General features: G+C 36.6%; 2 protein-coding genes across 2 annotated transcripts; both read right to left on the bottom strand.

Annotated features, from left to right (window-relative positions):
- Nucleotides 1-3,020: 3,020 nt before the first annotated feature.
- LOC128994386 (40S ribosomal protein SA) lies at nucleotides 3,021-14,129 on the bottom strand. The gene is made up of 7 exons (XM_054418924.1): nucleotides 14,044-14,129; nucleotides 11,581-11,741; nucleotides 8,677-8,882; nucleotides 7,934-8,092; nucleotides 6,672-6,800; nucleotides 3,612-3,824; nucleotides 3,021-3,145 (listed from the first exon to the last, which is right to left on the bottom strand). Exons 2-7 carry the CDS (start codon nucleotides 11,711-11,713, stop codon nucleotides 3,065-3,067), a joined length of 921 nt encoding a protein of 306 aa, XP_054274899.1. The 5' UTR covers nucleotides 11,714-11,741; nucleotides 14,044-14,129; the 3' UTR covers nucleotides 3,021-3,064.
- Nucleotides 14,130-17,800: 3,671 nt separating this feature from the next.
- On the bottom strand, nucleotides 17,801-52,074 carry LOC128994169 (importin-4-like). Its single transcript, XM_054418527.1, has 20 exons — nucleotides 51,903-52,074; nucleotides 50,272-50,444; nucleotides 49,121-49,295; nucleotides 48,425-48,610; nucleotides 47,048-47,305; nucleotides 45,553-45,735; nucleotides 44,127-44,348; nucleotides 43,355-43,607; nucleotides 42,120-42,236; nucleotides 28,234-28,469; nucleotides 27,657-27,783; nucleotides 27,030-27,108; nucleotides 26,489-26,640; nucleotides 25,528-25,655; nucleotides 25,179-25,244; nucleotides 22,446-22,613; nucleotides 21,623-21,831; nucleotides 20,884-21,016; nucleotides 18,702-18,876; nucleotides 17,801-18,057 (listed from the first exon to the last, which is right to left on the bottom strand). Exons 1-20 carry the CDS (start codon nucleotides 51,954-51,956, stop codon nucleotides 17,930-17,932), a joined length of 3,222 nt encoding a protein of 1,073 aa, XP_054274502.1. The 5' UTR covers nucleotides 51,957-52,074; the 3' UTR covers nucleotides 17,801-17,929.
- Nucleotides 52,075-52,331: the final 257 nt, after the last annotated feature.

Here is a 52,331-nt window from a genome sequence, read left to right as displayed (position 1 = left end):
TAATTTAAGGCTAAATACCAGAGCAGTTTTGTAAAAGATATAAATAATAGACCATTAAAAATAGTAGTTTAAATATTTTTGTAGAATAGATTAACATCTCCTTCAAAAGGTTAAATAAATCAAAAGTTAGTGGTTATATTAGTTGCTGTTAAAATTTAATTTTTCATTACAGTATGTTATAGTTTCCATATACTTCATTATAAGAACATTAAGTTTAGTTCAAAAATTAGTCTCTCGACAAAATTAAGTAACTATTCATACATTTTCAGCATCTTAAATGTTTTAATAAACTAATTAATACTCAAGTATACAGTACTAGAGAGAACATCGACTGTAGACTCATAACCAATTTTGACTCTAGATTAATTTATTTTTCTTTTTATTAATAAGAATATTTTGTCTAGGATATAATATAGAATATTAAGTTAATTTATTAACACCAAGAAATGTTTGGGTTTCTCCTATCAATGCAAGTTTTTATTTTTTAAGTTGAGATGAAATAAAACGGACTATAAAATGGTGGAAACTAACTTGTTGATGTATTTGCGTTTAAAACGTAGAGAATGGCCTAAGCTGTAAGTTAAAGTATTTCACAGAGTATTTTATTTGTGCACAGCACATAGTGTTTCAATATGTTCGTCCAGTTCTAGTTTGTTTATAGTATTACAATATTTTATGTACCATAGTATGTTTATATGTTTTTCAATAAAATGTTTTAATGTAATGGTTATTTAATTGTGTTACCTACCAAGCATTGTTAATAGTATATTTCGTACCCAGGGCCAAAAATGAGGTCTTTCTGGCTTGAGATAGTTTTTAGCGACTTAAGTCTCGAACTTAAAACGATCGAGAGCTGCAAAACCATTTCGGTCCGTGGTACAAACGCTATTTTTCTCCACACTAGACCCTATACCTATACCACTATTCACCACAATAATAATGCACACTAACTGTCAACACAACTACCTACAACTTTAAGGCTATGTGAAGAAATTATTGGAGGAATCAGCAAAAATAATAAATAGTTGCTAGGCAGCGGTGACAATAAAACAAGTCTATTGCAATGCTATGGATAAGGATTGTGTATTTAATATGCAATATGTTTTAAAAAAATAAGCAAACAGCTGATTTTTGGCCCTAAATCAGGCTGGCCATGGCAGCCTGGCATGGACAGCAATACGTAGCTTTCGGCCTTCAGTAAACGATTGTAAAACAGCTAAAAACATCGTAGTGTGGTGAAAAACATTTTAGTTGCCATATGCCAATATATATATACAGGGCTATTCAAAAATATGGACCCAGTATCGGGACTTTGTATAGCGGCAAAATGATCAGTTTTCTTTGCCACTGTGTCTAGCGAGTGAGTGGTGGAGGGTGTTGGAAATTGGGGTGTTCCAAAGCCTACGTGTGGACATTTTTGGTAGCCACGGAGCTGGGGACGGGCTGAGCTCTGTGCGTTTGTAGCGTGTTTTTTTAAAGTGGTAGTTCTGTAGACGTTTCGATGTGGGTCAAAGAAGAAAAGTCCCAACTCAAAACACCATTTCGCTGTGGATAGGTAACTTTAGAGCTACAAGTTCAGCATTGAAACTAAAATCAACAAAGGTCAGCCCAGACGCCAGAGAATGTATATCTCTAGCCCTGAGAGAATGTCAAGAGAGTGAGGACTGTGTGGCGTGGTTGAAAATGCGCTTCGTTGCTCATAATGAAAATTTTGCCACCTTAAAGCAAATCAATCACTTGTTCTAAAAACGAGTTATGCTTTGTCCGGGCTGACCTTGCACGGCCTGTTGATTTTTGTTACAATGCTGAATTATTAGCTCTTAAGTTACCCACCCACAGCAAAATTGTGTATTGAGTTCAGACTTTTCCTCTTGGACCCGCATTAAAACATCCATGAAACTGCCGTTGAACAGCTACACAGGAATCGCAACTTTTAAAACCCACTTCCACCACAATAGCACGGTGCTCAGCCGTCCACAGCTCCATGGTTAATAAAAATGTCCACACGTAGGCTTTGGAATGCCTCTATTCCCGACACCCTCTACCACTCACACGCTCGACAGGGCGGCAAAGAATCTAAGTGAACACTCTGAAAATGACGTCATCTACTCAAATATGTTTGCAGGTAATTAAGAAATTGATGTATTGGGTAAAAAAGTAATATAAGAAAAAAAATAATTCTTTGGGAAGCCAATTTTTAGACTTGGAACCTCTTATATGCATCGTCACACTTAATTTACTTTGAGAACTTAAGCTGGGATTTCCTAGGCGCGGTAGCGGAGCGCGGACTCCGCTCGTTTTCCTAGAAACAGAGCGGAACGCCATGTTAATCCCATTTCCACTCTCCACCCTCCTTTTCCACGTCTAGGAAAACCCGGCTTTACTTTGATCAAATACTTAGACCAAGATTACCAGCCACCCTGTATAGTCAATGATGCCCATTGCTTCCTCCTTCCTGTTTTAAAAATTTTGCCTCAATGGGCTGGTTGATTTGAATGGGTTTAGTATTCGTGCACTATCTTCATAAATAATATTTCCGTTTGAAAAAAGTAACATGTTCCATTATAGTTAAATCAATTATGTTTTATCTTGATTTATCTCCAAAGGGTAGCAGCACTTTTGAGTTTTTCAGCAACCAATTTGCTATAATTTTTAAACAAAAATGTTTAATCAGATAAAATAGTATAACCACAAGCACCACTATTTTTGCTGTCTATGAATTAGTCCTTAAAAATGGAAAAATCTTTTGTCTTTACCATTTTTTTCCCTTACGATTTTCTGGTTGAAAGTTGTTGTGTCTGTTTCTGTCAGTGTTCCTGGACTGAAAACTCTCACACCCCTCAGGTAAGCTGGCTGAACTCCACATACCTTTTTTTAATATGAAAACTTGTATAATTCTTTCCCTCTTAAGTGCTACCATTATATTATTACAAAATCAGTTTCCTGCCAAGGAAAAAACATGTTACCACTTGATTTTTTTTGGGACGAAGAAAACCAAGGTAAAATATAAATATGCAATGTAAAAATTTTCACTTTTTATTCAAAGAGAGTTGTAACCAACATTTTATGCCCAGCTGGTAGTGTTGGTGGAAGATCCCCACTCGTTTGCAGTTCCAGTGGCAGCCCAGTCCCCAGTGTCGACAGCCTGAAACGGATTTACAGATGTCTTAGTATTAATTTAGCAAGAGACAAGATTTAAAAGCTGGACAAAATACTTTAAACTGAAAAAGATAAAAGCACAAATGAAATAATGTTTACTGATCAAATTCATGGTTGGCATGTATTGTGCAGAATGGGGAGCTAGTGATGACAAGGTAATGCCAAAGTGGCTTTCCTGAAATTAAGGATGGTGTGAAGAGACAATAAACATGACCATGTCATTAAGCACACAGTATAAGGCCTTGTTCCACCAGCACTTTGCAGTGCTTCAATAAGAGTCAATGCCTATGTTTCAGCTGATTATTGTATGTTGTTTGACTCTACTTGCCCTAATTTTAAACTGCCCATATTATTTTTACACTCCACTTTACACTCATGGTAGTTATATAAAATCAAGGAAAAAAGAAGAAAGATCTTGAACAAGGGTTGAATTGAACAGATTAGTTCATTACCGGTGCTGCGGTCCAGTCCTCGGTGGCAGCAGTAAAGGCTGCTGGTGCAGCTGCTGCAGGAGCCGCGTCGTCAGCCCAGTTGCCGTGTGACACGGGCGCTGCGGGTACCTCAGCAGTCTCAGTCCAGGTCTCGGTGGGACTCACATAGTCAGCCTCCGCCTTCACAGCAGGCACAGGGGCAACCTCCTTGGTCGCCTGCTCCTCCTTCTCAGCCTGTAACAAAAACTCCACTGTCAGGGTGGCCGAGTGGTTGTAGTGCTGACGTTTCTGAAGATCACTGGGCTTTAAGGCCGGTACACACTAGGACACCCGGTCGCATATCAACCGGCAATCTGGTTGACTAGCGACTAAGTTGATGATTGAATGTTTTATTGCTGGGGGGTACAGACTAGGATACCTAGCACTTTCAACCAAGCTGGAAATCAATCAAAATTTGGTGGGGATAGACAATGTGTTTTGTTCTGGTTCGCGCTTAAGCCTATCTAAGTGAGTATCTAAGTGACAACACCATGCCCCCCGACGAAGAAGAAATTGCTGCCAAAGTTTTGATTATACAGGGTGTATACTATTTTATTAAAGTGAAATTCCAGGTTTTTTCCTGGTTTTTCAAAGTTTTTCCAGGTACCCGCGTATTTGTTTGGTTCCACTTAAACTATAATCAATTTAAGACTTGCAGCTTAAGTATACAATATAAACTTACATCAAATTTGTTTCAAAGTCTAGTGGGCTAGTAGTGTTGAAAAAGTAATAATTTTCATTATCATCATTACTTAAGTCCACGGAAACATCGTCTCTCTCGATAGCAGCAAAATCATGAATATTATCTTCATTTTTTATGAACACATTATCAACGGCGGCAAAATCCTGAATATTTCCTGCGGTCGTGTGGTCGCTTCCCACGGTGACGAAAACCTCATCACAGTCTTAAGTTATCATTAAAAAATACTGGACATCTCCCGCGGTATGTATACATTATCGCTGTCTCTCGCGATCACGGAAACGTAATCATCGTCATCCACGATCGCGGCAAAATCACGAAAATCTTCAGCGGCCGTGTGGACATCATCACGACTCCCTCGGTCACGTAACCGCGATCACGGCAAAATAACAAAAATGTTCCGAGACCGTGTAGACACCATCATTGATTCCCGCGGTCACAGGAACGTCATCGTTGTCGTGCGCGATCTCAGCAAAATCATGAATATTTCCCGTGGCAGTGTAAACATCATTGTCGTCGCCCGCGGTCAAGGAAACGTCATCGTCGTCGTCCGCGATCTCGGCAAAATCATGAATATTTCCCGCGGCAGTGTATACATCATCGTTGATCCCGCGGTCACATAAACGTCATCGTCGTCTCCGGCGGTCACGGAAACGTCATCGTCTTCGTCCACGATCTCGGCAAAATAATGAATATTTCCCGTGGCAGTGTAAACAATATCGTCGTCACCCGCGGTCACGGAAACGTCATCGTCGTCTCCCGCGGTCACAGAAACGTCATCGTCCACGATCTCGGCAAAATAATGAATATTTCCCGTGGCAGTGTAAACAATATCGGCGTCACCCGCAGTCAAGGAAACGTCATCGTCGTCGGCCGCAATCACGGCAAAATCATGAGCATATCTCGCGGCCGTATAGAAATCATCATCGTCGTCTTTCGGGGTCATGGCAAATCAGGAAAATCTTCCGCGGCCGTGTAGACATCATCATTGCCTTTCGGAGATATGGAAACGTCATCGCCGTCGTCCACGATCTCGGCAAAATTATAAACATCTGTAGACATAATCATCGTCGTCGCCCGCGGTCAAGGAAACGTCATCGTCGTCGTCCGTGATCTCGGCAAAATCATGAATATTTCTTGCGGCAGTGTATACATCATCGTTGATCCCGCGGTCACGTAAACGTCATCGTCGTCTCCCGCGGTAACGTAAACGTCATCGTCGTCTCCCGCGGTCATGGAAACGTCATCGTTGTCGTCCGCAATTGCGGCAGATCATGAACATTTCCCGCGGACGTGTTGATGTCATTGTCTATCCTGCGATCACTGAAACGTCATCGTCGTCTCCCGCGGTCACAAAAACGTCATCGTCGTCGCCCGCAATCGCGGCAAGACGCATTTTACGACTACAATCTTCTACCGGGGCTAAAATAAAAATCCCGGAATCGGTCCAAAAATCCCGGCTTTTTCCCGGTCCCTTCATATTTAAGGTTATTTCCCAGTTCTCCCGGTTGGTATACACCCTGTTATATTTAAAATTATGGGAAGTAGGGAAGAAGAAAGAAATTGTTTAGAAGATTTTGGGTTAAAGGGTGGCTTTAACGTAGAAATAGTTACAGCCACATTGGCACTCCTACGAGCTTTGCGACTTGAAAATCCTCAGGATTATAAGAACTATTTACATATGTCAGATGACAGTTTCCGTCATACTAAGCAACCAGTGACGCCCGTGACACCTCACATAGAAAAAAAGGACGGCAGATTGAGATTTTAACATAGTTTTGTTTCGTAAGTTCATTTTTCGTTGTATTGCGCATGCCCAAGCTGTTTTTAGATGATCAACTTAGTCGCTCAACCGTACACACTCTAGTTTTTTTGAGAAATCCGATTGCCCGGCGATAAAATGGTTGATCGGAAACCCCCAGGTTTTCGAGACATGTCCGAAAACCAAAATGTTGCCTGGCAACCTACAAATCGTCGTCAATCAAATTGACAGACCCATACACACACGGTGATATTTGTGCAATTTGGTCGCTCGTCAACCAGGTCGCCGGTTGATAAGCGACCGGGTGTCCTAGTGAGTACCGGCCTTAACAAACAAAAGGTCAATTCCAATGATAACAAGACCAAGATTAAAATGTTTCTTGACACAAAAATGTAAAAAGTACCAATGGCATAAATAAACAAAAGAGTGTGTGTTACATGAACTGATGAACACATTTGCCAATGTTATATTGTACACAATATGAAATGTTATGTTGTACTATTGGGTAGGCTCTAATACACCTTTAAAATAACAATAAGCTTAAGATAAATGTCTGGCTTATCAAGATTGATAAACATACCTCTTCAGGGTCTCTGTAGAAGAAGAGGTCGACAACGACGTTCCACTTCTTGTCCCTGGGCTCAGAGCCACGGAAGTGTAGGACTTCTCTGGCCAGCAACCACCACATGAGACCGATGGAGTGGGGAGACTGGAATACATCAAACACTTACATCAACATAGAATTTTGTTTAGCAGGTGTTTTTACAGTCAAGCAAAAATAGGAACTGTGATCAGGCACTAGATAATAGGTCAATTTAACCAAAACTAAATTCTAAAAAACTTATTGCCTACATGTACATAAAAAAGCCTTCAAAGAACTTATAGGCCTAAGATGATTTTTTTAAATAACTAGCTGACCCGGCAAACTTCGTATCGCCTAAGTTATAGGTTTCCCCTAAGACAGACCGATGGAAAGAAAGTACCGTTACGTTTAATTTTCAAGATGATCTCGTTCGCATCGCTCAATCACGTCCTGGTTGAAGTTCGTTCGTTACGCTCACTCACCTTTGGGTTGGAGCTCGTTCGCTGCGCTCACTTGCCTTCAGGTCAGCTGCATCTAGCAATGATACTCATTCGCTACGCTCACTCGCCTCCAGGTTGAAGTTCGTTCGCTACGCTCACTCACCTTTTGGTTGCAAATTAGCTGTTGTCATAAATGTAAAAGAAATAATAGTGCTGCACCCTGTTGGTAATCCTTGTAACTTTAATGCTTTTGAACATCATAGAACAGAACCAACTTGTTTAATTGAAACAGCTGTTAAGATTCATTAATTCCATTTCTCATAAGGTTAACATGGGAAACTCCAGAGCCACTGGGGCAGAGCCCTTTTAAGAATTTCGAAACGGGAAATAGTTAACGTCCGATTCGCATACCTACAGAATTTACACACCAAATTTCATAACGATCGGTGAAGTCGTTCCGGAGGAGTTTGCAGACAAACACTGTGACACGAGAATTTTATATATTAGATAAAAGTTAAAATTACAAAAATAAATAAACAACTACAATAAATTAATCAAAACTAGCAAACATGTAGTTATTCAGATCTAACTGTAGGTGGTTACATTGATTAAAATTTCACTGGCTTGTGATTATGGCGGGATCAGGATCATGTCATGTGATAGGGATTTTCTTTACAAAGCAATGAAACACTGTGAATAAAAACTTCTGGTGTTTTTTTTTTTTTTTATATATCTTCCAGTCCTGTGTTCAAAGACTTTTACCCGGTTACCAAAATTTCAGTACAATTCCCATTTTCTCCAGTCGAATATACACCATACCTTGTTGCTGCAGGGAATGGCAATGTCAACAAATCTGAGAGGAGAGTCGGTGTTGCAGAACGCAATGACAGGAATGTTGACGTATGAGGCCTCAGTGATGGGCTGGTGGTCAGTGGCAGGATCGGTCACCACTAGCAGACGAGGCTCTCTGAATGCTGCCTAAAACACACCACGCACTTCCACAATCATTTACACCCAGTATAAATTGTATTCAAACAAAGCATTACCAGATTAGAGATTAATCCACCAAAAAGTAGATTCCTACTATGGCACAGCCCTAGGTAATATTAAGCAGAGTATGGAGAAATACCCGCCTTAAGTTCACTGGGGGGGGACTAGGTGGTGGCTTATTAGGTTACAGCGTAGTTGTCTTTTGTGGCTTGGTTCAATTTTGTAGGCCTAAAATTATTGTATGATTTGTGAACCCAAGTAATTCAAAAATATACTTAGCATTGTTAGAATTTATTTTACACAAATGTCATTAAAATTAGACATTTTGCCCAAGTTTTTTTTAACATAGTCTGCTAAACAGTTTTTTAATCAGTGTTTTTGGCTATAGAAAACACACTTAGTCCTCCAAAAGTGACAGAGCATTTGCTTACACTTATTTAAATCCCATATATTTTTCTCACAATGTATAATCCCATAACAAGTCACATAGCCCTCCATTGGTTAGGACAAAAATAAAAAACACCCTAATTAACATTGTAAACGTTTTATCCACATCCTTACTACAGACCTACCTGGATCTGGTTAGTGAAGGCTCCAGGAGTAAAGCGGCCAGCGATGGGAGTGGCTCCAGTGTAAGAGGCAAACTTGAGCACGGCACGTTGGCCCATGGGCTTAGAAGAGATGACAAACACTTCACTTGGATGTTCGATGGCAACAATGGCTCGTGCAGCCAGAAGAAGCTTCTCCCATGTGCGGCGCAGATTGATGATGTGGATACCTTAGCAAACAAAACAATTTTTAAGTAAACTGCAAGCAAGCTTTTTAAGCTAGGCCTCTGCACATGCAAGAATTTGCTTTAGCAAGATTGTTTCATTTCAATCCTTGAAGGTAAATCAGTGAGAGTCTACTTAAATCCAGTTGACCATTTATTTCAATTAGAATAATCCTAAGTTTACTAGAGTAGGCCTACCATACCATAATAAGATTGACGATTGCAATGCATGTTTTTCATGTTAAAAGCAAATAAAGACATTTCAACAAATACTCTCAGTCTCTTATATTTTTATGCTCTTTCATCAAACAATACCCCATTGCAAACCTGCAGACTAAGCGAATTGCCATTTACCAGATTCAACTTAGCTTACATTTAAATATTTCCCAAATATGTCAAATTTATTCCCTTTTTAAATAAATTAAGATTAAATGAGTACCGGTAGTTAGGTTTGTAGCAACAAAGGAGGTAATAAAGTGTGTTCACCGTAAAATGTCAATAGATAAATGACAAAAAGGCTATTTTACAAACTTGATAAAATATGTCTATAACCCTATAACCAAGAAAAACAAAAACAAGCAAGCTAGGCTAATGCAGTTAGCCTATAATTCTTAGCTCTCTAAGAAAAAAATTGTTTCTTTTAGCGAATTTCCCTATAGGGAAGTAGCTATTACCGTAGGTCTCATGGTACGGTAAGACCTAAGCCCGGGACCGATTTACTTTTTCATTTTGATGTCCCCAGAGGCCAAAAACACCATTCGTTCAAATTTTTATATATCTATATATATATATATATATATATATATATATGTAAATATATATGTATATGTTATATATATATATATGTAAATATATATGTATATGTTATATATATATATATGTGTCCATCCGCACGATAACTTGAGTAATTTTTGTCCGATTTTGATAAAATTTGGTTTGAAGGTGTAAGGCGGGATAAACTAGAATGAGTTCGCCAACCAGCATGATCGGACTATGGGAACGGGGGTTTATGGGGGGTTTTATGGGGTAAAAATAGGTTTTTCCCATTTTTGACCCTAAAAACATGAAATTTCACAATTTCTTTTTAAACCATTTTGTAGAGCTTAAAAAAACAAATAATTTAGTATATTGAAGCGTTATTATGCGCCTATTTGTTACGGAGAAAATTCAAAAAAATTGTAATTTTGAAATTCCCATGTTATTCTTATGGAGAATAAGTCAACTGTTGTAGTTTGCTTGTTTATGAACATATTTTGATCGATTTTGGAAAATACTTTTATTTCTTACTAAACTATTCTCAATTTAAAAAAAAAAACCTTTTTACCCTCCCTGTTGCAGCAAACCTAAGTACTCGTTAAACTTATTCTATTTAAATAGGAAATAAATGTGCTATTTTTATGGAGGCATTTTAATGTAAATCTAATCAGGTTAATGGAAATTCGCTTAGTCTGCAGGTTTGCTGCGGCGGGGGTATTTTCCCTAACCATAAGTAGCATAAAACAATGCTTCAATAGGTATAACTTTTTAAATAAAGTTTGTTTTTAAAGTTAAAAATTGTTGTGCTCTACAAAATTGTTTGGAAAAAATAATGTTTTCTTGTTTGGAGGGCCAAAAACTGAATGATGGGGAAACCAGTTTCAACCCCATAAAACCCCATTCCCATTCTTAGTCTGATCATGCTGGTTCGTGACCTCATAAGCATTATAATGTAGGTTTAAACTATTTGTACTGAATGTCATAAAAATAGGATCATTTTTACTTTAGTTAACTTAATAGGCTTACAGTGAATAAATAATACAGGGTAACAAAAAAGTCTGGAAACGGCTTAATCTGTTTAACTAAATCTGATAGAAAATTGAAACCTTTCACATCAACTAGTATACCTACTTATGTAAACTACTTTATATGCAAGCATTACCATTATCTACCAGTCAACGTACCTACCATTTTACTCACGTTTAAGATAATTTAAATACTTACTCCTCATGGGCCGTCCCCTATTGGAGTGGAGATCAAAATTCAACTAGCTCCGAGACTAATATTATTCAATATTCAAACCAAAATAACCGGGTTTCAGCTCTCTAGCTTATGTTGACTAATGTATTAGGTCTACCAATACTAAGGCCTGTGCAGGTATTTACCACAAGAACTTAGGACAACCGCAATTTTGTAACAGATGAACCTTTTGAGACGCGGTTTCCGGCAATGAACTCCACTTGCCCAGCCCTTTAGAATAGTGTGCATATTAACCTACGCTTACATTAAGATTATCTACCTACTCTTCTCCTCATGGGCCATCCCCTGGTGGAGGTCAAACAATGAATGCTTGCAAAAGGTAGTTTCATGATACATAAGTTGATGCAAAAGGTTTGATTTTCTAACAGATTTAGTTAAAAAGATATTAAGCCGTTTCTAGACTTTTTGGTCACCCTGTATTTAACCATGAATTTGAATGGATGGTGTTGGGCCTCTAAGGCTTTAAAAAACAAAAAGTGAATTGGTCCTGAGGCTAGGTCCTACCATGAGACCTACGGTAATACCTTGCTTAGGCTACCATGAACCTCACCGTCACAACAGGAAAAAAGACATTTCATCTAAGTCAAATATTCTATAAATAGAGTTCTTTAAAGAATATCTTGAGAGTTAATAAAAATAAAGTAAGAATTATTGGTACCTATGTAAATTACTAAGCATGAACACTCACCGTCAGCACGACGTTTGTAGACATACTGCTCCATCTGGTAGTCCACATTCTCGCTACCGATGTGGGTGCCAGCACACAACATCTTGGTTACATCTTCCTCTTTAAGACTTAGCACGTCTAGTCCTTCAGACATTTTAACGCTTTGGTAAGTAATGGAAAGCCTGTAATTAAAAATGTCCACTGTAGTTTTTGTCTCAAGTGTGGAAGCTAAGAAAGGTTGAGTAGTGAAGTGAGAAGCTGAGTTGATGAGTCGAGTTGACAATTGTCATCTCATTCACAACTCGAGTTGGTACAAACTCGTACGGAGTTTGCCAAAGCTAGGCCTACACGAACTGGGAACGTAACGAGTCCCGACTCGCAAAACTTAAATGCTATTGGCTCAAAGCGAGTCAAGAAACCGAATTGATACAGAGAAAGCCAAATCTTTACGAACTCGCAAGTAATGAGATGACTCGGGAAACTTAAACGCTATTGGCTGAATGCGAGTTGAGCCAACTAGCCAAACTATCTAGGCTAACCCTATTGGCTGCGTTCAAAGTCAACCCGAACTCGACGGATGAAAGCCGATGTTTCACGATAATACCTGAGTTGAGTCTGACTCAAGTTGACATACTCGTATAGTAACTTAGTCGTGAGTCGAGTTTGACTCGAGTCAAGTAAATAACTTACTCGACTCAGCTATATTCTAGGCATCAGTCTGACCTTGATAATAGCCTAGTACCGGTAAATCTTAAATACCCCCGCCACAGTAAACCTGCAGACTAAGCGAATTTCGATTAGCCTGATTGGATTTAAACTAAAATGCTTCCTTTAAGTGTCACATTTATTCCATATTTAAATAGGCTAGAATTAGTTTAACGAGTACTTAGGTTTCCTGCAACAAGGAGGGTAAAAAGTCTTTGTTTGTGAGATGTTAGTTTGGTAAGAAATTACTTAATGTATTTTCAAAATTGTATTAAAATATGTTCATAAACAAGCAAACTACAACAGTTTTCATTTTACCTAACCATAAGAATAACATGGGAATTTTAAATTAAAGTTATAATTTTAGCGAATTTCCCTATAGGGAAGTAGCTATTACCGTAGGTCTCATGGTAAGACCTAGGCCCGGGACCGATTTACTTTTTCATTTTGATGTCCCCAGAGGCCAAAAACACCATTCGTTCAAATTTTTATATATCTATATGTGTCCATCCGCACGATAACTTGAGTAATTTTTGTCCGCTTTTCATGAAATTTGGTTTATAGGTGTAAGGCGGGATAAACTTGAATGAGTTCGCGAACCAGCATGATCGGACCATGGGAACAGGGTTTTACGGGGGGTTTTATGGGGTAAAAATTGATTTTTCTCATCTTTGAACCCTAAAACACAAAATTTCCCAATTGATATCTAAACCATACTAAAGAGCTTAAAAAAACAAATAATTTAGTATATCAAAGTGTTTTTGTACGGTTTTTGGCAACGGAGAAAATTCAAAAAATTGTAGGCCTTGAAATGAAAAATTCCCATGTTGTTCTTATGGAGAATATTGAAAATGTAGTTTGTTTGTTTGTTTATGGATATATTTTGATCAAACTTGGCAAATTTATTTATTTTATACTAAGCTATTAATATTTTACTAAAACACACTTCATTAGTTTAAGTTTCCTTGTGGCAGCAAACCTAGGTACTCGTTAAACCTAATGTTAATTAAATGGATTTAATTGAAAATCATTCAGATGGAAATTCGCTTAGTCGACAGGTTTGCTGCGGCGGGGGTATTTTGGAGTTTTTTCCATCGTAACCATTAGGCGCACAATGTCCTAACGCTTCAACGGTTATCATAATTTAATGATAGAAAATCCAGACTCATGTTGTCTTCATTGATATTCGACCAGCGCCACTGAGTACCCATGTTTTAGTGGTCAATAATCGACCAGCGCCAGATCTAGGGTTAAAAATCCCATTGTAGGCCTAGCCTACTAAGATAGGTAGGCCCTAACTCCTAATATTATTTACACCATCAATAACAGTAGTAAAATCATAAGAACTAGGCCTAGGGTGCGTAGAGGCCTACCTGAGATTTTGGAATTTATTGGATAGCAGATAGGAGGGCTTCCTAACGTAGCTGCAACTGACAACCGAGCTTATAGGCCAAGGTACTGTATTTTTGTCTCATTAAACTGAGTCAACCTTCAAGCCATTAACTTACACAACCAAACCAAGAATAAATGCTTTACAAAACCATGGAATTACTTCTGAGAAGACAATATTTGAGCTAAGCCTGGTTTGTGCCAAGGCACCCACGTGAAGAACGACGATTCGAGGTTAGCAGAACAATAAAACCGTTGCTAAATAATTTGGAAATGCACTTTCAATATTTTAACACATCAATTAAGCAATTGACATTTTATACATTCAAAAGTAGGCCTAATTAATTTTAATGGCTATTGTAAAACTAAAATATTAACAAGTTTACTTACGTCGACAAATGCCACAAGAAGGTATCTCCAGTAAAGAAAGAACCGGAATGGACGAAAAGAAGAACAAAACACGAAAGGCGGGTCGCGGATCTTGAAAAGAGTGACCAACATTGACCTTGTCCTGAACATAACAGTGTTCTGAAAATACTGGCATACGTGTAATAAAATAAAACCACCACTACTTTCAAAACATTGTTACGGTAATAACATAGTTAATTATAAAACGATTATAATAACTGACGGTAAGGTTGGTTAGATACACCAATTAGATAGCCTGATGCTCGAAATCGAGCAAATATAAACTGCAACTTGTAATAGAAAATTAAAAAAACATGAACAACAAGACCTCAATTAAAGAGTCATTCAAAGAGTCAAGTCTATGACTAATTATAGAAATATGAAAAATATTATGTTGTAAAAAATTATAAAAGTAACCTACAACTTAAATATAGATCCGCTCTCATACAGCTTTGGTTATCTCTTATGTATTGTAGCACGGCCACCGAGTTAAAGGTCGTGCCTGCAAGCGGGTGCCCTCCACGGCCGCCTTTAACTGTTTAACTCCAGGCCGCGGCCTTCGAAGTGGCAACGTCGCAAGTATGGTTGTAGCAGCTGTTTTGTTTGGAAGCAGCTAATAGTTTGTGTATATACGAAAGCTCGGTTACTGAACTATTGAATCAATTGAGTCCACTTTAAATGTACAGATATAGATTTTCAATTCATATTGTTTTGGTTTTCAATTATGTATGTTTTAATTTCAATATTTTAATAAATGAATGTTCATAGGTAAATTTAAATCAATAGAACTAATGAGCTTACGTCACCTGTCTTATGGGACGTCTGACACTAAACAACCCTACTTAGGACGTTGCCAAATCTACCAGGCCGTGGGAGTTAAAGGCGGCCGGGGTGCCTACTTTCTATATGAGAACGTAGATGTCAACCACACACACTGTAAAGTGAGCTTTTCAGACCTAATGTAGCAAAAATCCATCGAATTATTTACGTAAAGAATATCGTTTGGGGATTCTATCCTCCTGCTGTCCCTTGGTATGGGGAGGTTTCTGGGAACGTTAGGTGAGGATTCTGAAAGAGCTGCTGGGACGAAACTTAAGAAGTGCTTCTCTAAATCATGAAGAACTGCTGAACACCTTGGTATGTGAGTGCGAAGGAATTAAACAGCAGACCTCTCGCATACATCTCAGAAAACACTAAAGATTGAAGATCTAAAACCCCTGACACCATATATATGTTATTCAATCTATACAAGGAAATGATGTATCAGATTTAGATTTATTAGAGAAGACAAGTTTGAACAGTAGATGGAAGTATATGCTATACTAAGTATTCGAGAAGGACTGAGAAAAAGATTTCAAAAGGAATACTTGGGTTTTCTAATTTCCTCTAAAAAGAACGTAAACAAAAATTGTGAAATTAATTTGGGAGACATTGTACTTGTGCATTCAGAAAATAAACTAAGAGTTACTTGGCTCCTTGGAAAAGTAATTGAAATAAAAGACAAAGTAACATGGCTTGTGGAATCAAGAAGCCAACCAAATTGGATTTGTAAAATTGCAGTTTTGTTACACAACTATCTTGACACCAACCAGTACGACACTACTACAGCATTGCTGAATTATTCTTACGAGGCGTGTTTAAATTAGAGGCCCCAACCAAAGTCTCCGGTTGGGAACATTAGTGGTATGTACATAAGAATCTCACTTGACTCCTCGGAGCTCTTGCCCCTAGACATTTCTGCCACAGTTTTAAAAGATTGGGCAAATAGGTTGGCAATATGACTCTATTTCCCGAATATTTTTTATTGCATTTTTTCATTGAATTGTGTTTTATGCGCTGTTGTTGGGTTCCAGTGCCGTACTTATACATCTGTCCATGTACTACCTACTCGTAAAACGTGTCATGGATCTTGAATTTTTAGATCCCCTGTGTGATCCTCTAATCTAAATGAGCTTCAGAGCTGACCATGGCAAAGGCGGAATTGAATCGATGAATTTTATCCAAATAATTTCTAGATCAAAGCCTCCCAGCTCTGTTTCCAGATTGGGAGTTTCCAATAAGTTCCTGATAGTATGGTAAATTCCGCAGATGAGTTAAACCATTGACTATACACCTCTAAACAGTTTTCTCAACAATGAGTAACAATTGAACTGTCTCGGCCAGGTTTTTTTGCATAAAATTTAAGTCACCACAATGTAAACATTTGATGTTAATTTGTCCAATTATGTTGATAATTTCTCCAATAAACGAGTCCGAGGTTGGATGTATCAGTATCACCACAGTGGTACTGCCACACTCTGTAACCTTCAAATTTTCCATTGGGAGGTTGATGCAAGCGGCCACGTTCGCGTTTCCTCCAGCCACTCACAGTTCTTCGTCTTACTGGTTGCATTTAATTTGAAATTTGGATAAAATACGAAAGTTAACCAAACAACAGACAACACTACCACGGAATTTTGATTTTCATTGTAAATAATTACATGATATGGTAATGTAACGGGTAACTGATAAGGGTAACTGATAAGGGTAACTGATAAGGGTAACTGATAATAATAACTTTCAAACATTCATTTCATTACAACAAACTGTAACCAAAACAACACAACATTCAGTAAAATACAATGTAAGGTAAATAAATTAAACTATTATACAAACAATTTGTTGTCAAGTCTTGCTAGGAAACTATTAATTGGGTCTGACTTACGGGAGCTATAAATGAGGCATATTAGTTCAAAATTCCTACGTGAACAGCGCTGTAGTGGAGAGCACTTGGCTATAATGAAGGTTTACTAAACAAAAAAATAGTTCTGTTCATAAAATAAAATTATAAATAAATACCTCAAATTAAATTTTAAAATTTTTTTGGTTATAAAATTAAACTATCATAACCTAACGAAACTAACCAAACTCGCTGACAATGAAAAAATCGAATGAAGGTTTAGTAATAGAAAAAAAATAGTTCTGTTAATAAGTCTGTTAATAAAGTAATTTGATCACAATATTAGTGTCTGGAGTTAGAGGATTAGATAATATGTTTAAGTATCCGACAGTGAGATTTTTTAGAGGATTTGAAGCCAATACAAGCAAATACACTTTACAAAATGTTTCAGCTCGCAGAAAACTTCACACCACCCAGATACCCTAGAGGGAAACAAAGAACCGAACGTTTCCCATGGTTTACAACTACCAAAACCCTCTCGCCTGGTTTAAGGTTAAATGGCAATTGCTGAAATTGAAGAAGTGGGATAGAGATCAACAGTAACTCTTCAGTAACTCACAAAATAAGGTTGGAAAGGTACAACGAGCTTGTAGAGCTACTCACACCGTTCGTTAGCCTTGTCCAAACTAAAAAGAGACATTTTGGTTTTGTGGAATGATATACTGAGGAATATTGCTTATAAGTTGACTGATATTAAGTTGGCTGTTCCAACCAAAGTTCAAATACGTTCAGTTCCTTTATCTCCAGCTATGCTGTGTGATCATGTGGTACATGGCCATGAAGTGGCAGGACCCTAGTAACACAGCACTTCTCATCATCATCGTTGTCGCCAGATTCACCAGGGACTTAAACCACCCTGACTGAACAATTTCCTGCATTGAACTTAGGAAATACCATGTACAATCAACCATAAGGTAAATGAATGTTTTGTTTTTTATTGTCTCAGTGAACAAGATTGCGACCAGTCGTGCTTAGTTTGTATAAAATACACAATATAAATTGCAAACAATTAAACCACAAGTCTTTCAAAGCAACGTTTATTTACAAAAATGTTATAACAATGTTTTTGTATTTACTTTTTTTAAGCGTATTAAAGCCAAACTCTTTGATAATAAATAAAAACCCTAATTTAAATGTTCAGTATCAACATTACGAAACACAAGCTTGCTGCAATGTTGCCCTCACATCTTCAGGGAGTAAGCTTGCTGCGGTATTGATTTCTGCGGGGAAATCTCTATGGCAACTCTTCAACAAATTTACAATTATGTGACGGTTCCCTGAAAAAAAGAAATTTCACTATATAAACCACTAATTTAGTACATGAATAAAATAGCAGAATAAATAAACTTTTTTCCCATCAACTATTTCAGTAATAAATACTAAAGTGACATTTTATAATCCTAGACTGAAGAACCCTTATGTTAACACGTTAGCTGCGTCCCACCAATGGCAGGGCCCTGGTGCAAAGCAGCATCTACCAAACCCGTTTGGCTTTAAAATATTTTGTTTTGACAAATAGGAAATGATATGCTGTGTTACGATGAGAGTCGACGTAGTTTGCTAAAACACTCACAAATAGCAGTACTGTCTGGAACTAGCCAATCCCATGTACAGTATTGCCAATAGGAGAAAGACGGGACAACAAGTTAATTTCTAAGCTTGCTAGAAGGGGATTTTACTGGGAGATTTACTACCATACCAACCTACACCACAACAAAGCACCCATTCCTAAACCCAGACATAAAATACTCGTTCTTCCTGGTGTCCTGCTGCGCAGAAATTGAATGGAATGTAGGTGACGCCGGAGAACGAAAGTTACTAGAGCACTAGGTGAGTGACCCACAGCGAATGTGTTAATGGCTCATATTCAACTATTTTCAATTTGAATGAAATATTGGCTACAGCTGTGAATGTTGCGTACCAGCCTCGATGTGATTGTTGTGCAGTGTGTGAGCGCAGGAGGAGATGACGGCAGGCAGGTTCTGCAGCAGAGGCTCACAGCCGCGCTGATACAACAGTCCTAGACTCTGGTAGATCCACTTGTTCTCTTCAAAGTCCTCCCTTAGTGGCAAGTAGCGGACATACACAGGAACCACCTGGGAAAAAGGAACAGATACAAAGTAATTATGTGTTTTTTACGGCTCTGGAACATTTTACGTTTGTAGGGAAACGGTCGGAACGCTTGTCTTGCTATTTTTATTTTCGCTCGTGTCTACGCCAGAGGCATTTTTGTAATGAATAAATTTAAACACTTTCAAGGGAAAGCGGTCCAAATCTATTAAAGTTTTGTGTGTGTGCCAGGAATTGAACCTGTCCCTCGTGCACCGAAGTCCGAGCTAACTACTGAGCTAGCAACACACCCACCATTGGTTATTGAACAACGTTGACGTTTTGTTAGATACAGTGTCTCTAACTTCTGTCATTTGAAATATCAGAGGTGTTTTGGGGATTTTCGTTTACCTTTTCATTCAAACAATTTTCAGGAGTACTTGATATGGAAAAGAACTGCACAGTGTGTCCACATATTAAGAACAAAATCAACTTTTTTCTGGCCTAGAGCCCTTTACCAAGAGTTTTTGTGTAAAATATAAGTTACTGATAAAACTTTTAAGCTTCACCGGAAAATTTGTTGACATGTTACAACAAAGTATGGTGAAATATTTACAAATTACTACAAGACAAGTTAGTGTTAGCTGAAAAAGAGATGTTGATTTCATAACTTTAATAGTTTAATAACTATAGTTAACAATAAGGTTTGTTTTTTTCAAGGAAAGGCCCTAGGCCAGGATTTTGAATTGTATAAAAAGGAGGATAGCAGCTAACGTACCTTGCAAGTGTAGGTAGGCCATAGACCATATAGAAGATAAACTGTGCACACAATATTTCGTCCCCTGAGGGACTTTGTCAGGGCTGGAGCCATTTTGTAATTTGTGAACTCTACCCCTTTCTCTACACTTGACAAAGTCCCTCAGGGGACGAAATATTGTGTGCACAGTTTATCTTCTATATGGTCTATGGCCTACCTACACTTTCAAGGTAAGCTAGCTACTATCCTCTTTTTTATACAATTCAACATATAGTTAACATTAACAATAAAATTAAATTAGTAGCACAGCTCGCAGCTACATCTAACTTATAATAACCAAACTCTCAACAAAATACTTAACATATCGGAAAAACTTGTGGACTAGATACTGTATTACTTCTTTCGAAAAACTAAAGCATTTACAGGTTGTGAAATTGGGGATACATCATTAAAGTACGTGGGTTTTTGGGGATTCCCGACTCCCGAGACCCAACTGAAATGTCCAGGATTTCTCTAAACGATCTGAAATAGACAGGAACTGTAGACATTAAGATAGCATCATTAATTTATAGTCAGTACGTTCAGCAAGGAACAATAAGATTCAATAAGATTTATTGCAGCCATTAAACATTACATTTTGTAATAGGCATTGTTACAATAGTACTTAAAAATAGATCATACATCAATAAATTATAAATTTCAATATATACAATTATAGAATCTAAACATGATATGTCACTATTTAAAAATTCTTCCTGCGTGTAAAATGCTTTTTATTTTAAAATCTCAGTAATTTTTCTTTTAAATTGGTTTAAAGGTAGTTTACGAAAACAAGTGGGTAGCTTGTTGAAGAAAATATGTTGGATGTAAAAATGGCTATTTAAAGTTTTTGAAAGTCTGATTTGAGGTGTGACTAGGTTGTTTTTTATATGAATTAAATTACAAAGAATGTACATAGATGGCAGTGTAAGCAAATTTAAATTGGAAAAGTGATCCCTACAGGATTCATGATCTTGCAATCCTAGCATGGCTCTAAGAGCTTTCTTTTGCCAAACAAATGCTTTCTGAGCTAAATGTGAACCACCCCAGAGACGCAAACCATAAAGCAGCTGTGAGTGAAACAAACCGTAGTAAGTCATTATCAAAGTGTTAAAACTCACACATGATCTAAGTTTTCTCAAGAGACAGGTTATTCTAGCCAATCTTTTACAAAGTTGTGTAATGTGGTTATCCCAGCTTAGTCTGTTGTCACTGTTCACTGACCCAAAAGAACAGTATAAAAAACTTGTTAGCCTACCTGTTGCAGGGGGATAGCGTCCGTGTTGGTGATGATCAGCCGCGCCAGGGCACCACATATGTTGTCAAGAGCACCAGGATTCGTCTCTGTGGCCACTGCAGTGGACAAGGTATGCAAAATCTCCCCATAGAAGCTAAATAAAGTCAAGGTAAACACGAGGAGTGAGACAACCCCCGCTGCGGCAAACCTGCAGACTAAGCAAATTTCAATTTCCCTCATTGGATTTTCAATCAAATATTTCCTTTAAGTTGTCGGATTTATTCCCTATTTAAAAAACATTACTCTTAACGAGTACTTTGGTTTGCTGCTACAGGAAAGGTAATGTAAATAGCTTAGTAGGCCTATGAAAAAAGAAATTTGCCAAATGTTATCAAAATATATCTATAAAAAATCTTTTTAGTTATTCTCCATTATGAATAGCATAAAACTTTAAATGTACAGTTTTTAAAATTAATTTTCTTTGCAACTATTATCAGTCATACAAAGCTGCTTTAATAGGCTAGTAAATTATTTGTTTTTAAGGTCTACAAAATGGTTTGGAAAGAAATAGCAAAATTTTAGGTTTTGAAGGTAAAAAGTAGGAATACATGTTTTTACCCCATAAAACCCTGTTCCCACAGTCCGATCTTGCTGGTATCGGGTAAAAGCTTATTTTATCAATCCTTAACTGTAATCAGGCCAAAAACTAATAATATTGTACAAAGAATTATAAATTACAAGACATTATTCAAAAGGATACGGAAAAACACAGTCTCGGCCGTGGTATACAAGTTCGCCCAGAGCAAAAATGGCGTTGTTTCTAACTTCAGCATTATTGTCTCTCGTCATAGTGAGCAGCAGCGTAAGTAGTTGTTGAGCGTATGTTTGTAGGCATGGACCAGCAACAGACATACAGTCCGCCAACATTCCAACACCAAACGATCTCTGTGCGTCTGAAGCTTGCTTCCTCTTCAACAAAAATACTTTATTATCTTATATTACCAAAACTACATTTCAATATGACACAGGAATCGTACTAAAAAAACCACAACATTAAATGAACGTATGGTAATTGGTGTTAATATTTTAAGTACTATAGAAATTTAACCTTACTTAACCTTAACCTTTACTTTAAATTTTAACCTGTCATAAAATGCATTTTATACATAACAAACAGAAACATTGAACTATCTTAAGCAATTCATGAGGATAAAAAGATCACACAGAGAAAGTATACAGGTTAAAGTGTATAGTATAAAAAACGGTCACGTGGCCAAAAAAAATCTTCATTTAATTCTTTCAAAATGACAAACCTACGAGAGCAAAATAAAAGTGGTTTGGCAGGTAGGCCTAGGGGGGCTAGGCAAGTTAATGCAAGCATCCTGGAATAATACATGTGAATTAACTTTGGCCAATCGAAAAGCATCATTCCGATCCAATTGTTTGTCAAATTGTTCGATCCAAGATTTGACAAGAACATTGTGAAAGGAAATATGGATAGATAAAAGAAACAATTGGGAAGATAATTTATACATGAGTTATTCTTGGACACTTGCCTATGAATAATTATCATCTGTACTTACGGTTAGGTTGAAAAACATGGGAATGAATTGTGTGTAATGTTGGGAGAACTCTTGAGGCGCCATCACTTTGCCTAGTAGAGGGACGATCTCTCCAGCGCTCTCTACAATCACTTCATCTCCTTCAGACTCCTCCTCGGTGTCATCACCTCCCTCGTCTTGGCACTCCGTCTGCGGAAACAGGTACAGTGGGGGATAATCAAACCACAGCAATGAAAACAGCTGTTCAAATATGATAAATAAGATATGATTCAGCAGTGAACAGCTGATTTCCAACCTTCTTCGCTCCTTTGAGATTGTTTCAACACCAGCTGTCTCTGTCGCTAGCTTGGCCAGTACCACTGGCCACCTTTCTTTGTGTATTTTCACTGCAGCTTCATCCCACTGAGAATATTTGGTTTTATTATATCACCATATAGCAGATAACAAAATATTTTAAACAAATTTTTTGAGACCGTTCTGCTGACTGAGCAGCTAGGACAACCAAAATTTACTGCCCACAATGTGGTATTTAGGATCGTAAAGGATTAAAAATCCATTCCCAAATTGTTGCAGCAATTGTGTTTATCAACAATTGTCTTTGTGAATTAAGTATTACTCCAGAAACCCAGCAACCTTATATTAATGACTATTGGATACTGAATTAGACATCCCATCTATATGGACCAGCTGTCGCCAATTTGTTATTAAAAAAAAAAAACATAGTTGTGTGAGCCAGTCACAGAATGTGCTAGTGTCTAAAGGTCTATTTTAGTATTTTCTACCTTATTTTTTGTCCCTGACATAGGGATCATAACAGTTGCTATAGCTCACAATAAGTGATTCAATCACTTTGACTTAATAAACAAGTTTGTGTTTTTAACAGAAATTAGTCATTTAAATCAGCACAATCTGTCAGTGGCTCACATCAACTACAACGATTTTAATAAACTTTAACATGGGGATGGAATGTCTAGTTGTATCAATAGTCAAAGCTTATGTCTGGCACAAAAGTTGACACAGAGGCAATGCCATAACTAATACGTAAATTTAAAATTATCAAAGTTTGCATCAAAAATAATAAAATATAAACTCAAATTAAATTCTTTTTGTCATACTGCAGCAAAAACAGCTATTTTTAATGGATGCATTGCGGGTCTCAATAAGCATTTTTACTCTCTAGGGAGTAAAAAGCGTTTTTAGCCCCTAGGGAGTAAAAATCAGCTGTTGTCAACTCAGTTGTGAACAGGGGCGGCTCCAGAAATATTGTTTTGGGTAGGCCTGACAAGGATCAAAAAGGGAGTTTGATCGGGGACGAGAGGTTTGAGAGGCTTTGTGGAGCAAAAAAGGGGGAAATGCAAAATATTGAGGTTCAATGCTTTCCTTTTATTTACATTTAATTAAATTTGAACCGCCCCTGGTTGTGAATTTTGATTGTAAACAATCTCATGTATCAAAAGTATGTGTCGTTTGTTTAATCGAATAGTTCGACATATCCGTAGTATAATGTACACTAACATGATCGAGTTAGACGGAACGTTTGAATCACTTACTAAACAGCTGCTTGCTTCGATTACCAAATTAAATTGAAAACAAGTTAAAAGTAGTTTTGAGAGGTTATCTTTAACCCTCCGAGTGTCCATAGTTTAGGCCTTAATGTCCACCTATTTTTGGCGCATTTGCAAGGTTTTATTAAAACGGATCTGAGAAGCTTAAAACAATGTTAATTCTACTGTTCTATATACCATTTTGTTTGGAAAATAATGGGCTTCAATATCATACATAAAACATAAGGAATATTTGTTTCAAAAAAATTTTTTAGGAAAAAAAAATTATTTTGGAAAAATTGAAAAAAAAATAAGTTTGCGCTCAATGAAATTGTATAAATTATAGGCCTATAAATATTTGAAAATAGCCACTTTGTTCTAAATTTTATGAGGATTACAAAAATATAATAATATAAGGAAGTAGATTTGCAAATAAATAAGTTATGGGCAAAAAACAGATTTCAGTACATAGCGTTTAGCTAAGAATGCATAGCCTAACCATAGCTAGGAATCTGGCTGATAATTTACATCAATATCACTACCTACTTCATCCGGATTGTCAATCAGTCCTTCAAACATCACTAATATCATCTTCTAGTGCATTACGTATATCACTACTGTCCATTTTTACCACTAAAAACTACGATAAACGTACAAAAACACACAAGTCACCGATGTGAAATAACCAAGTTGTCTAAAACACGAACGTCAGCTGTCTGCTACAATTACGATCGGCTCGGAGAACATAAAGTGCTTAGAGACAGACCTCTGGAGAAAGCTTAGAATCTAACGAAAAGAACGATACCTAACTCGATCCAGTTCAATCCGATTCAATCAGTCATAGAGCCTTCGCCGTAAATGATGTTCGTGTGTCGAAAAATCGACGCGTGACACTACACAAAGTGTGTCGTGAGTCGATTTTTCGACGAGTGACGCTCGGAGGGTTAAATGAAAACTATTTTAGTTTTGTAACATAGTTTGTTTGAATAATGGTGCAATATGACAAAAAATATAGTTCATCACACGGGCAAAAAATGTCTTTTCAACCCTCGCTCATTGAGCTTGGGTCGAAAAGAGTCACTTTAGGCCCTAGTGATGAAACGTACTATTATTTGACCGTACAAAGAAAAGTCAATATACTAATATTATCACTGCACAAAACCCAAGCATAGCTTACATTTCACAAAATATATTTATTTAACAAACTCACCCTAGAGTTCAGTACATCCTTTATACAGTTGATTATTGCATCTGTGTGTCCTTCACCTTCCAGCACCTAAACACCAACATGCAAAATTAGGGGTGTGCGAATAGTGGTTTTTAGGTTTGAATCGAATATCGAGATCAACTTAAGACAGCATGTTATGTAAGTACATATAATACAAAGTAAGCCTACAAAAACTATAATTTACGTAGGCCTAATCAAAAATAAAAAGTTATATGACGTTTTGAATGGCCCGCCTGTACTATACCACAATGTCCACCGAGTTTAACTATTGGAATGATAAACTTATATTGAAAACTATGTTAACTGTTGGGCTAAATAGTGTGATACAGACCGGAGCTCCCACTTCCTTGAGCAGCTCAGAGTAGACCTCCAGCGCTACGATGACCACTTCTCTCTCCCTGTCTGTTCTGATAATCTCTGCACACTTGGGCACCAGCATGTTCAGAGCGTTCAACAACCCTGCAACATATAGATGCTAAGTTGAAACGCCAGTGGAATTTTCCAACTAGAAATAAAAACCCTTTTGAGGGGAAGCGGTCTAAACTCAAAATATTTTTGAATATGCTTGCTAGGGAATCAACCATTTTCACATCCAAGTCTAAGACTAACAACTAGGATAGTAACACACCAAAGTAAATAAAAGAGCCCCGTTTATTTTACACTTTTACAGACTTTTCAGTCCGTCACTAATAGGTAGGGTACTTGCGTGATTTGGTTGATACTATTAAGAAATAAAATGAAACACGTATAATTATCTCTCTTTTTACAGATTTAATTTAATGACTAATTACTGAAGTAGACACACTCTTTATGAAGGTACTGAAACCAATTTTCTATACAAAACTAGCCACTCACAGAATGTGCTGGTCTAAAATGTTGTCTAATTGTTTCATTTAGGAAGAGATAGACATCTTAAGTTGAAAAAACTTTCTGAACACCATTGGATTTCAAGACACTTTATCCAAACTCAAACCTTTCTCGGGTGAAAATACCATAAGTGACAGTGAAATATTCTTAAGTTTGTATGTGTGTACTGTGTTGTGTAACTATTTTTTGTTTCATGAGCTAGAGTCTACTCATTCTAACTCAATTGCGCCTGTTATTTTGACTCATTAAAAAATATTTGTAGGTTCAATTAATAAACTAAGAAAATGGAGAATTCATCTAATTTAGGTACCTAATCATTATTTCCAAATAACAAAATTCCCCCACATCCTTTGTGTGCGACTCCAATCACAATTTTCTATATCCTTCCCCACATTTTGACGTAATGTCAAAAGGCTTTCCCTTACCTTGCCGACCTTCTTGAGATTCAATCTTGTGAATGTTGATGCACAGCTGAGCCAGGGTGGTGAGGGCTGCACTTCGTACATCATCGTGAGGGAAGTTGATCAACGTGAATATCTCCTGGAAGCAAGTGTCCACGTACGGCAGAAAAGATTCCCTGTAATCAAACACTACAATTGGCATCAACGACAAAAGCAACTTAAGTAAATTTGTGGGTGTATTAGATAAACTGTTGTCTTAAACTTGGATACTGAACATTTCTCACCCTTTTGTAAATTCTGAAGTATGTTTTCATGTGTATATCACGACGATTTAGATTTAAGTGCACTGAAAAAGACTCAAAGTTTTTCTCTTAGTTTAGTGGATTTTACAATGTGAAATTTACTCTTTGATAATAACACGAGAGGATGGACACTAGTTTAAAAATTGATCATGGTTTCAATACACTTTCCATTAGACTTTCTGTTCCTTTTATCAGACTGAGAAATGTCTGTGCTAAATAGCCTAAACTATAACTATCCATCAGAACAGATTTGGAAAACTTACATGCAATTTTGAGCTAGATCCTTTATTGCAACAATAGCCTCTTCCTTCTCTTCAAGGTACGAGTTTTCTACTGTGAAAGCTGTAAGAAATATTTACAAGTTTGAGTGTTTTGCATTATTCACTTAAATCAGATTCACCTAGAAATCTAGTTTTTGTGAATATTATTATGTTTTTGACAACACAGTGGAAGGTTTCACCTAGAGTACACCATTCATCTGGAACAAATCAGCTGACTATAGTCCGTTCACAAAATATAGGCGGTTTGAGGGCAAGTTCCCGCTACTACTTTTTTGCGTAATGTATGGTCTGATGTATGTATGTAATGTATTTTGTGTATCTGATTGACGTTTTGGCAAACCTCAGCTGCTCAGCTAATATTTTAAAGGTAGGATCAAGTGGAGGGGATAAATTTATTTCCCTATAACCACCTAAATTTTTTGAACAGTGTATAATTATATTTTTCAATAAATTCAGTATCCTCTTGTGAAATAAAGACACAATGCAAAGTGGGGGTTTTTATACCCCAATTACCGTACTAGAACTATTCGATATTTCAACACTTTGAGATGTGAAGTGGTTCTCAACAGATTTGTATTAGTTTTTATCACTAAGGTAAGTAGCACTGACCATTATCATCTTCGTCCTTATCAGTACTGACGTCTGAAGTGTTGCCAAGGTCTTCCTCGGACTCCTCCCCGTCACTGATGGTCTCAAACAGTCCCACGTTCGGGTTGTTCTCATCTCTCCGCAAACTCTGCAAACATAGACTTGTAAATACCACCAACATAAAGGTAGAGCCTTCATCCAAACACCTAGGTGATTTTCCACAGTTAAGATGTAGCAGATACTGCAGTGATCATTACCGGATGCCTACTTGATATGAAAAGTATCAAGTGTACACTCAGGGAACTTTCAGTAACCATATCCACAGGAGCACAGGTATATCTTAATAGGCTTATCTTCCCCTTCATAGGTATTATCTCGCTTTAAATTGATATTGGTAATATACATTTTGGCCAAAAATGAGATGTTCTATACTATATAAGTTAGCCTATACAGTGTTCAATACACAACTTTAAAAAACCCAAAACTTTAAATAACCTAACCCTGATGATTTCTAGATAATCAAAACATTCTAAAATGAAAAAAAGTATAGTGGTAGTGAATTCACCAAAAAGGTCCGTCAGATATACTCGCTACTTACGACCATGCCGCTGTCACTCTTGACCGACTTCACGATAGCGTCCATGACAGTAGGCAGGTACACGTTCATGTCCTGTCTCAGCACGCAGGCTACAGAGGCGAACAGTCCGTACACAGACTTACGCAAATCAGGATCGTCTGTCTTGCTAATCAGCTGTATCCCCAGCTCCATACTCTCTTTGGCCATGGGTAAGAAGTTCTCTGACCCAATAGATCTGGCCAAGGTACCCAATGTGTCTGCAAAGAACAATCATAGTTTGTTACTCAGGGCCAGATAGAGAAAAACAGGCCTGCAGGCGGGAGCCTACCAGTAGACCGACAAGATACTTTGTCGTCTGGCCACTAGACCGTCTTTTTTAATTAAATAGATAAATGCTGAAAACCAGTACGTCGACAAGTTATTTCATCGTCAGTCCAGTTGACCGGCCTGTAAAACTAAATTATTATATTCGAGAAACCAACTTGTCGTCAATCCTCCCGACCGACTTACCACTTGCTCGTCTTTTAGGTGGGGATAGGGGGCAGAGTGGGAGGAGCTAATCGGGGATTACCCAGGAGTTTGAGGCGCTTCTCATGGTTGAACCACCTCACTCGAGGCTAGAAGCCAGTATTGCCAACTGAAAGTACTATAGCTCCGTCGAACACTACACACGCGGCGTGTTTACACAGTCTGGCGTTAAGTTGACGTTGGCGCGCAATTCTCGTTGCGTCGTTTCTATAGCAACCGTGCCGTTACATTGTCCTTGGTCTCGCGCATTCCTCTGCCTTTGTATTATTTAATCTGCATCGAAAGATAAGACTCGCTTATATGCATTGACTATTAAGTCAATTAAAAATTTCATTCGGGGTTTTTGATCGTTTGTTTGGATAAAACTACGTACCGTATATTGTAGAATTAAATTTGTAGTGTGGTTATATGGTATTATGGTATATATATATATATATCCTACTAATCCTACTAATATTATAAATGAGAAAGTTTGGATGTATGGATGTATGTTTGTGACAAGTAAACGCAGAAAATACTGGCCGGATTGGGCTGAAATTTGGTGTGATGATAGCTCACATTCCCGATTAACATATAGACGCATTCTTATCTCAAAAGTCCGTTCGGGCTCCGCCCCAGTGGCTCTGGAATTTCCCATGTTAACCTTATGAGTAATATTTAAAACGAATAAAAGAATTTCGTCAGCTGTTTCAAATATACAAGTTGGTTCTGTGATATTAAATTCGCATTAACAAGTTATAAAGTTTACTGACAGGGTACAGTACTATTAATTTAAATGAATATATAGAATAATCCATAGCCTATATCGATATTTTTCATTGTTATGAGTGTAGGACAGATACTAAAGTGCAGCCAAATTTTGTTTCTAAAAGTGGTAGCCTATATGTGTAAATATTTTATACAACAAATGTAAAGATCAAAATGTTTGTATTTTGTGTCTTCTTCCCGTTGCAAAGCACGGGTACAACAGCTAGTATATACATATATATACATATATATATATGTACCAGGTTTTGCGTTGGATTTTTCGTCAGTTTCGTCATTGAGCTCTCTCGTAGTAAGTTGTATCACTTGCGTCTTGTTCATGTTCTGTGGCATATTTTGTATCACTTGCTTCCTGAGACGTATCAGAGTGGTGGAAACTGGTCCACGACGTAGAGGAAGTGGAGGGAAGTTGCAAAGGCAAAAGGTCTGGAGTGTGGGAAATGCCAAGCGACTATAGAATAATACAAAACCATGCTTAAAAATGCTTAGGGAGTGATGGAAACAGGCCCACGACGTAGAGGAAGTGGAGGGAAGTTGCAAGGACAAAAGGTCTGGAGTGTGGGAAATATAAAGTGACTATGGAAATATACAACACCATGCTTAAAAAGGCTTGAGGAATGATGGAAACAGGTTCACGACGTAGAGGAAGTGAAGGTAAGTTGCAAGGACAAAAGGTCTGGAGTGTGGGACATGTCAAGTGACGATGGAATTATACAACGCCATGCTTAAAAAGGCTTAGGGAATGATGGAAACAGGTCTGCGACGTAGAGGAAATGGAGGCAAGTTGCAAGGGCAAAAGGTCTGGAGTGTGGGAAATATCAAGTGACAATGGAATAATACAAAACCATGCTTAAAAAGGCTTAGGGAGTGATGGAAACAGGCCCACGACGTAGAGGAAGTGGAGGGAAGTTGCAAGGGCAAAAGGTCTGGAGTGTGGGGAATATAAAGTGACTATAAAAATATACAACACCATGCTTAAAAAGGCTTGAGGAATGATGGAAACAGGTCCACGACGTAGAGGAAGTGGAGGCAAGTTGCAAGGGCAAAAGGTCTGGAGTGTGGGAAATATCAAGTGACTATGGAAATATACAACACCATGCTTAAAAAGGCTTGAGGAATGATGGAAACAGGTCCACGACGTAGAGGAAGTGGAGGGAAGTTGCAAGGACAAAAGGTCTGGAGTGTGGGACATGTCAAGTGACGATGGAATTATACAAGGCCATGCTTAAAAAGGCTTAGGGAATGATGGAAACAGGTCCGCGACGTAGAGGAAATGGAGGCAAGTTGCAAGGGCAAAAGGTCTGGAGTGTGGGAAATGTCAAGTAACTATAGAATAATACAAAGCCATGCTTAAAAAGTCTTAGGGAATGATGGAAACAGGTCCACGACGTAGAGGAAGTGGAGGCAAGTTGGAGGGTGGGAAATGTCAAGTGAATATGGAATTATGCAAAGCCATGCTTCAAAAGTCTTAGGGAATGATTAATAATTAAATTAATTTAATTAATAATTAAATTGAATCTAAATTATTGCATACAATTATTATCTGGACAGAGGTGGCAGTGCCATCGTGCGCGCAGAATGCTTCTATTGGGAATTTTTCCTTCCTACTTGGACGTCCTGCAACCTTATTTACGATGTGCCGCAATTTTCTGGAGTCTCCGTCTGCATCTTCGATTTTATTTTTTTTTTTAAACTGTACTTGGCTTGTTTAATGACTTGAGAATATTCCTATATCCTGTCCGTGCTGTATGAAACTGACCTGTGCTGTATGAACTTGGTCAAACTACAGCACAGACAGTAGAAGGACAAGGATATAGGTTACATGAGCCTGATAATAGATAAGGAACTCTTACACTATAGCTGTCTCCCGGCATGTCTCTGAATTTTACTTTATAAGGAATAAGGATGTAGGTTTGAAATACCTTTAAACATTAAATCAAGAGGACAAATTGTATCAACTGTTGAGAATTTAATTGAAAATACTGTAAGACTGAAAATATGATTTTCTGGGTGAAGAAAGTTGTCTAAATTTGAGATTTCAAAGTCCCATAACTTTCGAACGCCTCAACCCATCAGTATGGGAATAAGTATACAATGTATATGATTTAAATCTCTACAATATCTGACCAAAAAAAACAGTATGTCATCATGACTCATATCATGGTTGTATGTTGTATGTATAGTGTCCTATGGTCTGGCAGAGGCCTGACGTCACATGGAACTGTCACTGTAGGTGGTCTTTAGCTCTTTCCTGCTTTAAAACTCTCAATTCTTGGGTAAACTATAGGTTTTTTTTTCTTATTACCTTGCTCCAACTAGTACTCTTTTGATGGTATGAGGTTTTAAAAAGTTTATAGTTATTAATTAGAATATTATTCACGCCTGAATATTTATTATTTTCTGTTCAGTTGTGGCTCAGTAGTTGCGATGCTAACACCATGGCAAAAGAAGGTTTTAGCCATGTACCTAGTATGGAGGCGAAGAAAAAGAAATAATAATAGCTGATTTGGGTTCACACAATACTTAATAATCGGCACGAGTTTGGGGCATCCAGGGTGTTATTACTCCCATAGCCCTACGCCGGAAACTAGCTATTACAGCATGGCAGTTCATGAGATATTATTTAATTGTAATTAAAAAACTATTACTCTTTCAGTTCTGGGTAAAATGCAGAGCAATGCTAAAGTGGTACGTCAACTTCGTATTACGTTGTCATGAAATAACAACTTAAAATTTAATGATTGACAAACCCTTTCCTAAAATTGACCAACGTTAAAATGTAATTACAATGCATAAGTAACAATATCGAATACATAATACTGGGGTTATTAAAGTGTACAGCTGGCTAATCATTCAAATAGACTTAATTTTAGTTGTAAAAGGTGTTAAAAAATTAGATTTCCCTTGTTAATTATAATGAATTGTTAATGTTGATTTATTATAAGTGAACAAGGAACACAAAAGGATATATAAGACAAAAGACCCTAATATATGGCATAAAAACACAAACAAGACATTGCAGTAGTGTACAGTGTGTGATAGTGGTACGCCTACAATAACAATTGTTTTTATTAAAGTAAGATTTTTTTATGATTTTCTAAATATTAAACATTGTTAATTACTAACATTGGCATAAATATCAAACAAACTTTAAAACACTCATTTAAACTTTATGTTGACTTACAGGGTCGGCTACTCAAACATCTTTATTTTTTACAGTTGTTACAAACTGCATATTAGCGTCAAAACAATTATCTTATTAGAATATTTAATCACTAGGACCTCAAGTGACTCTTTTTGACCCGAGGTCAAGTTTTACGACCTAGGCAAAGCCGAGGTCGGTAAATGAGCGAGAGTTGAAAATTGCCCGTGTGGTGAACTATATTTTTCGTCATATGCATCATTAATTAACAAACTAAACTAGAAAACGAATAAGGTTTTGTGTATAGATAACCTATCAAAATGAGCTTGTTTTCAATTCTGCTATAGCAAATAAGCAGCTGTTTAGCAATGGATTCAATCATTTCATCTATTACGATTGGTACATTATACCATACAAGTAAACTCCTCATATCTATATATTAATTACGTTATTACGTAAGCCGCGGTCTTTACCTCAAAATTGTGGGTGACTGGGAAGTCGTAGAAGGACGGGAGAGGGCTCAAATTAAAGGACTCGATCCCGTGATGGCGGGAAAAATAGTTAATTTCCCCAAATTTCAACACAAAATTATATATAACGTAACATTGTCTCCATAAGAATAGCATTAGAAACCACACACAGCTGATTTTTGTTTACTTTAATGTACGGTAGTTGATCACAAATAAAATTAGAGTTTTGTCTGTACACTGTTCAGAATTATTTATTTTCGGTTATTTTTGCGTTTATACATTAAAAAGCTTTTAGTGTTTTATCTCAATTTCTGTCTGTCTGTCACGGCCCAGAAGGTATTTTACGTAGTGTTTGCATGTAAAGATGAACGAGAGGTCTTCTCCTGAAATACGAATACGAAATACGATAGACATTAAAATAGTCTTTTTGTATTGACTGAATTGGCGAGAGTGTATTTAGCCAAATATGCATCGCTACTTATGAAATAACCTGACACCTCGAGCAAGCTTGGTCTCCTGATACTTGTGTTTTAATCAAACATTGTCACATTTTACATTACTAAACAGAAACAAATGACCTTGTCAGATAATGAACATCAACATCAAGTGAAGACAACACAAAATCACTATTTACAACTTAATTATCGTTGTTGTCCCATCTTATTTTTTACAGTCATGTTACATTTAATTTATAATTTATGTCATACCGTACTGTATAAGTTTTGCGTTATCTGTCTGGATTCCGAAACGTTAGTTCATGCTACCAAAATTTTAACACATTTAAATTAAAATTTTTTTAGCAAACCGTCATAAAATACTTACGCTTGACATTGTTTACGTTGCGATGCTTATTTTACCTGTACTCTAATTAAAATTTAATTAGAGATTAGATTTTAATCATATTAAATGTCATAATTAAATTCTGTACTTTAAAATCTATTGATTGGGCCCAATGTTTTTAAAAGCCATCTGTTTCGAATATGGGTAAGTTTAGTAGTGTTGTGTGTTGCCTTTGTGGATATTATGATTTAGTGTCCCGAAAAGGGCGGCAACAATGTGATCAAACTAAACAGCCGCACATTGGGGCTGTAAACTAGAAAGTGCCTCTTCCTAGAAATGCCTAACAAACAAGGAAACTCCTAGTCTTCAGAACCAGTCCCATCCCCCTACTGGAACTCAAACGGCATAGGCGGGGTTTTTAGTTTTTTTTTTTTTTTTTTTTTTTTTTTGTAGTTGTTTTATGGACGATTTTATCATTCTAGTATTCTTATGACCTTACCATCTTGTCGCATTATAGTTTTGTTTTAGTTTATTTCGTAGAAAACCCCAAGTAAAATAAAGTTGTATATACAGTACAGTATAACAATTTGTAAACCAGTTTTACACAAATTCTGGAACTGTTCCAGTGTTATAGTGTGATTAGTCTCTATTCGTTATATTGTTTTATGTTAACTTTTTGGAGGGAGTTTTTTTAGAATAATCATAGAAAAACCAATCCAAAAATATATATATAAATATGTATATTTATGTATAAATATATATATATCTATATATATATATACATTTGAACGGATGGTGTTTTTGGTCTCTAGGGACCTCAAAACGAAAAAGTAAATCGGTCCTGGGTCCAGGTCTTACCATGAGTACTACGGTAATAGCTTATTCCCTATAGGGGAAATTCGCTAAAATGATATTAATTGCGTTAGTTGCCAAATATAGTTGATCATTCAATGAATAAAATATTTCCCATACTGTACGTAATCGGAGTTTTTATTAATATGTTAATCTGGTATCTCTTCCTTTGAAAGAACCTTTAAATAGTATTAAAATAGTATTGGTGGGAGAAATTAATTGGTTGTGGGGTTACTGTTAAAACTGGAATTCCTTGACATGGGGGATGTCAGTTAATTGTCTCAGCCTTATCAATTTCATAAAGATGTCAATATAATCTCTCTACGGAATGTTAGGTGTAGTGGAATATACTTGAAGTGAAGTTAGCTTTTATTCTTGAACTGTTAGGGGTCTCCTCATTTATATGGGTGTGTGGCTTCATTGGCAACAAATAATGGAAATTACATAGAAATTTGGCATTTCCAAAAAGCAAAAAAATAAATTGGCTGTTACGTAATTTATTGACGTTTACATGCATTGTTAATCAACGTATCTTATAAAGGATGATGTGATCTAGTTTAAAAGGAATATGACCTTTCTGTTATGACAGTAGCTGCTTAAATAGTATTTACTAATTGGGCCATTTTTACAGCCAAAATGTCGTGTTATTTTCAATAATGTTACCAACCAGTGAGCCACGGTCCGTAATATAGGCCACTGCAAATAATTTGTTAAGACAGGTACCATTTTTAGGCAAGGTTTTTGTCTTTGGATGTTATTAGACACGGTAAGAGTACAATAAAATTCTTCTCTGTAGATGAATTATCTGTTGGAGAAATATTAGCCGAATTATAATGTCACAATGCGAGTTTGAGTATTTTGTAACTATATAGGTAAGTTACATAGATTTTTTAGGCTGCTGCTCAGTGCACTTTAATAATATACATTTTAGAGATAAATTAAATGGTTTTTGTTGCTGAGTAGCGCTAGTAAACATGCACAACCCTTTTCGTCTAATAACATTCAATGGCTTTCAAAGAGTTCAAGTTCTTATTTGTATACGTATCTTGTAAACTCACCTTAAAATATTCATTTTAGGCTAGGCCTATTCTACAAATGTTTAAAGTTAATAAGTTAACAAAGATATGGATTACAAAATGTGTTTTATTTAAACAAATGAACAATTAACGTGCAATGAGAAAAGGCTTGACGTTACAATGAAAGGATTGACAATGGTGTATGGGGTTGAAATTAAATTGAAATAAAAAATAAATTTGAATAATAACTTAAAGGTTCAAATAATTTAGATGTGACATCTCTCAGGGTAGGGTGTCGTGCTGGCTTGAATGCTAATAATTAATAAATGTAATAGTGTCCAAATAGGCCTAATTAAGGTGTTGAACTTATAAATCCCAACAATGAAAAATCTAATTTTGGTGTTGTCCAAAAGGTAAGTCCAATTAGCACAAAATTTAAAAGAGTTTAAAGAAAAGGTTATACTTAATTTTGAAGATAATGATTGAGTTGAGTCCTCTTGAGGTTTAGGCTACTATATGATATAACTTGAAACTTGAAATGAACTTGATTCTTGATAAATGAATTTGATTTAACTTAGGTAAAAATTTTGAGTCCTTCTTCTAATAATTTCAACTTCTCAATGGCTTCCTTCTCTCTCAAATCCAATGTTCACATCACTGATTGTTGAACACATGGGATCACTTTCACTGCTTCTTAAATTTTGATTCCTTATGGACTAATTTTGAAATTATATTATAAGAAATGTTGATGTATTGCAATTCTCTTACATATTTAATAAATAATTAGGTTGTGGGTGTTGAAAAAAAAATATAGGCTATGGAATGAATATTATTAATGATTAATTGAACATATTAATGAAATTATCAATTATCAATTATCAATCAAGATGGGGACGCCCCTTAGGTGCGTATTTTAACCCAAATATGAGTGAAGGATGAGTGTAGAATGGTGTGAGATGACCTGTGTAGCTTTGTTACTGACTAAGATCAGCTGCCTCATTAGCCAGGATTGTCTATTTAAAGCCCAATGATCAGGAACAGCTGGGTCCAGTTTCGAACCATCAAAAAGCTACTGACTTTTCTCAGGATCGAACCGGCGACCTTTTGAATAGTAGGCGAGCACTATAACCACTCAGCTACCAAATGATATAAATTATGAAAATGAATATTAGGGCAGCCTTTCTGAGGAGTGATTATTAGGTGTATGAATAAAAGTTAACATTTAAAAAAAAATTTAATACTAAATAATGAATGAAATGAAATGAAATATTACAATCTATATTATGTTTTCACTAAGCTGAATGAATACGTAACCTCTCTGAAAAGTCTGTAGTATATTGCAGTTTTCCAGCTTAATGACTTTCTAAATCATGCACATATTTCTGCATAAATATTGTAAAATGTTTATCCAGTTGCTGTAAACTACTATTAATTTAACAAAATATGGACACGGCTCGAATGGGTACCGTGCCCTTCTGCACTTGTAGTATTTAGAACCTAGTGTCCCTTAATTGTTAGTCCCTAGTATTAACCACAATTATGGTTCAATTCGATTCGTTACAAATCATTCAATTAAAATGCAATTAAAAACTACTTTCGGCCAGAAATTTGGTTGGAATGTGGAATATTTTAGCTATTGTATAAAATTATAGGTTAACTAGTGTACATGTTGCTCGAAATCGAGCAATTGCAAAGAAGTACAGGAGTTACATATAAACAAATGACTTGTTAAAAAACTAATAACAGTCATAATTTCCGATGATTTTAAAAGAGTCAACTAAAAGATTATTAACTAATGGAAATACTCACAATTTACATAACAGTCCTATTCCAGTTTAAAGGGTTATTTTTTAACTATCAAACTGCCCATGGACGGGAAATGGTAAGCTTACAATTTAAGTCAACATAAAAAGTCTGTCAGCTTTTATAATGTACTGTACCTAAGTTATTTAGCCAATTTGTAGACAATAAGGTGTAGGCTACTTTAAACTCTACAGAACTCTCATGCTTCCATGGGGAGCAATTAATTATTAATATTTAATTCCTGACAACAGTTGGAGTTTCAAAACAATGTTGGTTTCCCATGTTAATCTTATGGAGAAATACGAAACTTTAAAGGGTCCCAGGGCCTCACTCTCTAATTATTTACCTAAAAAGAAAGTTTCCTGCACAACTTCACGTTACGCTCTTTCCAATGACACCAAAAACATGTCAATCGGTTCATTAGTTTCGGATGAGTAATTGTCACAAAAATCCTGCTTGCGTATTAAATAAGTATAGATATAGATAGATGTGACTGTGGACCCAATTTTGTACTAAACACACGCTGTTGTTTGATCTCGAGTAGCCGACCCAGTGTTAGCATCAAGAGGCCAAAAACTAGGAACGTAGCGCCAGCCACGTCCCTTTCACTTTCAGCAATTTTACAACCCTCGCCAACCCTACACATCCAAAGACAGAGAGAGAGAGAGAGAGAGGGAGAGAGACAGTAAAACAGCTGTCGAAGTCGATCGGGTCGACCTAGCCTCGGTCGTCAACTCGCTTTCTTTTTCTTCGCCTACAAGCGTTTGAATAGGGGCGCGGGAAAACTACTTGTGTGATGCGGCACGCGTAATACCGGAAAAGGCCTTCGGGTAGTTCTAGAGCGCCGCCAGAATTGGGTCGCTGGAGTCGCGTTTTAGTTGCCACTTTACTATTGAAGACTCTTAAGTGGAAAAAGAGTTTATGACGAAATATACCCCCACCGCAACAAACCTGCAGACTAAGCAAATTTCTATTTGCCTGATTGGATTTACACTAAAATGACTTCTTGAAAATATCACAGTTATTCCATATTTAAATAGAATAAGTTTAACAAGTACTTAGGTTTGCTGCAACAGGGAGGGTAAAAGTGTGTTTTTTTGTGTAAAATAATAACATTTTATAAATAAATAAATGATTTTTTTCTAATTTGATGCAAATATTTTCATAAACAAGAAAACTACTACAGTTTACTTATTCCCTGGTGTGAGTGAGGGTATACATTCAACTCTAGAAAATACGCTGGTCAACGAACGACAAAGAGCCGCCGATGTCTAGAGTTTCCTTGGATGGGTGGCTGACCGACCGGTGGTCATAGGGTGACGACACAAAGGGGGTGGTAGGCGGGTATCCGTGTCGGCCAGTGAGTCAGTGTTACCGGTGTTACTTCAAAGATGAATTAATGCCCTCGGGGAATCCCGAGGTAGGCGCGGCGCCGCCAGCTCGACACTTGTTTCGGTCACTGGTCTTGGTTGATGGTTTCGTTTTCGTTTTACTATCTTTTGATACTTTTACATAAACGATATAGCCATGATATATTACTAATGAAAATTCAATAAGTACATTGCACACTAGGATAGTTCATGTAAACAGTTGTTACTTAAATAGTTTGGAACTCTGGCCACGTCTATATTCTTCATTAGAGTGAACTTAACTGCAGGCTATTCAATAGACTGTGAAAAAAAACTGTGAATGATTTTATGTACTTGGGGTTTGATATTTTTTTTTATTATTATAGCAAAAACTACCAATCTTTGTCATCCGCGTCATAATTCTTGAGCTAACTACTTCTGCAATGATATACCTTACGTCACAAAACTGTATTAACCCTAGATCCAGTACCTCTGCTCCAACTAGTATTATAACATTGCCGTCCAGGAATCTTTGAACATATAGTTTGACAATAAGTGCATGGATAGTACAGCCGTTTCAACAAGGATTTATTTACTATATGTTCTTAAAACTGAAATTAATTAGAAAACTATTAAAATAAATTAAATTAATTAATTTGATGTGAATTTAGCTTTAGTTAACAACACTCATACAAGTTCATAAACATAAACCAAATATTTTTTTTTACTAGAAACGATTTGCAGGGTCGTCCAGATGAACTTGGAAATAGTACCATAGATAAAAGGAGTAGACATACTCTGTCATACATACATGTCTATACTCCTTTTATCCTTATATTAGTTCATTAGAAAATCTGAATATACAGTAGTGCCGTGCGTTTGAAGTACTTACTCAGAACACAGACTTACTTGAGGACAGTTACACAATAAAACGCAAAGATCTACGGAAGTAAAGACTACATTATTTAGTAAAAAAAAGAACAAGGATGCGTCAGTTAGGGCCAGTTAGACAATTGAAGTACACAGAATTGAATCACCATAGTATTGTCCATGCAACAACGTGAGAGGATAAAACATGTACTTCTTCAATTATAATTACATGTTTCTGTGTAAAACCGAAGACGTCTACAGACTTTACTAAGAAAAACTTCTCCCCGGTAACACAGGCAATGGGAATTCCTTCTAGACAAGGTTTTCAATAGGCCTACAACAAAATCATAAAACAAAAGATGTTTCTCAGGCTAAGTAGCACACTGTGCACTTCAGCAAATAAATAGTTTACCGAGATAACTATTGCTTACCAAGACAGCAGTGTCATTTAAGGAGAAATAGTACAAACTAATGTCACCAAAAGTCTAAATTCATTCTTTATTTTATTTTTTTAAGAGAGGGAAAAATAGACAACAAAGCTTTAAATAACCGGTATTATCAATTTGTATTTATCTCTCAATTGAATAAATGTAACGGTAGTTACCTCACCACTGTTCACAATATTTGACCCTCCTATTACATAAATATGTTAGTTAATTTAATATACAAACTCGTGTACATGTTGCTCAAATTCGAGCAATTTCAAAGTATTACAGAATTTATTTCAAAACGAAAAAAAGTAATATTCAATGAGTTTAAAAGAGTCAACTCAAAGATCACCAGTGTGTAACTGCTGGAGATACTCACGATGTATATACAGTAATCAACATTTCCTGTAAATATTTTATCATATTTCATAAATTGGTATTGCATTTTAATGTTTCTACAAATGTTTCCTGACTTATAGCTGCATAAGGTTGTCCATGTTTATCTTATTTATTGATAAACCTATGCATGGCACCACCCTTGTCGCCAGCAGTAAGTTTACAAATTTCAGTAATTTTTTAATAAAGATAAACACTTTTTTGATCATATTAAGGACTTCCTGTTGTCTGTAACAATTTTATTTGTTCAATCGGCGTATTTTTATTTATTTAGTTAAATAAAACATTTATTTCATTGAAGTAAACTAATATAGGCCTATTTATATTCACTGTACTGTGTATAACAAAATATCGATTGAGAAACAAACAATTACACGTAATAAAAACCTCACTAGTCCGCTGCATTGTGATAGCTGAAAATCGTCGGAATGAAAACCGCCGCTACAAGATACAGAAGTTGGTACGCCTGCAGGGCCCTCCACAGCTGCGCGCGCCGCTGGCACTGCCGCTCAACACATCCCCACCTAAAAGACGAGCAAGTGGTAAGTCGGTCGGGAGGATTGACGACAAGTTGGTTTCTCGTGTATAATAATTTAGATTTACAGGCCGGTCAACTGGACTGACGATGAAATAACTTGTCGACGTACTGGTTTTCAGTAATTATCTATTTAATTAAAAAAGACGGTCTAGTGGCAAGACGACCAAGTATCTTGTCGGTCAACTGGTGGCCCCCCCCTGCAGGCTTCACTTGTGGTGCGGGCCTTAGGCTTGTGGTTTGATGTGTAGAACGTTCCCAATGAGAGTCCGATGAAGATGAGAAAATAGGTGTGAAATGATGATTGTAAGAGAATTTGCATCTACTGGCCAGTAAATAATAATTCTTTTCCAGCAATAGCATAGTAATTTTAGTACTCATATAAATGAGAAATTTAAAGGGATGACGACAATCTTAACCTTAATAATTTATAACTCAGGTTTTTTTGGGGTAGGTCAAGACTGGCCACTTAAGTTAACACCACTTGGTAAGACAACAAAAAAAGAACAAGTCAATATTAGTGTTTTAGATGGCCTTGTAATAACTATGTACGTGTGGTGTAGTGGAGCGGGAACTTGTGGGAATGGTGTTAACTACAGTAGGCCTACTGAAAATGTATAAAATATAAAATTTCAGTAATGGTTATTTTTTATTTTGTCACTTGCTGCATAAAAAACAACTTAATATGACTCATGGTTTTTACAAGTTGTAGATCACCAATTGCTGTTCCCGTCGCACATTCATGAAGACATTGATTTATTATAAATTATTCCACTTATTTTCCAGATTTCCACAAAATCATGACACAAATATACCGCGATCACATTGAAATCGTGAATATCTCCGATGTTTATCAGTTCTCAGACGATGGTGAGCATTCTCACACTTGTCAAAACAAGGTAAATTGTCTACATTAGTCATATTTATTACTGTCCTGGGGCTATAATGGATTCTTAATTACTTAATTTCTTACCGACAGACTGGACTTGCAAACACATGGTTTCTTGAGGCTGAAGTTCCGTCAGATATATACGCAGACTTTCCATCACACTCTGGAAGTAAGGCATCATACCTTCTTTGGCAGCACTGGCTGTAGAGACAGACATTCATTAACCACAACTGTACTGTAACAATCTGACATAGTGTATCTCAAAAGGTTTTTTTAAGTTCTCAAACTTTAGCTTATTATGACTCATGAACTGAGCAAACTAAAATTTAGATTGTTTGAGTTTTTTTCTATTACATTATCTGAACTAAACACCTAGACCGTAACGGTTGTAATTTGAAAATATCCCAATGGTTGAATTCAAACAATGACCATGGTAATCAGCCGTCGTTTTCAATCATCCAAGTTCACTCCCTACCCCCAAATTACCTTGGATAATCCAGGTCCTACTGTACTCTGGCACTTACAAAGTTTTATTGTGCCAATCGGCTTTTTTTTCTAGGACGCTAGACACAAGCCCGGTATTGTTTTTCACATTACTTCAGACTAGACCTGGGGGTTGCGGCATTATCAGTTAGATATCAGTGATATGGCGGGATTTGAACCTGGGACCTCAGGGACCGATTGTGCCAATCGTGCAACTTAGAGAGCAATTATTCCTCACTCTCATCAATATACTTAGGCCCTACATACTATTTACCGCCACTCCCCTTATGACTAGGGTTCGTCAGGGTGGTTTTAGGGTCGATGATTTAAGGTGAGCTTGGTTAGGTTGGATCTAGATTAGGTTGGGTTAGGTCATATTATTCTTTGATGTTGTAAAACGAGAGGTCAATGAGAAAGTTTTTCAGATCTGGTTTGAACTTGTTCAAGCTTAATTTTGTTTCTAATGTTGACAGGAGACAGTTGAAGGATTTGCAACCTAATTCATACTGTCACACTCTAGGGCTACTCGCTAGGATAATAAGTCTAAAAATCCTACCTCGAGCAACTTTCTCTGGGGTAGTTGAGTAAAGGCCAATGACTTTTTTGAAAATTTAAAAAAGCATTAATGCAACTAATTATCTACCTATGGGTACTGATCTAGCTAAGCCCCTAACTCCCAACTGACTCCAACTGAGGCACTCCACTGACTGACGAGCGTCCTACTTCTCCCCACTGCACTTACAAAAGTACCTTATAATGGGAAACGTCCCAGGCGCAGGGAATTTATGGGATCCCTGTGTCACAATGCAACATCTAAATCTTATATTAAAACTCACCACATGACCCGACAGTGCAGATGGCTAGCTCTCGCAAATGTACAGGGTGAGGTGGAGACAGCAGGGGGATCAAATAAGTCATCAACATCGGCAGAAACTGCAGCAGGCCCGAGTCTAGATTCTCACAAAACGTGTCCAATGCGTAAAACATTTTCTCCACCTTCTGAGAAGGTTCTTCGCCTTTCTTGGACACGGCCTGAAGGTGTTCGAGCAGGAAGGGAACAAGCTGCGTGGCATGTACACTGATGTCTGGCTGTTAGAAAAACAGATGTTAACATTAGCAAGCTGTAGTGAAGACAGACTAAAAGTAAAACTGAATAACTTCATGATCAGCATTGTACATGTTATCAAATTTACGGAAAGTAAACAGATTTTTCTAATAATACTTTTAACATTTATTTTCACTTATACTGTTAACTCACAACACGATAATACATGGAAAATATGATAGGTGGTGTTCTATTTTGATTGAATTGAACACTCCAATCACCAATCATCATCAGGAAAAGTGCTTAACAATTTAAGTTTTTCACTGTTTACTATAGGTTGGCCACAAAATAAACTGGTGTTAAAACCCAATGCAGTTGAGGCCAGCCGAAAACTTTAGAACACTATAGAATGGACATGTTATGTATGGAAGGGTCGAATGGGATGCTAAATTATTCTAACACGTTCATTATCTTTGCTATTTCTAACTTCTTCAGTTTACCGTTAATTTGATTGAAAATCTGTCATTAAAGGCCAAAGAAAGGGAAACCTAACAATACTTTACCTGCAGAAACTCAGAGAACTGTCCCACGGCGAAGAGTGCTGCATTCTGTACTGAAGTCGCTGGGTCTTGTAGACCTTTCAGCACCTGATCTATGAACATCTTGATGTACTTCTGCCTGATATACTCCGAGCAGCCCTCCGACACCAGCGCCATGGCCATGTACGCAGCGTTGCGTACTGACGGATTCTGATGCTGCACACTTGGCTCAATGTACTTCTGCATCTGCAAAATTAAATTATCAAATTCTGATAGTTTTTTAATGGAAAAAAGCAACTTGGCTTTGGAATAATTATTAAGAAGAAAGGAAGGATACACAACTAACTCACCTGAATAAAGAGTCCCAGGAGGTCAATAGAACAAATAGAAAGTACACATTAAACTGATATTTTGCCCCTTTCAGGGACTTCTTCAGAGGTAGAAGGTAGAATGGCAGTTACAGTTCTGGTTCTAGAACTGTAACTGCCAAAACTGTAACTGCCATTCAACCTTCTACCTATGAAGAAGCCCGAAATATCAGTTTAATGTGTATTTTCTATGTGTTCTATTGACCTGCTGGGACTCTTTATTCAGGAGAGCAAATTGCAATAGGTGGTCAATTACCGCACTTTAACTTTGTATGTAAATTAGGAAGATTTGTGTTATAGTGCGTATTGCTTATTTTTTTTACAGAAGGGTTCTGACATTGGACATTCGGCTTTAGATACTTCTGCATCTGAAAAATGCTAAAACCAATCAATACCTTAACTTTAACTTATTGTACATTAGGAAAATTTCTATTGCAGAGTGTATAAACTTAGCTAATGTTTTAAATACTGAATCAAAAACAAGCAATTAAGCTTCAAATGCGTCTATTTATAATAAAGACTATAGGGCAATAATGTAGGCAAATACTTAAATTATTGATTTTGTACAGAAAAATCTCAATTTTTAAATCCTAAGTTAAAAAGTTTATCAAATAAAATATAAATAAAACAAAATAATAATAAGCATACACTTTTAGTCATTTCAGTGAAAAACAGTCTAAACCTTACTAATTTCACAAAATAAAAATACAATACTTAAAAACAAAGAGTGACAAAATAAATAACTATGGGGGTCACGGAAAGGGAAAGGAATGTTGGACAAAAAACACTCAAGATAAGCTTGTGAGATGGAAGCCTGTTCCTGGACTAAGTCGCTATCAGGTGGGTTACTTAATTTAATTTGTAAGAATAATTAGAATACACAGTACAAAATTTTTTAGTAAAACTTGAACAAATTTAGTGGAGATTTGTATTGAAACTCGATGGGTAGGCTAAATTTAAGCAAATTAGTGAAGGAAAAATCAAATTTGTGTTGAAAAGAAACAACTTTTCAATGGCGACTTTGTATAAAGCTCTCATAGGCAATTTTCTTGCAGTGAACTCTAAATTGATGCTGTACTTACCAGTGTGGGCAGTAGCTTATCAGGAGGCAGGTGCAAAGCCAGCAGATCTAATGTCTGACTCGCAACTGTGGTTGGAGTGCTCGACTCCATATCTGGGTACTCTTCTTCATCTTCTGTCGCGATACACATAAGTGCAAACACCACATCTAAAATTGGCTCAACCAATTTCAGCTTCACAATTTGCTGCAAACAAATAACTGCCTATAATCCTGTTGAAAAGACTTTTTTTAGTTTTAAAAATTTGTCTCAGTCCTCCCCTTCCCAGAAATACTACGGTTTCAGTAACCCTTTTCCTGTTACATGCTATGTCTTTCTGTCATTCGCTTCGCATAGTATTGTTGGGGTAGTGTGAAGTGTTTTTGAAGTAAAAAATAAATAAATAAAAAAAATAAAGCAGCATTAAAAATTTTACCAAGCCAATTCAAAATTAATTCAATCTAAATACTTTCAAATACATGAAATAAATACCATTTCAAATTTAAAGGATGATCTTACAAATAAATATCAAAAAGAAAATAGTTTGTTTGTAACTAGATGTGTGCAAGCCTGAGATTTTTTATCAAGGTTGCTCAAGGTAATACTGTGAATACCTCCTGTGGTCATGGAAAAAGCATAATCATCTTCTGCAATCTCAACAAAATTTTTATCACCTCCCGCAGTAGTGTAGGCATCCTACTTGCCTCCTGTGATAACGGCAAAATTCTAATCATTTCCTGTGACCGTGTGGACATTAGTATCGTCTCCCTCAAACACAAAAAAGTTATTTTCGTTATCCCCACAATCGCGGCAAAATATTGAACATCTACTGCATTCACAAGAACATCATCATCGTCCTCCGCAATCGCAGCAAAATCATAACATCTCCTCCGGTCATGTTGATATTATTAATGTCTTAAGCGACAGCAGCAAAATTATTATCACATCCTGTGCTTGTGTAGAAATCATCAATCGTCTCTTGCGGTCACAGAAATGTTATCATCGCCATCCGTAATCATGGCAAAAGCGTGAATTTTCAGTCTAGGGATCTTCACAGACAGTTGAGTATTGGTGTCGACTCTTGACAATCAATCCTCAATAGGGGTATCAATGTTGAATAATCGGTGTTCGAGAATATACATATCCCTAATTTCTAGGCGTAGAACTGTTTGGATCATCCTTATGATAAACAGCTTGATCTTTATTTTGAAGCAGCTAAAGCAACAAGATTTAAAAATCTCAAGAGTAAGCTTGAGCCCCTACAGAACAAAATCTTTGTCGATGGTACTTCTGTTACATGAACCTTTGTAGAATAAATATTTTCCCAGTTGGCTCCTTTAGCTCTGTTATATAATAAAAACACGTCCTAATGCAGTACTTTGAATCACGCCTTTAGAGATTGACTAAGTGAAGGTAAAAAGTTAGCAAAGGTATTTAAATAAAAAATTCCAGTAATACTTGGAATTTCATAATATCCAAACAACAAAATCCTATGGAGATAAAAAAATTTATTGAATACCTTCTTCTTACTCTGCACCAACATGCCAACGATGTTGAGGGCTTTTATCTGCAAGTCGTTGTCGTAGGAAGGGTTGTGGGCAAGTTGCAAGCACGTTTCAATAATGAGACGGAGATGAGGCACCAACACGACCACTGCCTCATCACACAACTCGTCGATGAGGCACAACACCTCGATGGCGTGGTCGGAACGCTTGGGTGCCATCCCCTGCACTACTGCCATCACTGTAGGGATCAAGGCGTGGTAGGTGTTCACCATCTACAAACAATACACATTTTTCAGACACTATTTTTTCTTTCAGTATTTTGTTTTTGTTTTGACTACCATACAGTTATCTGTGGAATTATTTTAGATTGGGCTGGTTTGGTTTTATCTTTTCAAGTATAAAGTACCTTCTCAACTAAGGATGGGAACATTGGACAACTAGTTTTTGCGAATCGTGATGAAATGTGTCCACAATACCACTCAGCCTAAATAACAACGTTGTAGGGAATTTGTTCTTACAGTGTAAAAGAGACAACTAAGTTCAAATATGGTAGTCTCAACTATCCTATCTACTTTGGCAGCGACAAGATCAGATAAGCAAAAGATCAGAGAGCACAGAAAATTATTTAAAAAATCCTACAATAAAGGGCTCTGTTCACACTGGCAACAAGACAACACTGATTAGAGAATAGCCTACATTCAAAACGCACTCAAGATGTGGAAGCCTATGCACTTTGCCCTTTGACTGTAGTGTATTGCTAAATTGGCCAAGTTTATTTACATTTTTATGATTTATGATCAGAGAAAAATATTTTAAAAAGCCAAATTGAAACCATCATGAACTGGTTCTGAAGGAATAAATTGCCCTAAAACTCACACTGAACTTTTGTTGACTATAAAATTTGTGAAACTGTGATGTTAAAATTAAGATTTACAGAAATAAGTTACAGAACTATAATTTAACTTTAGAGATATCAAAGTATAAGATTTTACTAAGATATTCTCTGGTATCTGTATGATATGCAGGATGGAATAAAGGTCTACTTTTTGCCAAACAAATCGTTTATAATAGATTAGTAAGTTAGTTGCACATAGTGCTTGCCAAGTAACCATAAGGTCACCACTCACCAGTTTGATCCGGTGAAAAGTCAGTACCTTACCTTTTGATAATTTGTAGCCTAACTGGGCCCAACTGTCCTTAATCTTCCAACTTTAAATGGTTCTAACTAAACAAACCGTCGGTCTTATGTCACTAACAAAGCTACACAAGGCATCTCACTATATTCTACACTCATTCCTCATTGATATTTGGATTGAAATACGGTACGTCTAGTTGTGTCTCCATCTCATTGGGTAAATAATGGTAATAATAGTACAGAGAGTCAGGCCTACATGCTGGTCTCCTTGGATGGCCGGCACAAAGTTGGTCATGCAGAGCACAGTGAGCCATGCCAGGTTTCCCCCGATGTCCTGCAGGCTGCCAAGAGTCGAGGCGAACAGAGTAGCGAAAGAGTGAGCGTGCGCTAGGAACTGGTCTGCTGCTATGTCCGTCAAGATGCAAAGAAGGAAAAACCCGAGCTGAAAATGTACATGAGTTTTGTTAGCCTACATCTTAGTTGAAAATGTTGTCTTAGACCAAAGTTACTAATATTATAAATGTAAAAAAGATGGATGTTTGTGAGTGTGATACGTGGTGAATCACTTGTAAGGCCATCTAGTTTGGGTAAAACCATGTTCGAAAGTTGCTAATCGCTTAAAAAAGGACATATTTTTTGAAGGTACACTTTTATTTAATTGATTCAAGTTATACGCATCAATGTGTGGTTTTTTTTTCAAATCAATAGACCTACTACCAATTAAATATGTAAACACATTTTACGAGCAAAAACAAATTTGATAAGTTATATGCCTTCAAGGATGTTAGACCTAACATTAATTTAAAATCTTTACTTTAAAGGGACATAGAGAAAAATAATCAACCAATCCATACTTGGTAACTTGAAATATTCTTTTTTACATTGGAATTGGTAGTCAACACATTTATGAATTGAGTTGTTAAATATTGCTTTCTATTATTGTTTTCCTTACCTCTTTATCGTTGATATTCTCGCTTTGGGTTTTCTGCTGAAGGAATTGCATCAACTCTGGCCAACCATTTTCTGGGAATTCGTGTTTTGCCAAAACACCAATCACCTGACCGATTGCCGTTTTAACTTGTTTTTCTGTGTCGTTTATAAATGATTGCATCAACCCTTGCTTTACACTGTGAAAATATATTACCGTAGTTCAATATTTAGGAACTGCATCAAAAGCCTACCACACATTAATTAATAAACTGATAACTTTTTTGTGAAGATACCTACTTAAAGTACTTCAGATTTACTGGCAAATAAGATCTAATATGAAACAAATAACTTTTCCAAAATTGTATTACAATAAGATATAAGATAATATAGTCTCCTTGTTTAACAATGTGATCTGATTTATAGCTTTGCTATTATTGAAACTGTTGTGCGGTATGTGCCAGTAAACAGTTATTTTTCAAACTAATAATGTGTAAAACCTTAAATATTAGGTGGGGTTCTTAACCAAAATGGTTTTAAGCTGTTAAGAACAGTTTTTTTATGAGAAACTAATAAAATAATCTTAAATAAATTAACTACTCCCCAAAAAGCATTTGTGTATCCACCCTCTGTAACTGCTTGAAAAATGCTACAGGCGTAGGCGATTAAAAAAAAATTTTGGTATAGCAGCCTCTGGATCACATAATTTTGGCTGAACTGGCTAAATGGTTTAAGTTACCTGTCTTCGTCATGATAATATTAGTCATGACTCATCTTCTGGCGTCGCCACACGTACTGGCAAGGTTTTACAGCATTATTTTCGTTTTTTGTGTTTTAATCGTGTGCTCTCATGTCAAGGACAGATTTAGCCAAATCGGATAGGTGACCTGATTTGTCTTTGTTACACCTTAAGATGGACTCACCCTATAGTCTGAAACTAGGCCTATAGTAGTGTACAACTAAAATATCACTTGACGAAGCCAGGTAACCTAACTTAAACCATTTTGCTCAAAAAAAGGTTTTTCTTAAAATGGCTCTTGAGTTGTTATGTTAGCTAAAACACTTAATATGTTTTTTACCTAGTTATTTTATATCTCTATGATAACTATTGAGTTCTTAATTAGGTTTTCCAATAAGCCTCTAAAGAAAAAGGTAGGAAATATAAATCAAGCTTACAACTGCCTTGTTTCTGTTGGCAGTTTCAGCCAATAGCGGTGTTTTGCAAGTTTTTTCCTCAATATTACTGCAGCTAGCTTTCGTATCTGCATGTTGGGAGATGAACCAATGACAGAACACAAACTAGGAACTGCATCAGGGCTCTTGAATGCTTCTCGGAGGTCATTAGTACCCTGAAAATCAGTTAAAACTTAAATTATTGACAGCTTGTACAATTGTAAGAAATTGTGTAGATTATTTATTTTCACTAACTTAGAGGCCTAGATGGTCAGAACTTTAAGATATATAGGCTACACAGTGGTCACGGTTCCCGGTGAACCCTCAAACCCATCTTCTGAAGGAGCTAGATTTTGAGTGCTGCAGCTATAAGCCTATGGCCCCAGAGTGCGATGCCATAGCTCACGTGGCTTTGAGAGCATGGTAACTTAAGTTATACTGTGCCCAAATATAGTTTAGAGATAGGTAAGTTAACCAACACAAGTTTCCTAAAGGAGATAAACTACTCTGGCAAGCTTGACGCATAATCTATCTGGTTTAACACTTTGGCTGCCAGGTAGTTTTGTTATTTTGTAGGCTTACTTAGGTAGCCTATTCATTGAATATGTGACGCATACAATTGTATGAAAACAACTTGACTTGTCCATGCATGTAAAAATGACAAATAAACGTCTTATGTCTTATTTTCCATGGTGAAATTGCCAAGCGAATATAGCAGTGGTGGTCACCCTGCTGCCAGCACTACTGTATTTAGTATTTGGCCACTGTGTGTACTGCCAGGCGAAAAAATGTGATCTTTTACAAAATTATTTTTAAAATGTCACAACTTCCCTTGTAAGAACCTCAATTATTTATTTTGTTTTGTAGAAGAATGTTTGTACTAAAAGCTCATAACTTAAGTTAGGCCTATAACTTATGCAATAACTTAATAAGTTTAATCAATTGTACTTAACTTAATTAGGTAATTAAGTTAACTTAACTTCTTAAAAACAAAATTTTTTTAAGTGTTTCTAAAATTGAATTTGAAAAATTAGGCCTAGTTTTTGTATTGAAAAACTATAAAACTTGGTTAAAAAACTTTCAGGGTGCTTTACCTAAAACAGGGTGTTCAAAAAAGGTGGGGGCAGAGCCTAATTTACGTAGTGATTCCTTGGGTCAAAATTAAGAGGAAAATCAAGAATAAAATCTTCCCTTAATCGCTTTGGAACATCGACCTACAAGTCTAGCCAACACAAGTTTCCTAAAGGAGATAAACTACTCTGGCAAGCTTGACGCATAATCTATCTGGTTTAACACTTTGGCTGTCTATCTAACTTAGATATTTTTATTACCGCAATGGTAATATCAGTTAGGCCTAAAGTGTGAAGTTACTTTGACTACACTTAGGCCTAGGCCTATCTTAGAAAAAGGCACATAAACTTAATACTTTAAATTGTTAAATACAATCAAACTGGTCATTCTTAAATGATTTCTTGATACAAATGCATGACTAACTAGACACAATCCAATTTAAGGGTGTCTTGTATGATAAGTGGACCGGAAGATAAGCCTTAGCCTGTCCTATGGGTAACATAACCTAAAGATTGGTTTTAACTCTTAATTTAATGGTTTGCTATACTCAAATTAACATTTACCTCAGCAAGGACATTAGTGTCTGGAGTGATCAATTTGTTTAAAATCGTATCCATTTCAAATCTTGTCAGAACATTTAGTACCAAAACTAAATGTTATTCAGAAACACGATTAACTTACAGTAAATTTGTTTTAATTACACACCACACCACGACGACGACCAAAACCACATTTACCACTGGGGCCGGGCACCGGCACAATTTGCCAATTTGGCACCTACCAACCAGAGAACCAATGAATACGAAGACTCGACTGGCGCTCAGAATCCTCCTAGCTCAGCACGGCCGCCTTTAACTAGGCCGCGGCAACGTCGCAATCGCAAGTGGTGTTGTTCAGTGACAGACGTCCCTTAAGATAACATGGCAGACAGGTGACATCGGCTCAATTATTCGCACTTTATTGATTTAAATTTAAATTTATGAATATACATT

This window comes from Macrosteles quadrilineatus, unplaced genomic scaffold (genome assembly GCF_028750875.1).
Source record: "Macrosteles quadrilineatus isolate MER2022 unplaced genomic scaffold, UCM_ALF_1.0 Scaffold_5__1_contigs__length_97177068, whole genome shotgun sequence".
Classification (NCBI taxonomy): domain Eukaryota; kingdom Metazoa; phylum Arthropoda; class Insecta; order Hemiptera; family Cicadellidae; genus Macrosteles; species Macrosteles quadrilineatus.
The sequence above is the reverse complement of the archived record's forward strand: the minus strand, read 5'-3'. Positions and strand labels throughout refer to the sequence as shown.

Coding starts and splice junctions, on each gene's coding strand:
- LOC128994169 (XM_054418527.1), bottom strand. CDS start 51,956: ATGGATACGATTTTAAACAAATTGATCACTCCAGACACTAATGTCCTT. Junction 43,608..44,126: donor AGTTCTCTGAGTTTCTGCAG/GTAAAGTATTGT, acceptor TTTTTCTAACAG/CCAGACATCAGTGTACATGC. Junction 27,109..27,656: donor TAAGGACGAAGATGATAATG/GTCAGTGCTACT, acceptor TATTTCTTACAG/CTTTCACAGTAGAAAACTCG.
- LOC128994386 (XM_054418924.1), bottom strand. CDS start 11,713: ATGTCTGAAGGACTAGACGTGCTAAGTCTTAAAGAGGAAGATGTAACC. Junction 6,801..7,933: donor CCATTCCCTGCAGCAACAAG/GTATGGTGTATA, acceptor GATGTATTCCAG/TCTCCCCACTCCATCGGTCT. Junction 3,146..3,611: donor AGGACTGGACCGCAGCACCG/GTAATGAACTAA, acceptor AATCCGTTTCAG/GCTGTCGACACTGGGGACTG.